A 72,089-nucleotide genomic window follows, 5' to 3' on the forward strand; every position below is an offset into this window, starting at 1 on the left:
CAAACATTTGCTGAGACTAGTGATCGTGAGCCTGCCATTTCCTGAGTGTTGACTGGGAGCCAGAAAGTACAGACCATTGGAGGCCAGGTAAATGTTGAAATCGCAGTGGAATCAGGGTGGTAAGTAATGCTTATTTTTTTTTACTTACTCTACAATATTTTTAAAATCTCCCTGGACCAACCCCTTTAACTTCAATACTGTACACTACCAGTGTTATCACCATTAACAATATTGCACTGGACAACCCGTTTAATGTTAATCTTCCTGGTGGTTTAGGTTTTTGTTCAGATCTTATTGCCAGTAGTTTTTTCAACTCTCCAGAACTAGGCATAACTTCCATATACTATACTGCCCTGTGACATAGAAATCAAATGATAAAAAGCATACAGTGGGTGTAAACTAACACCTGGAAAATGTCCCAGGGATTGGGTACAGAACTTTAAAAGTTCTATGTTTAGTTATTATTAAAATGATCTAGGAGGTTAGAGCCACCAACCCACACTCCTGATGCTCTTACAATCTGACCCTAATAGTGTAGGCAGCCTTGACTGCATATAATACACTAGCTGCCATTTACTGTAGGCCAAGAGATGAAATATACATGAAAATAAAGTTTCAGTTTAATGTACAGTTCATACACATTTTTAAATGTATTAATATTTGTCTGGTTATTGGAAATGGTTAAATTATCTGACACAAATAATACAAAGAAGTCAAATATAGTATTTTAATACCAATATATGGGTAGGAAAATATAGTTATATTGAGCCAAAGCTAGAGGCAGCTGGCAGCGCTTTATGTGGCAAGATCCTCTGTGTTACAGCCAGGCAAAAAGTCAATCTTTCACAGAAGGGAAAAAATAGACAAAGATCAGTAACAAAAAGGGCTAGCTAACTAAATATTTTTGTGATAGCGCAATCAAGGAAAATTGGACTATTAGCACAATTTCCTGCAATTATGAGGGAAAGTCATTAGTAAGTCAGGCCCTTTGTCTTTTACAATATATATGAAATTATATAGCTCTGAGACAATATAAGCACTTCACAAAAGTTTAAAAGGCTTGCTATTTAAAGAACTTGTTCTTTGTGTTTCGTGTATTAAAGGATTTTAATTTTATTTGGAATTTTAAATCACAGTTGTTTTTTTTTAAATGAACTTAATTTTTGCAGAGTGTATTACTAGGTACAACTATTCAGCATTTCTATCTTTTCAGCCTCTAATTTGTCATAATTATTTTTTTATCATCTCCATTGAACTTCTACCGTGTAGAGTCTGCAAGTATGAGCACAATACAGTGTAACCTTTCTGTTCATTTACATTGATAGAGTAATTATCGATCCGAGTCCATGTATACACAACCATTTAATATATTCATGCTAATTCCTATTGTCACACTAGAGGTGTGCAGTAATTGTAGTCTACAAATTGTCCTTTGAACTTATGAATGGAGTTTTTTTGCCATTCAACATTTAAACTAAAATCACATCTAAATGAATATTTTTGGTACAGATATGTTTGTCTATTGCTATATACCAAAACCTCGAATCAAAATAGACATGAGAACACAGTAGTATATTGCAAATTTATATATGGGTTTACATCAATAATAAGGGTATGCTTACATGCAGCCAATTTTCAGCAGAAATATGACTGTTCTATACTTCTGAATATGGGTTTGCAAAAATCCTTGCACCTGCTGCAGAAATCCAATGTATGCAATTGATTTTCAGTTATCATAATTGCTGTATGAACTCTCCACTGTGTGAACATTTCTGTAAAAAGAAATGTAGCAGGTACCTGCAGCACTTCCATTATATACACATGGACAAAATTGTTGGTACCCTTCTGTTAAAGGGAGTCTGTCACCTCCATATGGCCATATACAGTGCTTGCGTGGCTCTGTAGCACACCTATACGGGATTGTAACTGTACCTTTGTTCTTTTCTTTAGACTTGCACCAGCAGGAAAAACTGTTTAATTCATATGCAAATGAGCACTCGCAAGTGCCCAGGGGCGGCATTCAGTGTGTAGGTGCCCAGGCTGCTCAGCCTTCTTTTCATTTTATTCCTCCCCAGCCTCTTCCTTTGCCCGCCCTCCAAGTCCGGACCTATCGATGAGGCAAGAGACTTGGAGGGCGGGCAAAGGCAGAGACTGGGGAGGAGTAAAGTGAAAAGAAGGCAGAGCAGCCTGGGCACCTACACACTGAACGCCGCCCCTGGGCACTTGCGAGTGCTAATTTGCATATGAATTAAACTTCATTTTTCCTGCTGGTGCAAGTCTAAAAAAAAGAACAAAGGTACCGTTACAATCCTGTATAGGTGTGCTACAGAGCCATGTAAGCACTGTATATGGCCATATGGAGATGACAGACTCCCTTTAAAGAAAGAAAAACCCACAATGGTCACTGAAATAACTTGAAAATGACAAAATTAGTAATAAATAAAAATTTACTGAAAATCAGCTAATGAAAATCAAACATTGGTTTTGAATTGTGGTTTAAAAGAATAATAAAAAAAAACTTATGAAACTGGCCTGGACAGAAATGATCGTATCCCTAGAAAAGATTGAAAATAATTTGACCATGGGGAAATGTTAAAATGAGGTGTGTCCCGTAAGGAGCATCACTTCAAACTTGTAATAAGTCGGTCTGTCCATTTAGAAGGTGAAAGGTGGTCAGTGTGTTGTTTGGTATCATGATGTATACCACACTGAACATGGACCAAAGATAGCTAAGGAGAGAGCTGTCTCAGGAGGTTTGAAAGAAAATTATAGACGGACATGTTAAAGATAAAGGCTATAAGACCATCTCCAAACAGCTTAATGTTCCTGTTACTACAGTTACACATATTATTCAGAAGTTTAAGGTCTACAGGACTGTAGCCAACCTCCCATGTGGCAAGAAATTGATGACAAATTGAAGAGACGGATAATACAAATGGTAACCAAAGAGCCCAGAACAACTTCCAAAGAGATTAAAGGTGAACTCCAAGGTCAAGGTACATTAGTGTCAGACTACACCATCCGTTGCTGTCTTAACCAAAGTGAATTCCATGGAAGACGGCTGAGGAGGAAACCACTGTTGAAAGCAAAATCATAAAACAGTGAGATTGGAATTTGCCAAATGCATATTGACAAGTCCCAAAGGTTCTGGGAGAATGTCCTTTGGACACATGAGACAAAGTTGGAGCTTTTTGGCAAGTCATGTCAGCTCTACATTCACAGACAAAACAATGAAGCATACAAGTAAAAGAACATTGTACCTACTGTGAAACATGTAGGAGGCTCCGTTATGTTTTGAGGCTGCTTTGCTGCATCTGGCACAGGTCATCTTGAATCTTTGCAGGTTACAATGAAATATCAAGACTTTCAAGGCATTCTAGAGCAGAGTGTCGGAAAGCTTGGTCTCATTAGCAGGTCATGTGTCCTCCAAGAGCATAATAACCCAAAACACATAGCTAACAACATCTAAGAATTGCTAAGAGCAAAGCATTGAACTGGTGGCCTTCTATGATATCTGATCTAAATCCTATTGAACATCTGTGCAAGGAGCTGAAATTTCCAGTCTGGAGAAGGCACCCTTCAAACCTGAGACAGCTGTTTGCTCATGATGAATGGACTAAAATACCTGTGGACAGTTGCAGAAGTCTCATTGAGAGCTACAAAAATCGCTTGACTTCAGTGATTATCTCAAACAGTTGAGCAACAAAATATTAGGTTAAGGGATCATCATTTTTGTCCTGGCCAGTTTCATTAGTTAGTTTTATAAATTATTCTGTTGAACTACAATTCAAAAGCAAAGTCTGATTTTCATTAGTTGATTTTCAGCAATTTTATATTAATACTTTTCAGTGACTATTGTGTTTTTTTTCTTTCTTTAACAGAAGGGTAAATATTCATAAATGATCACTTGCATGAATCATAAGAAAAAAGTAGTGAATAGTGATCTGGATTAATTAAGACTTAACTTTTACTTTTGATACACTATAACATATATCCCTCAAAATATACTAGAGGTTGAATGTAAAATAGAGTTTTCCACAGTCCCACAATCAGGGGGGCTCCTTGGAAACAAAAACAGCTGTGTCTACACTTATACAATCAGTGTCAGACACTAGAGGGTAACAAGAGCTGATATGCACAATCACCTTAGGTGCACAAAGACAAGGTATCAGCAATCAATATATACTGGCACCCAATGTGCACAATTCAAGCAATAATGCAGAAGACAACATGTAGCAGTGTATACATGGCAGACATATATCCCGATGCCCATCAGTGTACACCCATATGATGCTTTCATATTAATGCCCGTATGTATGGACAATCTATGTACTTATATTTTGTCCTCTTTATGTTTAACATGTTCCCACAGTATGCATCTGGTGGACAGTGTCCCAATGCCTATACTTTATATACTGTGGAACCTTCCCTCATGCTATTGACATCGGCATGAGGGCTATGATGTCCGGCAAAACCGGCAGTGTATCCTCAAGTTGAAGCACATACATCGGAGGTGACGCGCCTGTGCGGTGACCTACTTTCGCTATTGGCCACTGGCGCAGGTGCAGTAAGCGCTGCTCCATGCACTCCTCCCAGCAATTGCTTGGTGGTGAACATCATCTCCGGCAAGCGAAACATACTTTGGCCCATTTTACATATTCCCCTGATGAGAGGATTGTTTCTGCCTCAGAAACGTGCATGTTGGGATCTTTTCAGGGCAAAATAGGGAGCACAATTCTAGGGTTAGGTCCCGGACGGGGGCCCAATTAGTGGGACACCCTGTGGTTAGACTAACAGGGCTATTGTAGGGCCCTGAGGGTCGTCTAGGGATAAATAGGAATACCTTCCTGTGATCCCCCCATATAGTGAAGACTCCCTACCGTCAAACCGGACCACCCTACCAAGAAACAATGGAACGGAGGTGTCTGAAGGGCCCATCACCAGTAGGGTAGGACACTGGGTTTCAATGGTGCCGCCGTGCACCTTTATGATATAGGTGCAGCTGTGCATGTTTGCTGCATGGTATATTCTTGCACCTAATCATTGTGTGTTTTTCTTGTCTTTTCTGTATGCCGCTGTGCATTATGTATACACTGTTATATGTTGTCTTCTGCATTATTGCTTGAATTGTGCACATTGGGTGCCAGTATATATTGATTGCTGATACCTTGTCTTTGTGCACCTAAGGTGCTTGTGCATATCAGCTCTTGTTACCCTCTAGTGTCTGACACTGATTGTATCAGTGTAGACACAGCTGTTTTTGTTTCCAAGGAGCCCCCCTGAGTGTGGGACTGTGGAAAACTCTATTTTACATTCAACCTCTAGTATATTTTGAGGGATATATGTTATAGTGTATCAAAAGTAAAAGTTAAGTCTTAATTAATCCAGATCACTATTCACTACTTTTTCCTTTAACAGAAGGGTACCAACAATTTTGTCCACGTGTGTAAGATCACAAGGTATGGCAGACAACATGACACATTATGAACGGTGGCTAATCGCTTCCAGATTGTTTGATTTTGGTGTTCTTTGCAGAACGCTTTGTCTCTAAGTGAGGGTTATCAGATGAAATGCAGTCTGTTGTTGGCAGCCACACTTTTATTCACACTATGACACATAGCTGTGGTTCACCTGATTGACATGCTGTTTTTCTTTTGATGATTTGAGGCTCCAAGTTGTATGAGTTAAACAATAACTCAAGTAAATCTGGTAAAATGCCATTGTGGTGCAATTTTAATCAGGAGAACCACAGCTATGTGTCTATGCAAATAGATGGATAGGGAAGTCGCTGGGATTTTTCTCTTTAATGCTATACTATAGAATTAACTTTCTAGTTGGGTGTTTTCATCTCAGTAAGTGAAGGCATCTGGCTAGAATATATGATCTCTTGCTGATCATGGTTGATCACTGTGGTCAGTCGCTAGCATGAAAAGGCTGCTGCCTCTCACAATTGCAACTCAGCTTCATTGAAAAGCCTGGGTTAAGCTGAAGTTACTGGTTAGAGGAAAAATCAGGAATTCAAGAGGGGCCTGGACGTATTTCTGGAGCTTAATAATATTACAGGCTATAGCTACTAGAGAGGGGTCGTTGATCCAGGGAGTTATTCTGATTGCATGATTGGAGTCGGGAAGGAATTTTTTATTCCCCTAAAGTGGAGAAAATTGGCTTCTACCTCACAGGGTTTTTTGCCTTCCTCTGGATCAACTTGCAGGATAACAGGCCGAACTGGATGGACAAATGTCTTTTTTCGGCCTTATGTACTATGTTACTATGTTACTATGTTCACTGTACACTATGACATCTTCATTTCTGGATTGGTGGGCGTAACAGCATTTGTTATGTGATAGGAAAACCCATTTTAAAGAGAATGAGCCATCAGAAAATGAACTATTGTTTAATTCATATTTTTAGGTTTAATACATTTTTAAAGAATATTTGATGATGTTATTTTTAATTTTCCATGTCAATATCTATATTTAAACAGAACCCATAAAATCCAGCTTTTTTTTTGTACTGGCCACTAAGCCTAATAATAGGTACCACTTCTTAATGTGTACAGATCGCTTTATAGCAGCTATCTTCTTATCTGTCATTCTAATCCTACCTATAATGATATCGCCTCTGTGTATAGATAACACAGGATCCACCATAGACAATAGGTGATAGTCAAAGCTTATCAATTCTTTCCTTGTACAGTCAATGACCTCTACACAGGTCACAGAGCATGCCTAGAGAACTCTTCCAATGATTGTGTCTATGGACCATGCCGTAAAGCAATTTTCCTTATGCTTGCTAAATACTGCTCAGGCAAGATGGCCGCCCCCATAATCATGTTCAGAAAATAGAATAAATAAATTGGCAATCAGAAAATAAAAACAGATTAGAAAAAGATGTGTTACTATATGGATTTAACTGGCAGACAAAACATTTTTGGTGGCACATTTCCTTTAAATTCCTAAGTTTGGTCCTGATACTAATCCAACAGTTACAGCATGCAAATATTCCTGTCTCCTTTGCATATTATAAATTCTAGACCATTGCCATACCGAAAACTTTAAAGTTAAGATAAAAAAATAAGAGAGATTAGCATACACTAGCGCTGATATAGTACAAACTGAAAATGATTTGGTACCCATATGTTAAGCTGATCTCACGCTGGTCACATCAGCATTATGGCAGTTACGTCTTTGATACAGCGCTTATAATACGAGCAGATCTTAGTATTTGAAGCTTTTGTGAGCTCTTGTTTTAGGTTTACTATTCCATTTCCTATTCTATGATTTGTGGCAGGATAAACCTTTAGCTTAGTTGTTTATCTCATCAGTATAAAACATTGAATATGTAACCACTGTTTCATCTACTGAGCACTGCAGTTTTAATTTCTGCCCGTAAATCCTGTATGGCTGTAGTTGAATTTTTATTACTATCTTGCGCAAAGAACTACACGGGATCCACAATGATTTCATTTGCTGCAGTGTGCATCTTTGTTTCCTTTTGTTGTTAGAAATGTGAAGGCACTTGTGCAATCAGCATGAGTATATGTTACCTCTCCGCAGTCCAGCGTACACCCTTGTGCCGTTTCTTACTATTCAAGCTGCAATATAAGAGCTAAATAAAAAGGAGACAACCAAATGGCAGCTCCTAGTTACATGAAAAATTACTATAATCACTATTTTGGAAACACCCATCCTTTGGCAAAATGGCTGATACTCTTACAATGTGTTAGAAGAAGAGCCACTAATTTAAAAAAAATCTGAATCTGTGGGTAATCGCAAAGATTTACTCTGTCACTTTAAAAAAAAATTCAAATTGATATCCTGAAGGGAAACGCGTACTAAGCCATGTAAAGTAGCTATTATGAAAATGTTTAGCCTTTGGAATGTATTACAGGCAGCGGCTGCTTTGCCAGATTTGTCAGCCAAAAACTCACTAAGCAGATTTGTCAGTAGCTGAGGCCATAATCTGTAAAACAGACATTGGCATAGAGATTAAAGATCAAGGGAATTATATTGCTTTTGTTACTGAACACTACAATTCCTTTGTCTTTAGTTTATTTTATGTGGCTTCTTACTAAAGGCAAAGATTGAAGTTTAGTTATTTAAATAAAGATGAATTCATAGAGAATGGAATATTTATTTTTATTTTTATGAAGGAAACTATATGTAATGTGACGAACCAATGGTTACACTCAAACATTAAACCAGATCATTGTATCATCTCACAGATGTTAATTCCAGGGCTAGGACTTCAGAATTGTAATTTAAGTTACCCTTGCCTAAGGACCTGCAATCAAATTATTAGAGTGTTGCACTGCGAGTATCTGGGTCATAGCTGCAACTTGCAAAGGGGATTCTTTTACAAGATGAAAAAGCTTGGCTTCTCTGGAGAGGCAATTGTGCCATTATGGCCCTATTAAGTCTTTGATTAGATATGAGAGTGATTAGCAAGAAGACAATATTGTAATATTTATCTTATTATCTATATCATTGTTACTTATTCAAGTGATTGTTTAACCCCTTAAGGACCAAGCAAAACTTTTTTCACTGTCCCTCCCCACCTCAAAGAGTCAGAACTTTTTTTTATACAACCATATAAAGACTTATACTATTTAATGGAACAATTTAATTGTCTATGGAGTGGATTGAGAAACTGAAAAAAAATATTTTTATACGCTTAAAAAAAAATTAGATTATTTTTACATTTTTTAGTCCCTTAAAAAAAAACTGTGATCAACCAATTGCTTGTACTATTCACAACAATACTTTATATTGCTGTGAAAACCAATTTTAATTGTAGTTTTGGGGCATTCAGAAGTTCCCCGTCTGCCATGGCAATCAATCAGCACCCTATGATTATGCTGTTGGGGGAAGTAATCCACGGCAGGTGTGTTGCTAGGTTAAAACATTCGGGGCCTAGGCCCCTGATGTTTTTGTCCTAGGCCCCGAATGTCCTGTCTGCCAGCTAGATACAACTGTATTACAATTAAATATAATGCACTGGAAGAGCTGAAGGACCTGTGATAACATCACAGGTCATGTGACCAGTAAAACAGGTAGCAGTTGAGAATGACCTGGGATGATGTCACCATCATGTGACCAGTGCAGGAGAGTACGGCAGTGAAGAGGAAAAGCCCTGGGGGAAGAAGCTGTGGTGATGCCTGCTACATGAGGAGAGGTAAGTGAAGGGAGAGGTAGAGCAATGCTGGGAGTTGTGGTTATTTAACTGGAACTGTATTTTAGGGCTGAAGGTAGGGATGTTATTATATGGAACTGTGTGTTGGAGGTGGCTGGGAAGGGGGTCATATTATTTACATGGGACTGTATGTTGATGGTGGCTGTAGGAAGGAGTGATGTTATTTACATGGGACTGTATGTTGGAGGGGGCTGGGGGAGGGAGTGATTTTATTTACATGGGACTGTATGTTGATGGCGGCTGCGGGAGGGAGTGATGTTATTTACATATTATACAAAAGGTCATCCAGACCAAAAAATCCCTTTAGGGGTCCCAACAAAAAAAGTTTAATGTATATAAAACTAATTCTTTAACTTGTACCTTTAAAATTAAACCTACAGACGACAGATCATAAAACAATTAAAACTATCAGGGACTGGCAATATGTCACTTGTAGTCTTGGAATTGCTGGGAGGACTGAGTGGGTGCTTTATTTATCTGTGTGTTTATGGATGTTATTACCACATTGTGTTATATGGAACAGACTCGCGTCCCTCTGTCACCATCCACAGTGGCCACTGGGGACAATTAGGACTTATCACAAATTGGCGATCAGGCAGCCACACTGTTTATTATAAGTCTGCGCAACACTACTTGGCAGTTTACTGCTCAATTCACTAGGTGCACACACAATGTGGCTGTCTATATTACCACATATCAATTGTTCCCTGCCAGCGCTCATGCACTGTGGCTATTTGTATTACCACATTCAAATTGCTCACTTGCGGCATTTATACACTGTGGCCATTTGTATCGCCTCATTCAAATAACTCACTGCCAGCGTACATACAATGTGGCTATATATCACCACCTGCAGATTATTCGCTGCCAGTGTTCATATAATGTGGCTATTTGTCTCACCACGTACAGATTCACTGCCAGTGTTCACACAATGTGGCTATTTGCATTACCACATGCGGATTGTTCACTGCCAGTGTTCATACAATGTGGCTATTTGTAACACCACGTGCAGATTCACTGCCAGCGTTCACACAATGTGGTTAAATCTATCACTGCATGCAGATTGATCACTGCCAGTGTACATACATTGTGGCGGTTTGTATCACCATGTACAGATTGACTGCCAGCGTTTACACAAGCAAGCACAGAAAGTGTGTGGGGGGCGACTTAGAGAACTGGGCCATATTCGTTGGGGCTTGGTCTGGGATCACAGTTATCTGATCCTTGCCACTGCAGGTGGGTGTCAGCTGAGTAACACAGCCAGTATCCACCATGTAGAGTGAGCTCAGCCCATGAGAGTCCACTCCATACATTCCAAAGCAACCAATTACATACATTTAAGAGGTTAATTAGCTTTCTTAATGCTTTCTGATGAATTCGTTTCTGTGATATCCAATATATTTAATAAAAAGTTTTACTTGTAAATGCTTTTGTATTTTTGGGAAATGTATTACTTTCTGTAATCTGCTTTAAGGTATCCTTAAGACCATAAAAGAATCTACCAAATTAGCAGGTGTAGCAGCTGTAATGGAGTCTAGCCCCCTGGGAGCGAGGGTTATCTCGACTCCGAGATGTAGTGTATTTACTGATAACTGAATGAAGGAAAGGTAGATGGAATAAGAAATGTAACGGATTTAGAAACAAGGAATAGAGGAGAGAAAATTAAAATACATAACTATACATTACTATATCACATTACAATATTACATACTAAAAGTTTGTTTTGCCTATGGAGCAATCATTAGGAAAATTAAAATTGCCACTATCACGTTAGTAAAAGTCCTCTCCTGCATAATGAAAACCGGATCCGTTATGTAGGCCATAGACTTCTATTATGACAGAATGCATGAAGGAATGCCTCTAAAGGCATTCCGTTTTGCATTCCATCATTGAATTGCATTATGTTCCGTGGTAATTGAATCCATAACGCAATTCAGCGTAAACCCGGAACTCAAAAACTAAGTTCGCTCATCCCTAGTGACAGAGCATCAGACCTACCTAAGCCTTCCTTAGTGCTCCAACATAACTTAGACAATAAAGAGGTAATCTAGAAAACAGCCTAAAGTCTCCTTTACACAGGCCAATGATTGACGGCAGGGGTGGACTGGGAACTTAAAGTGACCCTGGAAAAAACCTAAAGGTGGCCCTATGTTGTAGGTAGGTCAAAATTCTCAGAAGCCAGGGCAACAGAAGTAGGGAGGGCCAACACAAGTAGGCAGGGACAACAGAAGTAGGCGGAGCCTGCAGAACCATCATATATCCCAAAATACCACCCCAGCAGAAGCAAATATCACAGTGCAGCACAAAATACTGCCGCCCTCGCCACAGTATTCAGCTATATCACTGTCCTGAGGATGGTGATATAGTTGAGTTCAGGATTGCAATCGTTGGCCAGGTGCATAAGTACCTGATTCTATCAGCATTAATTAAAGCTGAGAGCATCAGATCATTATGTACCTGGCTGGCAGCTGTGAGGAGGGCTTGGGCGTCCCCCTGGACATTGGCCTACTGGGAAATTTCTCTGTAGGGTCTATGGCCAGTCCACCCCTGATTGACGGCAATAGTCAGGAAAGACAGTCAGTACATATAAAGGGGCATTAACAGGGCTCGAGTCCTGCGGGAACGTTTGGGAACGGGGTTACTGCACTTTTTTCATAGCAGGAACGCCGTTCCCTTTCAGGGCCGCCCGTCTTTAACACCAGGCAAAAGGACCAGGAAGCGGTGAAGGCTTTGACGTCACAGCCTTCACAGCACAGCCGACAGCAGGATCATCACATAGGAGGAGAGGAGCAGCGGCGTCCAGGAGCAGGAGAGGGTAAGTGTTTTTTTTATTTCATGAGGCTGATAGAGAGGCACTGACTGGAGGGGTCCGGGGGCTGATGGAGAGGCACTGACTGGGGCCTGAGGGCTGATGGAGAGGAACTGGGGGCTGATGGAGAGGCACTGGGGGCTGATGGAGTGGCACTGGGGGCTGGCGAGAGGCACTGGGGGCTGGTGAGAGGCACTAGGGGCTGATGGAGAGGCACTGGGGCTGGTAAGAGGCACTGGGGGCTGGTGAGAGGCACTGGGGGTCGGTGGCTGATGGAGAGGGACTGGGGGCTGATAGAGAGGCACTGGGGGCTGGTGAGAGGCACTGGGGGCTGATGGAGAGGCACTGGGGGCTGATGGAGAGGCACTGGGGGCTGGTGAGAGGCACTGGGGGCTGATGGATAGGCACTGGGGGCTGGTGAGAGGCAGTGGGGGATGGTGGAGAGGCACTGGGGGCTGGTGAGAGACACTGGGGACTGATGGAAGGCACTGGGGGCTGATTGAGAGGCTACTGGGGGCTTCTATGAGGCTACCGGGGGCTGTTATAAGGCTACTGGGGGCTGCTATGAGGCTTCTGGGGGCTGCTATGAGGCATGGGGCTCTTATCTGAGGTCTGATTGGGGGTCATTCATATTAGGGTCTGAGCTGAGGTGTGATCTGAGGTCTTATTGGGGTTTTATTAACATTGGGGATCTTATTGGGGCTGAATACAAAACTGAGAAGTATTAGGCTATCATTTAAGGTTGTTTTTGTGTCACTTTTAACCCCTTCACGCATTTGGACGTAACTGTACGTCCAAACCACAAGTAATTTACTGCATTTGAACATACAGTCACGTCCAAACTGCTTACCGGGGCTGTGACACTAAAAAGTGTCACAGCTCTGAAGTCTCTGCTCTCCCCGAGAGCATAGACACCGGGGAAGCTGGCAAGGGATTAATCAGAGTGGTTCCTTGCTGGAAAGCACTCTGATTGGTTAGTCTCTGCAGACTAACCATTTAGAGCACTTTAGTGTAAAAAATGCTGGTTTCAGGCTGTGATCTCCACTCTGGAGATCACAGCCTGAAATCAGGTAAGAACCCCACTGTGCCCCCAGTAATTTAGTGGCCCCCATAATGCCCCCCATATGCCTCCATTGCCTCCTGATGCCCCCTGCAGTCTGATCCTCTCTGCTGGCATTGATGGCAGCAGCTCAGGAACAGAGCCACTGCCATCAGCAGAGAGTGTCAGCTGTAACTTACAGCTGAGACTCTGCTGCTCTGGCTGAAATTGGTGCTGGCACCGATCTCGGCCATTTCACCCCCATAGATGCCGTGGTCAGTAGCTGCCCACGGCATCCATGGGGTTAAGAGAGAGGGGGTTTCTTTTTAGGGGTACCTCAGGGTCTCTTCAAATGTGACATGGCACCTGAAAACCATTCCAGAAAAATCTGCCCTCCGTTAACAATATGGCGTTCCTTTCCTTCTGTGCTCTGCCGTGTGCCCATACAGCAGGTTACAACCATATATGGGGTGTTTCTGTAAACTGCAGAATCAGGTAATAAATATTGAGGTTTGCTTTGCTGTTAACCCTTACTGTGTAACATAAAAAAATTATTAAAATGGAAAATCTGCACAAGAAAATGAAATTTTTTAATTTCCCCACCATTTTTGCTTTAATTCTTGTGGAACACCTAAAGGGTTAAATAAAGTTAGTAAAATCAGTTTTGAATAAGTTAAGGGGTGTAGTTTCTAAAATGTGGTCATTTATGGGTGGTTTCTACTATGTATATCCCACAATGCAACTCAATAACTGAACTGGTCCTTAAAAAAGTGGGTTTAGGCAAATTTGCTTCAGGCGAGAATTCCACTCGGGTGCAATGCGTGAGGTGAATGCATTGCACCCGCACTGAATACGGACCCATTCACTTCAATGGGTGCGGATGCGGTGCGATTTTCACGCATGGTTGCTAAGTGACCATCGGGATGGGTACATGGTTATAAGGTAAAATAATAAAATCTACACAAATCTAGGTTCAGGTCTGGGTACCAAACATGCAGTTTTTTCTCATGCGCGTGCAAAATGCATTAAAACACTTCGCACTCTCGCGTAAAAATTGCGCACTCGCATCTTATCCGGCCCTCACACGCGACACCCGTGTGAAAGAGGCCTAAGCCTTCTAACTTCCTGAGAAAATAAAATGACATTTACAAAATGATGCAAACATAAAGTATACATATGGGGAATGTAAAGTAATAACTATTTTATGAAGTATCACTATCTGTCTTAAAAAATGAGAAATTTTGATTTTAAAAATAGCGAATTGTTCCAAATTTTATGCAAATAGATTTTTTTTTATGCACAAAGGTAAAACGTATCAACTCAAATCCACCACTAATATGAAGAAACGAGAAAACAATCTCAGAATGGCTTGGATACGTAAAAGTGTTTCAAAGTTATTACCACATAAACTAACACATGTCAGATTTGAAAAATTGGTTCCAGCATTTAGTCCAAACTGACTGTTGCTTGAACAGGTTAAGTCTGCTGTTACAGTTACACTCGGGCTGATACTTTGTTGCAACAATGTATTTCGGTTATTTAAGACATGAAAGACGGGTCATTTGGTACTTGCCCGATTTGAACAGTGATACCCCAGATTGCTATGCCATGGAGCCCATTTGGATAACGAAAGACTATGTGAAAGTAAAGACTTTGGCTCCATGGCAATTCTACTGTATTCGTGTAGTCTGAGTGCCATTTACCTAATAATATGCACTCAGACCGGAGTTATCTGGGGATGTGTTACATGTCTATGTTTACTGTAATGGTTGTGACATTGTATGTTTGAGTAGTGATTTCTGTCCTGTTGTCCCCACATGTATAGTGGCGATTTCCCTTTGTCCTGAGAGATAATGGAATTACTCCTCGGTTGTATCCAGGGTACGTGTCTATGTTTTCTGAAAGGGTTGTGACATTATATGTTTGAATGGTGATTTCTGTCCTGTTGTCCCGACATGTGTATTGACGATCTCCCTTTGTCCTGAGAGATAATTGAATTACTCCTCGGTTGTCTCCGGGACAGAGAGGAGGAAACCAGGATGCATTGTGGGGATGTATTGTGTCTGTGTGTCCTGAATTGTTGTTTATCTGTCCTGTGTCACAGGCCTCCATCTGGTCCCCCTAGGGGAGTGTCCACCAGATGGGAACCTGCATAAATACGGGCGGGTAGCCCTCAGTAAAGAGAGATTCTGCTTCTTACCCTCAATTCATGCTTTGACTCGTTTTGTAGAGCATCACTAATCACTAGCCCTTGTAAGAGCTCTCTGGATTTCATCTACACTTACAGGAGCATGGATGACTGCTAAAAGGAACCTAACAGCGCTCTCTAGAATTCGGGGACAAGGACATCAAAGCGGTCCAACCCTCAGCCAGCCTGAGGCAACCATAACAGTTGCACATAGCAAATGAGCCATAATCAAGGTCTAATCTCACTTTTAGATCTTAAATATAGACCACTGTGAAAAGTAGCGAGGATAAAAAAACTGTTGCAAAAATATCACATTTGCCATTGAAATGTTGCAGTTGCCATGCCTTGCAACTATTTTACGACACAAAACTGAAATATCTGATTTCATATATGACCCCCATAGTCTTTATACTTCGCCTTCTTTTGGATGCATTTCTGATTTTGCCTAACAAAACTGGTTCAAAAACTTCCACAAAAACATCTGGTGTGATTCCAGGCTAAGGCTAGTTTCACAAGCAGTATTTGTTCTGAGAAACACTGAGTTTTCATGGTGCTTTTATCTGTGTTTATGGTTTGTATATTTTTGGGTAACCAGCTATTTCATAGAGATGAGCTAATTTCTTGAAATTTGTTTTGTGCCTAATTTAATGATTAAAAAATTGATTTTGTCCAAATTGCTGCTACATGAATCAAATATGCTCCAATTGCAGCACAGCATGGAACAGACAAGGCAGTATTGTGTGTGTGTGTGGCTGTCTTGGGTAGTGGAATAGTAGTTGTAATGGCTGTGTAGTGGTAATGGAAATGGCAGTAGGGGTATTGGAATGGCAGTAGGGAGATTAGTAACAGGGAGTAGCAGCTGCAGTGGCAGCAGCAGTAGCCATATGGTACAAAACATGATGGTAGAGAGGTAGCAGCGGCATAATGATGGCAGCAGTAGCAGCCATATGGTATGAAACATAATGGTAGACAGGCAGGCTTACAGGGGCCATGTCATGATGGAGGCAGTACTGTAGCAGAAGCCATACAGTATGGAACATGATGGTAGGCAGGTAGACAGCTGCAGTAGAATGATAGAAGCAGCAGCATTATTGTATAGAACATGATGGTAGGCAGATAGACAGCGGCAGTGAATGGTGACTGCAGCAGCAGAGTTTTCATGGTGCTTTTATCTGTGTTTATGTTTTGGATCTTTTCGGGTAACCAGCTATCTCATAGATATGATCTAATTTCTTGAAATTTGTTTTGTGCTCAATTTGTCCAATTTATTAAATTGGTTTTGTCCAAATTGCTTCCACATGAATTAAATATGCTTCAGTGGCAGTAGGGGTAATGGAAGTAGCAGTAGGGAGATTAGTAATAGTGGAGTAGCAGCTGCAGTAGTATGGTACAAAAACATATGGTACAAAACATGATGGTATGCAGGTAGCAGGGGCATAATGATGTCAGCAGTAGCAGCCATACAGTATTGAACATAATGGTAGGTAGGCAGACAGCGGCAGTGTCATGATGAAGGCAGGAGCAGTAGCAGAAGTCATACAGTATGGAACATGATGGTAAGCAGGTAGACATCTGCAGTAGAATAATGGAAACAGAAGCATTACAGTATAGTACATAATGGTAGGCAGGCAGACAGCGGCAGTGTCATGGTAGCAGCAGCAGCAGCAGGAGCTATGCAGTACAAAAAATGATGGTAGGCAGACAGAAGGTGATAGTGGCATGATAGGGCACCATCAACAAGGGTAGATCTATTCATCGGCCTCAGCTAGAGATGTGAAAATCCTTACTGATACATGCCCTGTTCATTTTAACAAAAGTGATGTTTTGAGAAACAGGAAGCTGGGCAAAACACTACAGAGTGAGCATACTTGGCCAGTTCTGGCCACTGTTCAAATCTGCCTGGTCAGAAGTCAGAGAGATTAGGGAACACAGTATGCACCAGAGAAAGTCCAGAGTCCAGGTAGGACTGAATCTGAATGTTTAGGATTTACATCTTCATTTGCTGGTTTGTGTCAGTCTGGCATGGCAGATGGAAAAAATTCTCCATCATGTTGATAATACTTAATTGACTGCTGTGACATTTGCTGCTTGTGGTAGCGGAAGACGGCGGGAGGTGGATGACTCTGCAGAGGCCTGAGAGGGGTCATCTGGCCAGACACGTGGACTGCAAGTATCTGCTCACTAAAACCTGTGGCAAGCTGCGTACACAAGACAGCAGAATCTACTAAGTGGCATGTCAGAGACTGCACCGCCAGCAACTTGGCAGGTTGGAGATAGAGGGAATGTGTCGCCAAAAATGTTCTTCTGCCAGTTAAAACCAGATAGTGACACTTTTTTCTACTCTTTTTTTTTAAATTCTTTTTTATAATTTTTAAATTCTATTTCTTGAACATGATTATCGCTGCTGCCATCTTGCCTGAGCTGTTCTTAACAGCATTTATAGAGAATTCAGAGAATTGCTTTACATCAGCCACATGGGCCAAAGACACAATGGACAGGAGGGGACCTCACTGATTTCTATGGGAGAGTTTTCTAGGCATGCTCTGTGACCTGTGCAGAGGTCAGGAAGAGTAGATAAGCTTTTGACAATCATCTATTGTGGATCATGTGCAGGGCTGGTGCAAGGGTTTTTGCCACACTAGGCAAAAGCTAATTTTGCCGCCACCTTGACTCCACCCATTGACCACGCCATTTGACCCACCCCTTTTTTGTCGGCCACCTATTTAACCACTTCCCATCTGGGCCATTTGCCCCCTTCCTGACCAGGCCAAATTTTGCAAAACTGACATATCTCACTTTATGTGGTAATAACTTTGGAACGCCTTTATTTATCCAAGTCATTCAGAGATTGTTTTCTCGTGACACATTGTACTTCATGATAGTCATAAATTTGAGTCAAAATATTTCACCTTTATTTATGAAAAAATCCCAAATTTACCCAAAAATTTGAAAAATTCGCAATTTTCTAAATTTCAATTTCTCTGCTTTTAAAACAGAAAGTGATACCTCATAAAATATTTATTATTTAACATTCCCCATATGTCTACTTTATGTTGGCATCATTTTGGAAATGTCATTTTATTTTTTTAGGACGTTAGAAGGCTTAGAAGTTTAGAAGCAATTCTTCAAATTTATAAGAAAATTGCCAAAACCCACTTTATAAGGACCAGTTCAGGTCTGAAGTCACTTTGTGGGGCCTACATAGTGGATACCCCCATAAATGACCCCATTGTAGAAACTACACCCCTCAAGGTATTCAAAACCGATTTTACAAACTTTGTTAACCCTTTCGGCGTTCCACAAGAATTAAAGGAAAATGGAGATCAAATTTTTAAATATCACTTTTTTGGCATTTTCCATTTTAATCAATTTTTTTCTTTAACACATCGATGGTTAACAGCCAAACAAAACTCAATATTTATTACCCAGATTCTGCGGTTTACAGAAACACCCCACATGTGGTCATAAACTGCTGTATGGGCACACGGCAGGGCGCAGAAGAAAAGGAACTCCACATGGTTTTTAGATGCCATGTCCCATTTGAAGCCCCCTGATGCACCCTTACAGTAGAAACTCCCAAGAAGTGACCCCATTTTGGAAACTAGGGGATAAGGTGCCAGTTTTATTAGTACTATTTTTGGGTACATATGATTTTTTGATCATTCATTATAACACTTTATGGGGCAAGGTGACCAAAAAATTGGTTGTTTTAGCACAGTTTCTATTTATTTATTTTTACAGCGTTCACCTGAGGGGTTCAGTCAAGTGACATTTTTATAGAGCAGATTGTTACGGACGTGGCGATACCTAATATGTATACTTTTTCTCATTTATTAAAGTTTTACACAATAATAGCATTTTTGAAACAAAAAAATTATGTTTTAATGTGTCCATGTTCTGAGAGCTATAGTTTTTTTATTTTTTGAGAGATTTTCTTATGTAGGGGCTCATTTTTTGCGGGATGAGGTGACGGTTTAATTGGTACTATTTTGTGGGACATACGCGTTTTTGATCACTTGGTGTTGCACCTTTTGTGATGCAAGGTGACAAAAATTGCTTGTTTTGACACAGTTTTTTTTTTTTTTTTTTTTACGGTGTTCACCCGAGGGGTTAGGTCATGTGATATTTTTATAGAGCTGGTTTTTACGGACGCGGCAATACCAAATATGTCTATTTTATTTTATTTTTTCTATTTTTAATTTTTTTTTTTTATTCCTAACTTGGGAACTTTTTTTTTTTTACATGTGAAACTTTATTTTATTTTATTTTTTCAACCCTTTATTTTTTTATTTTTTTTTTACACTTTTCGTCACCCATAAGGTCATACAAGACCTCTGGGGGATATTTGCTTCACTTTTTCTTTTTTTTTTCACAGTTGATTTCTCCTGTAACTGGGGCTGACATAGTAGCCCCAGTTACAGGACAAATGCACCCCTATAGAGGCTGAACAGCAGCAATCCAGCGCTGTACAGCCTCAGTGCAGGGCTGATCGAGGTCTCTGAGAGACCTCACACAGCTCCTGCACACTCCGGTCACGGCGGTCACATGACCGCCGGGCCGGAACAGGAAGCGCACAGCGCTTCCTGCTCTGCAGACACAGCGCTCGGTGAGCGCTGTGTCTGCAGCGATCATGAAGGCAGGGACACCTGGGAACTGTCCCTGCCTTGTCTTAGGGTTGCCCTGCTGTCACTGACAGCGGGCAACCCGATCAGCAGCTGCACGATTAGCGTGCAGCTGCTATTTCTGACAGGACGTTTTAAAACGTGCTGTCAGAAATAGACGTCCACCCATAGGACGTTTATAGTCTATGGGCGGACGTGAGGCGGTTTAATGATTGTTGCATGCAACATTTTACTTGACCAGCTAATTTTAGATATTCTACTGCAGTCCCGTTACAATCCCCCTCCCCCAGATCAGCCAAAGACCCCATCCAACCTCAGATCAGCCCACTCAGAGCCCTATCAGACCTCAGATCAGCCCAAAGACCCCCCACTCGGCCCCCTTCAGACCTCAGATCAGCCAAGGACCCCCACTCAGCCCCCATTCAGACCTCAGATAATCCCAATGCCCCCCATCAAAACTTAAATCATTGCGGCAGGCAGAACTAACTACATACTACAATACTTACCTAGAACACTGCGGCTCCTCTTCTTCGCACTTCTGTCTTCCCGCCGGCGCTGCACTATTCACCTGACAGCGTGCAGCGCCAGGTCATAGTGCGCACACTACGTCCTGACGCCGTACGCGCTCAGGAGGATAGTGCAGCGCTGGGGCCACCGCCGCCAAGGAGCTGGGACAGTGTAAGTTTAAAGGGGTGGGGCTGGCTGCGCAGGCGTGTGTGTTGTGTCCGGACCGGGATCACCCCATCAGACATGTCACCCGGTGCGGCCCGCACCCGCTGCACCCCCCTCGCAATGCCACTGCTAGTAGCAGTCTGCTACTGTGACTTCTATTGTGGCCAGACTCCAGAGCGCCGTCACACCCAGCAAGAGTGCGCTCTACGCGGTGGCCTACTCTGCTTATGGGTGGCGCTGGCCCTGATTATGTGTTATCTATACAAAGAGATGTTATATGTCCTTCTAATCCGGCTTGTCATGATACTGTATGTACAGTTGTGTTCAAAATTATTCAACCCCCAATGCTGTAAAAGGGTTTTAGGGAATTTAGTGTACATTTGTAATTGTGTTCAGAATGAAATCTTACAAGGACTTTTTAAAGAATCAAATGCAACTAAAATGACATCAATTGTTTTTGTAATACAGTATTAAATGTTTTTTTTGTGATTTCTTCATTGACATAATTATTCAACCCCTTAAAGACTACCACTCTTAAGAACAGAGGTTCATTCAAGTGCTTTCGATCAGGTATTGAAAACACCTGTGGATGTCAAGGAGCAGCAATCAAGCATAATGAGCACCAATTAGGCAGATTTAAAAGGACTGTGATACTCAGCTCCTTCTAGACATTTACTGGTGTGTTTACAAACATGGTGAAGTCAAAAGAATGATCCAGGAAGACAAGAGAAGAAGTGATTTCTCTTCACAGGAAGGGCAATGGCTATAAGAAGATTGCAAAGATGTTAAACATACCAAGAGACACCATAGGAAGCATCATTCGCAAATTCAAGGCAAAGGGCACTGTTGAAACGCTACCTGGTTGTGGCAGAAAGAAGATGCTGACTTTGACTGCTGTGCGCTACCTGAAGCGCAAAGTGGAGAAAAGTCCCCGTGTGACTGCTGAGGAACTGAAAAAAGATTTGTCAGATGTGGGTACTGAAGTTTCAGCTCAGACAATAAGGCGCACACTGCGTAATGAAGGCCTCCATGCCAGAACTCCCAGGCGCACCCCCTTGCTGTCTCCAAAGAATAAGAAGAGTCGACTGCAGTATGCCAAAAGTCATGTGGACAAACCACAAAAGTTTTGGGATAGTGTTCTGTGGACTGATGAAACAAAATTAGAATTGTTTGGGCCCATGGATCAATGCTATGTTTGGAGGAGGAAGAACAATGCCTATGAAGAAAAGAACACCTTGCCTACTGTGAAGCATGGCGGGGGGTCAATCATGCTTTGGGGCTTTTTTGCTTCTACAGGTACAGGGAAGCTTCAGTGTGTGCAAGGTACCATGAATTCTCTTCAGTACCAGGAGATATTGGATGAAAATGTGATGCAGTCCGTCACAAACCTGAGGCTTGGGAGACGTTGGACCTTTCAACAGGACAATGATCCCAAGCATACCTCCAAGTCCACTAGAGCATGGTTGCAGATTAAAGGCTGGAACATTTTGAAGTGGCCATCGCAGTCACCAGACTTAAATCCGATTGAGAACCTCTGGTGGGACTTAAAGAAAGCAGTTGCAGAGCGCAAGCCTAAGAATGTGACTGAACTGGAGGCTTTTGCCCATGAAGAATGGGCGAAGATACACGTAGATCGCTGCAAGACACTGTGTCAAGCTATGCTTCACGTTTAAAAGCTGTTATAACTGGAAAAGGATGTTGTACTAAGTACTAAGATTGAATGTCACTTGGGGGTTGAATAAAACTGATAATGATGTGAGCACAGAAAATACATTTGTGGTTATTTCATTATAAATGTTATGTTATATTTGTCTGACTTACAAGTGCCTCTTTGATTTAACTGTAAACAAGATGACTGAAATTATCAAAATCAATGTCAAACTGGCCAAAACACTCAATTTCAGTGGGGGTTGAATAATTTTGAACACAACTGTAGATAACTGCAGTAAAGTAATCTGTATAGACCAAGAAGTGATGCCTATTATTAGGCTTAGTGGCCAGTATGAAAACGGCAGGATTTTATGTTGTTTTTTTTTAAATACAGATATTGACATAGAAAATTGAAAATAATATACCCAAAAATGATTAAAAAATGTTTAATTTAACAACATCATTTAAACAATAGGCTTTTTTCTGATGACACATTCTCTTTAAGTTTGCAACCAGCGGTTTGCTGGACGTATAAAGTTGTTTTCTGACCACATATTTGGTTATATATGGCTGACAGAAGAGTGGAGGAGGAGTAATCTGAGCAGGAGAAGCAGTGACTTATAATGAAGATGAAAAGGTCATTGTACTGAATGTTTATGCGAAACCAGGAGAACACTCTTGTTGTGCTAACTCGTGGCCACCTCTGTTTTCCCACTGGATTGGGTGATGCTGCTTCCTGTGGTGCAATAGAGCCATGGAAGAGGACACTCTTTTTGTGCTGGCTGGTAGCCACTTCTTTTTCCCCACTGGATTGAGTGATACTGCTTCATGTGCTGCAGTAGAGCTGTGATCCTTATGTTTATGCTTGAACGCCCATAGCTTATGTTAATCCTGCAGATCTTGCACAAGGCAATGTTTTTGTCTTACGGCACTATGAAGAAAAACTGCCAGATGGGAGATACTTGCACAGAGCTAGGGGCAGTCTAGCTTGGCTTAGGTCTGGCCCATTTTGAGCCTGCGCTCACAATATCAGCAGTATCACCAGTTCCTGAGTTGTACATAATATAAGCAGATATGGCCCTGAACACACTGCACACCGGTATTGATAATTTACTTTGGTAATGATGCATTTTTTGCAGTAAAATGTCTTTAAACTACACAGTCTGATATAGTAATGTGTTCACTAACACGGGTATAACAATGTAATGTTTACAGTAAAATATCTTTGAACAATGTGTTTATTAATGCTGGTATAAAAAGGGCATTATTGCAGTTTTGTTTTTATTATAACTACTCATTATCTTGCAGTAACATGCAGCACATTTAATAACACAAGTATAAAATTGGTTTTATTGCTGAAAAATGCTTTTGCTATAAATAAACATTATCTTGCAATAATATGTAATGCGTTTAAAAACATGGGTATAATAATGGCATTACTGGTGTAAAATGCTTTTGCTATAACTGATCGATATCTTGCAATTATATTCAGCACGTTTAATATCATTGGTATAATATTGGCATTATTGCTATAAAATGCTTTTGCTATAACTGAATGATATCTTGCAAAAATGTGTAAAGCATGTAATAACACCCATATTATAATGGCATTATTGCTATAAAGTGCTTTTGCTATAACTGAATATTATCTTCCAATAATATTTGAAACGTTTAATAACAGGTATAATAATGTAGTTATTGCCATTAAATGCTTTTGCTACAACATCTGCCTTTGCTGAAACTGTATGTTTTCTTGCAAAAATATGCAATACTTTTAATAACATGGGTATAATAATGACATCATTGCTGTACAACGCTTTTGCTAAAACTGAACATTATCTTGCAATAATATGTAACATGTTTAATAACACAGATATAAATATGGCGTTATTGGCATGGAATGCTTTTGCTATAACAGAATGTTATCTTGCAATATATGCAATGTGTTTAATAAAATGGGTCTAATAATTGCATTATTGCCATAAAATGCTTTTGCTGTAACTGAGCATTATCTGACACCTTTAATAACATAGTTGTAATTCACTGTAATAGTTATTAGAAGAAAAAAGTGCAATTGCTCAAAGTTTGCAGCATAATGCAATAAGCCTATGAACTGGAAAACGGTGGCTGTTCATATACAGAAATTTTTTTCTTTTTTTTTTCTTTCAAGGGGTTTTGTAATGCAGAACTAATTGTCAGCAGCAGCTGTATTAAACACACAACTGGGTGACCAGTCCCTCACTCCCTCAAATATTTCCCTAAAGCTTTCCCTGATCAAATTCCCTAAAATCTACCCGATTATATCTCCTTATTCTCTCCCTACATTGTCATTTGTACAACTAGACTAGACTAGGAAAGGATCATCCTAAATTCTGCCCAGGATTGACTGATCAGGATGTCTGTCAGCCTCTGAACCAATCAGGGCAAGTCCTCCCCCCACTCCCTCCCAGTGTCATATAATCGTGTAAATTCATAATGAATCTGATTAGTTTTGAATTAATTAGCTCATCTCCAATGCCTCATTAAAGTCTATACTAAAATGTAAAATACAAAAACGTTCTTGAAATAATGCATTTAGGATTTTAGTGGTGTTTATTTATTTTTTTATTTTTTGAAGCATGAAGCATGCTCTGGATATGGTGCTTTTTCTGGCATTTTCCCATAGGCTTCTCTATTGGATATACCGGGAAAAAAAACTAAAAAATTATCAATCTAACAAAAGGCAACAAAAATTAGCTCTGAATTTTTTTTTGAACTAGCAGGAAAAAAAAAAAAAAAGTGTGTGAAGGAAGTCTTGGGGCTGGATTTATACCTAGCATTTACTTCAGAATATTTAATGGTTTTTGTGATCTTTTATTTGCAATTTTCCATTTTTTTTTTAAATCAAAAAACATTTGGCCAAATGTACCATTAAAGTCTATAGTAATATAATAACTGGGAGAGTCACTGGGTGCATTTGTAGATTTCGGACAAATAGCTCATGCATGAACATATTTTTTTTCTCTGTACGTTCCATTTTTTTTCCAGCCTTTATGTGGAACCATTCACTTCAATGGGGCAGCAAAAAAAAAAACTGAAATGACTCAGTTTGCATTCCCTTTCTGCATGTCCTCATGGCCGTTCTGCAAAAAAAAATAGAACATGTCCTATTATTGTCTGCATTACAGACAAGGATAGGGCTGTTCTATTAGGCGACCGGACGTACAGCTAAATACGGAATGCAACCCGCCGGCAATCCGTGTTTCGCGGATCTGCAATTTGCCGACCGAAAAACAGGTAATGGTCGTGTGCCTGAGGCCTAAATAAAAGCATGTAATGTCAGCTGCTTGCAAGTCCAGCAGAATACTACTGTGTAATAAAATGGCATGGGCTCAAGGGATATACATGTAATATTACCCCTTTGCAAATCATACCTAGTTGATCTTCCCATGTTAGGCCTCTTTCACACGACCGTTTTTTTTTTTCCGTTTTGCGGGCCGTTTTTTTGCGTTCCGTATACTGTCCGTATACGGAAGCATTCATTTCAATGGTTCCGCAAAAAAAACGTTTCCGTATTTCCGTTTTTCCGTTCCGTTGAAACATAGAACATGTCTTATATTTGGCCGCAAATCACGTTTCGTGGCTCCATTAAAGTCTATGGGTCCACAAAAAAAACGGAATGCATGCGGAAATGCATCCGTATGTCTTCCGTATCCGTTCCGTTTTTTGCGGAACCATCTATTGAAAATGTTATGCCCAGCCCAATTTTTTCTATGAAATTACTGTATACTGTATATGCCATACGGAAAAACGGAACGGAAAAACGGAACGGAAACACAACGGAAACAAAAAACGGAACAACGGATCCGTTTAAAACGGACCGCAAAACACTGAAAAAGCCATACGGTCGTGTGAAAGAGGCCTTAATCACAGTCTTTCTTTACAAGACTACACCACTGACAATAATTGACCGCTGCAGACAGTCACTCTCAATGTTGAGACAATATGTTATTGATGCAAATTCAGCACCGTAGTCCTCACTGTAAAGAAAGACTGGTGTAGATGTTTATTTTGTTATTTCATTCAATCCTCTGCTTGAGCTCCAATTTTGCCTAGTTTCAGACAACCCCCCTAAATGTGGCATTACAGGATTTTTGCTGTACATTTGCCTGATAATGTGAAGTTAACAGATAAGATAAACACATGTAACAGCCCTAATATATCTCGTTAATTACTGCATTGAATAGACATGCTATACGGTTATAATACACAACAAACTATATCATGCTGATGGTAATGTTCCAACAATCATTTGAGAAAAAGTAAACCAGGAGTCAGGATTTACATGCAACTTTGGGTGACAATTAAAATCATTTTCTTGTTCCAGTGAGCAGTAATCTGTGCATAATTGCATTCAAATGAGATATTAGCATTTTTTGTGCTTACTCTTTGTTAATTGTAGAGTTCACTCACCATGGTGACGCTTTTGATAGAATCAGGCAACCTTAGTGACCTGATGCTGCAAGGCATGTTTGGATTTTGTAGCGTACATTTCATTTGTTTTATTTTTTTTTTATTTTGGCATTTTGAGGAGTCCTGCTGCTTTTATTACATTCCTGACACTTTTGTTAATAAATCATTGCAGAGTTAATGAAAATTGCACTCAGGCATATCCAAAATAATTGTGTCCTTTGTCATGCTAATAAATTGAAAGATGTTGATCCAATGGGTGAGTGCCTGCCCATTATGAGAAAGTTTGCGTTCTATCTGCCTGTTGCATTTATTTTACTTTTAGCCAGGCATATTATTTCATGTCAGATGTATCCGCAGAAAGGTAATATGTTTGATTTCAACATTTTTCACAATAATAATCTATTAACTTTGAAAAAGAAAGAAATATTTGTATATCAAATATGAAATGTATTTCAGTTGAAATGTCAGTAATAGCAGGGAAACCGTACTATTGTTATATATGAAGGACGGACTGTATAATCACGTATAACAACTTTTTAACAGCACCAAAATGGCAAGTTTCCTCAGATTAAATGTTTTCTTTTTTTCTGGTATGATTTTTCTACATCTAACATGCCATTGTGTATACTAATAGTAATAATTATTCTGCATACAATCATGGAATAGGGAATTTAAAATGTTCTCTATCCATTCAAGTGGTTTTAGATCTAAACAAAGTATATTGAGCACATATTTAATTCTGTATCACAGCGTTCCTTTGGGATTTCCCCCCCCCCCCTAGGTAATTGATGACACTGATAAAGGCAAGGGACACGTGAAAAAGAAGGGGACAAAGACCCTCTGCAATTTTCTGCACAGGCCTCTTTATTTATGGGAATCTTAAAGAACAGATCCTCACCAGTTGGGAATGTGCCAACACTTTTCTTTACAAACTGAACAACAGCCTGTAATGTATGTGAACACATGGAACACACACAGGCTATGGAAGACAAATGATGCAACATTTTTAATTAAAACCAATTAAAGCATTTTTTTTAAAATGACACAACAGTTTTGCAATAAAAAATGCAATAAAAATGATTATAAAGGGGTCCATCCATAGCTTTTAATAATAAAACCCACGCTTACAGACAGAACACTACTGGCAGCCAGCACACGTCGCAGTCTCAACGAGACATGTGTGAATTGATTTTGAAGAAACCGGATTGGTTACAAATTTCGCAAAAATTCTGTTACCAAATGAATCTGAAGTTTTGCAATTTGAATTGGATGAATCATGCAAAAACGGTCCAGCGACAAAAACGGGGTCAGCATGTGAAAATTGGTGGGGGAAAAAAAAAGGGGGAGGATGACGATGGAGGATCACATGTCCCTGGGAGGGGTGGGAGGAGACTTGCCCCGATTGGCTCAGAGGCTGACCAAAATTCTCTGAGCCTATCAAGGTCAGGATTTTGGAAGGTCCTTCAGCCTCTGGGCTGAAGAGACGTTGTTCTGTGCATAGCTTAGGATCTGAGAGCACGTGTGTCTGACAAAAAAATAAAAGCAATTACAGACAAAAGCCACTAATCTAAGTGTGGTAGGCAGAGTGTAGGAACATAATTAGATAGATGTAAAGTTTTTTCAGGAACAGCTATTAGGGAGGGAGTTGTATGTTAACTGTTAACTGCTGCTAGATAGTTAACAGTTCATGTTGCACAGAAAAATCTGCAATCAAATCAACAAAATCCAGCAACAATCTTATTTTTTCTTGTAAATAGCCAACCAACTTTTTTTTAACACTTAGGATACTGTAGTTTTTTTTTGTTTTGGCATTTTCATTTTTCTTCCCTATTTTCCTTGAGCCATAACTTTTTTATATTTCCGGTCACATAGCTGTATGAGGGCTTATTTTTTGTAGGACAAGTTGTACTTTCTAATGCCATAAAATGTAGTGGGAAGCGGTTAAAAAAATTCCAAATGGGGTAAAATTGGAAAAAACGCAATTCCCTTTTTAAGGGTTTTGTTCCCACGGCATGTATAGGTCATGGAGCATTTCCAGAGGGACACAAGTAGAGAGTCCCGCACCTCACCCCTAGTGGCAAACCACTTCTCCAACCCCAACCGCTCTTCTGCCCTACAGGTTGAACATCCCTTCTTCTGCCATCTGCTTTTTCAATTTTTTTCCACATCATCTAATACCGATGATATATCATCAAGAATATCCATCTCCCCCTCTCTCTGCATCTTGCTGACTTTTCTCAAACATGGTGACTTTAAAGGATGATTTCGAAGAAGTAAAGCAGCAAAAGATGACAGTCATCATTAAGACCTGACCCACCTATGGGGTGCATAAAAAATAAATGATTTTCATATTTCAAGTGTAAAATCGAAAACTATACAAACATATACTATGAACTGGATGGTATTTCGCTTTAAACATGTATTATAGTTAATACCAAATGGGCTGACCATGGTGGATGGATCAAACATGTACGTAGCTGCCATATAAAATGTTGGCCAAACAGGGGCTGTTGCTGGTATAAGGTTTGGCTGGTTAGGTGCGTGGCACAATATGCCAGTTATTGCTGTTGCGGCCTGCAATCTCTTGAAAATGCCCCTTTGTATGAGAATTACATAAAGGGGCCACACGGGGCCAATAGTTGACCACTATATACATGTTAACCTAATAATTAAAGTGATACTTACCTTTAACCTTTGCATCCTGAAACTACATATGAAGAGTACCTCGTTGTGCAGCAGGTGACCAGTAGTTGGATCCAATGAACTGTTAAAAAAGGAGTGAAAAGCAGAATGAGGAATTCCAGGAGTGACTCAAGAAGAAAGCAATTCTACAAGATGCACGCAGTGATATATTAGACCTCCCTTCAATAGTGAGGCACAGTGATTCTATATATATCAACTAAAAGATTAACAAGGATTGTGTCAGCAGTTGAACAAGATGCACGCACCACGACAAGGTTGCCTCTTTGAATGGGACCCTATTCTAAATTTGTTCTCTTTCCACAGAGCCATGTAAATACAGTGATAATGAACAGGATATATATCACAACATATAAAATGTAGGTACACAGTATTAAACAGTATAAGTTAACCCTTTCAAGAGAAATAAAGTAAGAAGTTTTAACTTTGCATAGGGGATATAGGCAAATGTCCACAAATGTCCAATTGTCAAAGTACTCCCTGCTCTAGGGCACTAAATATATCTACTAAAGATTAATGGGGATTTATTGTGGCAGCAGTTGAATAAAATCCATGCAGCAATATATTAGACTGCCCTTTAATTCTGAGGCACAGTAATTCTATATATATCAAAGATTAACTGCAAATGTGTCAGCAGTTCAACAAGATGCAGATGGCAATATAGTCGACCACCCTTTAATGGTGAGGTGCAATAATTCTATATATCAACTAAATGATTAACAGGGATTGTGTCAGCATTTGAACAAGATGCACGTGGGGATATATTAGACTGCCCTTTAATACTGAGGCACAATAATTCTTTATATCAACTAAAACATTAACAAAGACTGTGTCAGCCGTTGAACAAGATGCATGCAGTGATATATTAGACTGCCCTTCAATACTGAGGCACAGTAATTTTATATATAAAATAAGAGATTAATGGGGATTGTGTCAGCAGTTGAACAAGATGCATGCAGTGATATATTAGACCACCCTTTAATACTGTAGCATAGTAATTCTATATATAAAATAAGAGATTAACTGCGAATGTGTCAGCAGTTTAATAGGATGCAGATGGGATATAATAGATCCCCTATTAATACTGAGGCACATTAATTCTATATATCAACTAAAAGATTAACTGGGATTGTGTCAGCAGTTGAACAAGATGCACGCAGAGATATATTAGACTACCCTTTAAAGGGCTTCTGTCACCCCACTAAAGTCATATTATTATTTTTTGGCTACTTAAATTCCTTATACTGCGATATATCAATATATAATGCTTTTACTCATTTTCGTTCAGTAGTTTCTTCTAAAAATGGACTTTTATAATATGTAAAATACCTCTCTACCAGCAAGTAGGGCGGCTACTTGCTGGTAGCAGCCGCATCCTCCTTTCATAATGACGTCCCCTCCTCATGTTGATTGACAGGGCCAGCGAACGCGCTCGTCCTCTGACTGGCCCTGTCTGCGTTTTAAATCTCGCGCCTTCGCTGTACCGGTCTTCAGTCGGCGCAGGCGCACTGAGAGGAGGACGCTCGCTCGGCCGCTCCTTCCGAAGTGCGCCTGCGCCAGGTGTAGATGTGACGTCATCTGCGCAGGCGCATTGAGGATGGAGCGGCCGAGCGAGCGTCCTCCTCTCAGTGCGCCTGCGCCGACTGAAGACCGGTACAGCGAAGGCGCGAGATTTAAAACGCAGACAGGGCCAGTCAGAGGACGAGCGCGTTCGCTGGCCCTGTCAATCAACATGAGGAGGGGGCGTCATTATGAAAGGAGGATGCGGCTGCTACCAGCAAGTAGCCGCCCTACTTGCTGGTAGAGAGGTAATTTACATATTATAAAAGTCTGTTTTTAAAAGAAACTACTGAACGAAAATGAGTAAGAGCATTATATATTGATATATCGCAGTATAAGGAATTTAAGTAGCCAACAAAAAAAATTAAATTACTTTAGTGGGGTGACAGAAGCCCTTTAATACTGAGGCACAGTAATTATATATTAACTAAAGATTAACAGGGATTGTGGCAGCAGTTGAACAAGATGCATGTGGCGAAATATTAGACTGCCCTTTAATACTGAGGCACAGTAATTATATATATATATAACCAAAGAGATTAACTGCAAATGTGTCAGCAGTTCAAAAAGATGCAGACAGTGATATATTAGACCATCCTTTAATAGTGAGATACAGTAATTCTATATATCAACTAAAAGATTAACAGGGATTGTGTCAGAACTTGAACAAGATGCCGGTGGTAATATACAGTTGCAAGAAAAAGTATGTGAACCCTTTGGAATGATATGGATTTCTGCACAAATTGGTCATAAAATGTGATCTGATCTTCATCTAAGTCACAACAATAGACAATCACAGTCTGCTTAACCACTTAAGGACCACAGGTTTATACCCCCCTAAAGACCAGGCCCTTTTTTACAAATCGGCACTACACTACTTTCACCGTTTATTGCTCGGTCATGACACTTACCACCCAAATGAATTTTACCTCCTTTTCTTCTCACTAATAGAGCTTTCATTTGGTGGTATTTCATTGCTGCTGACATTTTTACTTTTTTTGTTATTAATCGAAATTTAACGATTTTTTTGCAAAAAAAATGACATTTTTCACTTTTAGTTGTAAAATTTTGCAAAAAAAACGAGATCCATATATAAATTTTGCTCTAAATTTATAGTTCTACATGTCTTTGATAAAAAAAAAATGTTTGGGTAAAAAAAAAATGGTTTGGGTAAAAGTTATAGCGTTTACAAACTATGGTACAAAAATGTGAATTTCCGCTTTTTGAAGCAGCTCTGACTTTCTGAGCACCTGTCATGTTTCCTGAGGTTCTACAATGCCCAGACAGTACAAACACCCCACAAATGACCCATTTCGGAAAGTACACACCCTAAGGTATTCGCTGATGGGCATAGTGAGTTCATAGAACTTTTTATTTTTTGTCACAAGTTAGCGGAAAATGATGATTTTTTTTTTTTTTTTTCCTACAAAGTCTCATATTCCACTAACTTGTGACAAAAAATAAAAACTTCTATGAACTCACTATGCCCATCACGAAATACCTTGGGGTCTCTTCTTTCCAAAATGGGGTCACTTGTGGGGTAGTTATACTGCCCTGGCATTCTAGGGGCCCAAATGTGTGGTAAGGAGTTTGAAATCAAATTCTGTAAAAAATGACCTGTGAAATCCGAAAGGTGCTCTTTGGAATATGGGCCCCTTTGCCCACCTAGGCTGCAAAAAAGTGTCACACATCTGGTATCTCTGTATTCAGGAGAAGTTGAGGAATGTGTTTTGGGGTGTCTTTTTACATATACCCATGCTGGGTGAGATAAATATCTTGGTCAAATGCCAACTTTGTATAAAAAAATGGGAAAAGTTGTCTTTTGCCAAGATATTTCTCTCACCCAGCATGGGTATATGTAAAATGACACCCCAAAACACATTCCCCACCTTCTCCTGAGTACGGGGATACCAGATGTGTGACACTTTTTTGCAGCCTAGGTGGGCAAAGGGGCCCATATTCCAAAGAGCACCTTTCGGATTTCACTCGTCATTTTTTACAGAATTTGATTTCAAACTCCTTACCACACATTTGGGCCCCTAGAATGCCAGGGCAGTATAACTACCCCACAAGTGACCCCATTTTGGAAAGAAGAGACCCCAAGGTATTCGCTGATGGGCATAGTGAGTTCATGGAAGTTTTTATTTTTTGTCACAAGTTAGTGGAATATGAGACTTTGTATGAAAAAAAAAAAAAAAAAAAAATCTGCATTTTCCACTAACTTGTGACAAAAAATAAAAGATTCTAGGAACTTGCCATGCCCCTCACGGAATACCTTGGGGTGTCTTCTTTCCAAAATGGGGTCACTTGTGGGGTAGTTATACTGCCCTGGCATTCTAGGGGCCCTAATGTGTGGTAAGTAGGTAAATGACCTGTGAAATCCTAAAGGTGCTCTTTGGAATATGGGCCCCTTTGCCCACCTAGGCTGCAAAAAAAGTGTCACACATGTGGTATCGCCGTATTCAGGAGAAGTTGGGGAATGTGTTTTGGGGTGTCATTTTACATATACCCTTGCTGGGTGAGAGAAATTTCTTGGCAAAAGACAACTTTTCCCATTTTTTTATACAAAGTTGGCATTTGACCAAGATATTTCTCTCACCCAGCATGGGTATATGTAAAATGACACCCCAAAACACATTCCCCAACTTCTCCTGAGTACGGCGATACCAGATGTGTGACACTTTATTGCAGCCTAGATGCGCAAAGGTGCCCAAATTCCTTTTAGGAGGGCATTTTTAGACATTTGGATACCAGACTTCTTCTCACGCTTTGGGGCCCCTAGAATGCCAGGGCAGTATAAATACCCCACATGTGACCCCATTTTGGAAAGAAGACACCCCAAGGTATTCAATGAGGGGCATGGCGAGTTCATAGAAATTTTTTTTTTTTGGCACAAGTTAGCGGAAATTGATATTTTTAATTTTTTTCTCACAAAGTCTCCCGTTCCGCTAACTTGGGACAAAAATTTCAATCTTTCATGGACTCAATATGCCCCTCACGGAATACCTGGGGGTGTCTTCTTTCCGAAATGGGGTCACATGTGGGGTATTTATACTGCCCTGGCATTCTAGGGGCCCTAAAGCGTGAGAAGAAGTCTGGAATATAAATGTCTAAAAATTTTTACGCATTGGTTTCCGTGAGGGGTATGGTGAGTTCATGTGAGATTTTATTTTTTGACACAAGTTAGTGGAATATGAGACTTTGTAAGAAAAAAAAATAATAATTCCGCTAACTTGGGCCAAAAAAATGTCTGAATGGAGCCTTACAGAGGGGTGATCAATGACAGGGGGGGTGATCAATGACAGGGGGGGTGATCAATGACAGGGGGGTGATCAGGGAGTCTATATGGGGTGATAACCAGTCATTGATCACGCCCCTGTAAGGCTTCATTCAGACGTCCGTATGCGTTTTGCGGATCCGATCCATGTATCAGTGCATCCGTAAAAATCATGCGGACATCTGAATGGAGCTTTACAGGGGGGTAATCAATGACAGGGGGGTGATCAGGGAGTCTATATGGGGTGATCACCACAGTCATTGATCATGCCCCTGTAAGGCTTCATTCAGACGTCCGGATGCGTTTTGCGGATCCGATCCATCTATCAGTGGATCCGTAAAATCATGCGGACGTCTGAATGGAGCTTTACAGGGGGGGTAATCAATGACAGGAGGGTAATCAATGACAGGGGGGTGATCAGGGAGTCTATATGGGGTGATAACCACAGTCATTGATCACGCCCGTGTAGGCTTCATTCAGACGTCCGTATGCGTTTTGCGGATCCGATCCATCTATCAGTGCATCCGTAAAAATCATGCGGACATCTGAATGGAGCTTTACAGGGGGGTAATCAATGACAGGGGGGTGATCAGGGAGTCTATATGGGGTGATCACCACAGTCATTGATCATGCCCCTGTAAGGCTTCATTCAGACGTCCGGATGCGTTTTGCGGATCCGATCCATCTATCAGTGGATCCGTAAAAATCATGCGGACGTCTGAATGGAGCTTTACAGGGGGGTAATCAATGACAGGAGGGTAATCAATGACAGGGGGGTGATCAGGGAGTCTATATGGGGTGATCACCACAGTCATTGATCATGCCCCTGTAAGGCTTCATTCAGACGTCCGTATGCGTTTTGCGGATCCGATCCATCTATCAGTGCATCCGTAAAAATCATGCGGACATCTGAATGGAGCTTTACAGGGGGGTAATCAATGACAGGGGGGTGATCACCACAGTCATTGATCATGCCCCTGTAAGGCTTCATTCAGACGTCCGGATGCGTTTTGCGGATCCGATCCATCTATCAGTGCATCCGTAAAAATCATGCGGACATCTGAATGGAGCTTTACAGGGGGGTAATCAATGACAGGGGGGTGATCACCACAGTCATTGATCATGCCCCTGTAAGGCTTCATTCAGACGTCCGTATGCGTTTTGCGGATCCGATCCATCTATCAGTGCATCCGTAAAAATCATGCGGACATCTGAATGGAGCTTTACAGGGGGGTGATCAATGACAGGGGTGTAATCAATGACAGGGGGGTGATCAGGGAGTCTATATGGGGTGATCACCACAATCATTGATCATGCCCCTGTAAGGCTTCATTCAGACGTCCGGATGCGTTTTGCGGATCCGATCCATCTATCAGTGGATCCGGTAAAAATCATGCGGACGTCTGAATGGAGCTTTACAGGGGGGTGATCAATGACAGGGGGGTGATCAATGACAGGGGGGTGATCAGGGAGTCTATATGGGGTGATCAGGGATGATCAGGGGCTAATAAGGGGTTAATAAGTGACGGGGGGGGGGGTGTAGTGTAGTGTAGTGGTGCTTGGTGCTACTTTACTGAGCTACCTGTGTCCTCTGGTGGTCGATCCAAACAAAGGGGACCACCAGAGGACCAGGTAGCAGGTATATTAGACGCTGTTATCAAAACAGCGTCTAATATACCTGTTAGGGGTTAAAAAAAACACATCTCCAGCCTGCCAGCGAACGATCGCCGCTGGCAGGCTGGAGATCAACTCTCTTACCTTCCGTTCCTGTGAGCGCGCGCGCCTGTGAGCGCGCGCGCCTGTGTGCGCGCGTTCACAGGAAATCTCGGCTCACGCGAGATGACGCCTATTGGCGTTAGCGTAGCCTGGGGGAGCCGCCGCAATGACGCCTTTCGGCGTTACAGTTGCGGGAAGTGGTTAAACTAATAACACACAAAGAATTAAATGTTACCATGTTTTTATTGAACACACCATGTAAACATTCACAGCGCAGGTGGAAAAAGTATGTGAACCCTTGGATTTAATAACTGGTTGAACCTCCTTTGGCAGAAATAACTTCAACCAAACGTTTCCTGTACTTGCAGATCAGACGTGCACAACGGCCAGGAGTAATTCTTGACCATTCCTCTTTACAGAACAGTTTCTGTTCAGCAATATTCTTGGGATGTCTGGTGTGAATCGCTTTCTTGAGGTCATGCCACAGCATCTCAATCGGGTTGAGGTCAGGACTCTGACTGGGCCACTCCAGAAGGCGCATTTTCTTCTGTTTAAGCCATTCTGTTGTTGATTTACTTCTATGCTTTGGGTCATTGTCCTGTTGCAACACCCTTCTTCTGTTGAGCTTCAGCTGGTGGACAGATGGCCTTAAGTTCTCCAGCAAAATGTCTTGATAAACTTGGGAATTCATTTTTCCTTCGATGATAGCAATCTGTCCAGGCCCTGACGCAGCAAAGCAGCCCCAAACCATGATGCCCCCACCACCATACTTCACAGTTGAGATGAGGTTTTGATGTTGGTGTGCTGTGCCTCTTTTTCTCCACACATAGTGTTGTGTGTTTCTTCCAAACAACTCAACTTTGGTTTCATCTGTCCACAGAATATTTTGCCAGTACTGCTGTGGAACATCCAGGTGCTCTTGTGCAAACTGTAAACATGCAGCAATGTTTTTTTTTGGACAGCAGTGGCTTCCTCTGTGGTATCCTCCCATGAAATCCATTCTTGTTTAGTGTTTTACGTATCATAGATCCGCTAACAGGAATGTTAGCATATGCCAGATACTTTTGTAAGTCTTTAGCTGACACTGTAGGATTCTTCTTCACCTCATTGAGCAGTCTGCACTGTGCTCTTGCTGTCATCTTTACAGGACGGCCACTCCTAGGGAGAGTAGCAGCAGTGCAGAACTTTCTCCATTTATAGACAATTTGGTTTACCGTGGACTGATGAACAGCAAGGCTTTTGGAGATACTTTTATAACCCTTTCCAGCTTTATGCAAGTCAACAATTCTTAATCGTAGGTCTTCTGAGAGCTCTTTTGTGCGAGGCATCATTCACATCAGGCAATGCTTTTTGTGAAAAGCAAACCCAGAACTGGTGTGTGTTTTTTATAGGGCAGGGCAGCTGTAACCAACACCTCCAATCTCATCTCATTGATTGGACTCCAGTTGGCTGACACCTTACTCCAATTAGCTCTTGGAGATGTTATTAGTCTAGGGGATCACATACTTTTTCCACCTGCACTGTGTTTCCACCTGCAATGTTTACATGGTGTGTTCAATAAAAACATGGTAACATTTAATTATTTGTGTGTTATTAGTTTAAGAAGACTGTGATTGTCTATTGTTGTGACTTAGATGAAGAGCAGATCACATTTTACGACCAATTTCTGCAGAAATCCATATCATTCTAAAGGGTTCACATACTTTTTCTTGCAACTGTATTAGACCACCCTTTAAAACTGAGGCATAGTAATTCAATATAATTCTATATATAAACTAAGTTGTGGTAATTGTGGTGCAGTTCCATGCATTCGACAAGAGTAAATACTTCTCTAAAATGAAATTCTTCTCTATGCTATCAGTTGGACTTTTGGCCAGGTGTCCATAATCACGAAGTACTCTGCTTTCAACAAAATTTAACTCTTTCTTAAAATTGAATTTATCTCTATGCCAGTTCCACGCCTTAAATTTTTTTTTTTATTGTTCTTTAAAATGTAATTATTCTCTGTGCCATCTGTCAGAGTTTTGGCCAGGTGTCCGTAGTGGCACAGTTCCACATGTTCAACAAAATTTTTCTCTATGCAGGACTTTTTGTCAGGTGTCCTTTTTTATTTAAGATTGTCTCATTTTTTTAATAACTGTGGCCTTTCCCCAGCACATACCCTGTGCCCTGATCCCATGGACTTCCTGGCAGGCAGATTGGAACAGTGGCTGGAACTGGCCCAGTTTGCTCTTGTTCATCTTGTTTGACCTCCAATGTCATCTCAGAGAGGGTTTGCAGGACAGCAGATGACATTGCCACACCCAAAAAGACAAACCTGTTCTTTATCATTGCTTAAATCTTTATGTCAAAATAATTCAGGCATGGATCTGTGAAGATTTTCACACACCTCTGGCTGAGGCTAATAAATAGATTTGCCATTGCTGACGGTAGCTATTGCTGCTTTCTGTCTGTCTATCATCATCTCTCTGCAACTGCTGCACCCTTGATTGACAGTGCCAGGCACTGAAAACGTCATCACAACTGACCCTGTCAAATTGCAGAGGGCGTGGCAGTTGCAGAGAGATCTGAGCCTCTAGAAGTAATGGCAACGCCCCCTTTACTCTTAGAGGCTCATTTGTATATATTAAAACATCATTTTTCTCAGCAATTTAGGCACATATGATCATGGGACCAACACAGATGCCTTCAGCTGCCAAGCGCACATGGAACAGGTCAGCCAGTTTCATAGGTACAAATCTGTTGACAGATGTCCTTTAATAAATTTGACGAATGATAAACAAATTTCAAGATGTTCGCTCATCACTAGTCTCAACGTGGCAGAGTGCAGGGTTCAAGCAAAATGGTCTATACAAATGATACATTCAGACATTGCTTACCGCTTAGGGCTCTTTCACACCTGCGTTATTGTCTTCCGGCATAGAGTTCCGTCGTCGGGACTCTATGCCGGAAGAATACTGATCAGGATTATCCTAATGCATTCTGAATGGAGAGAAATCCGTTCAGGATGCATCAGGATGTCTTCAGTTCCGGTACGGAACGTTTTTTGGCCGGAGAAAATACCGCAGCATGCTGCGCTTTTTGCTCCGGCCAAAAATCCTGAAGACTTGCCGCAAGGCCGGATCCGGGATCAATGCCCATTGAAAGGCATTGATCCGGACCCGGCCTTAAGCTAAACGTCGTTTCGGCGCATTGCCGGACCCGACATTTAGCTTTTTCAGAGTGGTTACCATGGCTGCCGGGACGCTAAAGTCCTGACAGCCATGGTAAGTGTAGCGGGGAGCGGGGGAGCAGCATACTTACCGTCCGTGCGGCTCCCCGGGCGCTCCAGAGTGACGTCAGGGCGCCCCAAGCGCATGGATCACGTGATCGCATGGATCACGTGATCACATGGATCACGTCATCCATGCGCATGGGGCGCTCTGACGTCATTCTGGAGCGCCCGGGGAGCCGCACGGACTGTAAGTATACCGCTCCCCCGCTCCCCGCTCCTACTATGGCAACCAGGACTTTAATAGCGTCCTGGGTGCCATAGTAACACTGAAAGCATTTGGAAGACGGTTCCGTCTTCAAATGCTTTCAGTACACTTGCGTTGTTACGGATCCGGCAGGCACCTCCGGCAACGGAAGTGCATGCCGGATCCCAACAACGCAAGTGTGAAAGAGGCCTTACACAGCAGGGTCTTTGTTCACCTCCTTATAATGTTCCAGTACCCAGAAAAACTGCCGGCTCTGCAGAGATGGCAGTGAAAATTAAAACTGAAGGATTCCAGCACTTGGATATAAAATGTTCTATTTTATTAGTTATCCACTTAAACTCCATATAAATTGCTACTGTACATCTCCATGTGTCTACATGTTTTGGACCTATCTGGTCCTTGGTCACAGTGCAGTGTCCCACTCGTGATCGTAGGCGCTGCAAACTAGTTTGATTGTGTTTTTTTGTCATATATTATGCCTGTATGCTGTACTTCATCTCATGTTATATTCTCCCATGTGATTCTATGTGTAAGATCCTTTATACAGGCCTAGTTAGGGTGCACTACACTATACAGTGTATATATATCTTAGCTCAGGCCTAGTTTGGCAGTGTCTTTCCTGAAGTCTAGTCAGTGTGCAGCCATGATGTAGCTGCCTGCTGGAGGAAGGCCTCCTGCCTCTCTGCTCTCTCCCTGTTGGTTCAACAGTCCAGGGTTAAAGCTTACAAGATTCAGCCTAGAGGGGAGAAATCCACTTCTATAGCTCACTCCTCCAGCGTGGCCAGTGACAAGCTGAAAACAGCAAGTATTCAAGGGGATTAGTACATTTTATTTAAGTCAAAGGATAGCAAACAGCTATACTCAAAGGCTTCCCAGGCACCTTTGCAATTAGGTGTAGGACACAGCTTCCGGGATCCACACCTCCAGTTTAAATCCTGAGGACAGTTAGGCCAACTGCCAGAAAATCACTGGAAATAGAGCTTCATTATTTCTGAAAACCACCTTCAATTCTGGTTAGAATAGGGCGATAATTAATGCCAGCCTAAGACTTTTATACACTGCTCAAAAAAATAAAGGGAACACAAAAATAACACATCCTAGATCTGAATTAATTAAAAATTCTTCTGAAATACTTTGTTCTTTACATAGTTGAATGTGCTGACAACAAAATCACACAAAAATAAAAAAATGGAAATAAAAATTTTAACCCATGGAGGTCTGGATTTGGAGTCACACTCAAAATTAAAGTGGAAAAACACACTACAGGTTGATCTAACTTTGATGTAATGTCCTTAAAACAAGTCAAAATGAGGCTTAGTTGTGTGTGTGGCCTCCACGTGCCTGTATGACCTCCCTACAACGCCTGTGCATGCTCCTGATGAGGTGGCGGACCGTCTCCTGAGGGATCTCCTCCCAGACCTGGACTAAAGCATCTGCCAACTCCTGGACAGTCTGTGGTGCAACGTGACGTTGGTCGATAGAACGAGACATGATGTCCCAGATGTGCTCAATTGGATTCAGGTCTGGGGAACGGGCGGGCCAGTCCATAGCATCAATGCCTTCGTATTGCAGGAACTGCTGACACACTCCAGCCACATGAGGTCTAGCATTGTCTTGCATTAGGAGGAACCCAGGGCCAACCGCACCAGCATATGGTCTCACAAGGGGTCTGAGGATCTCATCTCAGTACCTAATGGCAGTCAGGCTACCTCTGGCGAGCACATTGAGGACTGTGCGGCCCTCCAAAGAAATGCCACCCCACACCATTACTGACCCAATGCCAAACCGGTCATGTTGGAGGATGTTGCAGGCAGCAGAACGTTCTCCACGGCGTCTCAAGACTCTGTCACGTCTGTCACATGTGCTCAGTGTGAACCTGCTTTCATCTGTGAAGAGCACAGGGCGCCAGTGGCGAATTTGCCAATCTTGGTGTTCTCTGGCAAATGCCAAACGTCCTGCACGGTGTTGGGCTGTAAGCACAACCCCCACCTGTGGATGTCGGGCCCTCATATTACCCTCATGGAGTCTGTTTCTGACCATTTGAGCAGACACATGCACATTTGTGGCCTGCTTGAGGTCATTTTGCAGGGCTCTGGCAGTGCTCCTCCTGTTCCTCCTTGCACAAAGGCGGAGGTAGCGGTCCTGCTGCTGAGTTGTTGCCCTCCTACGGCCTCCTCCACGTCTCCTGATGTACTGGCCTGTCTCCTGGTAGCGCCTCTATGCTCTGGACACTACGCTGACAGACACAGCAAACCTTCTTGCCACAGCTCGCATTGATGTGCAATCCTGGATAAGCTGCACTACCTGAGCCACTTGTGTGGGTTGTAGACTCCGTCTCATGCTACCACTAGAGTGAAAGCACCGCCAGCATTTAAAAGTGACCAAAACATCAGCCAGGAAGCATAGGAACTGAGAAGTGTCTATGGTCACCACCTGCAGAACCACTCCTTTATTGGGGGTGTCTTGCTAATTGCCTATAATTTCCACCTGTTGTCTATCTTATTTGCACAACAGCATGTGAAATTGATTGTCACTCAGTGTTGCTTCCTAAGTGGACAGTTTGATTTCACAGAAGTGTGATTGACTTGGAGTTACATTGTGTTGTTTAAGTGTTCCCTTTATTTTTTTGAGCAGTGTATTTCAAAAGCCTAGTCTGAAGCAGTAGCTTTAATATATATACATAAAAGACAAAGAGCTTGTTTTATCTGAGGACTTACAATACCCTACCCTCGTATGCATAAGAGACTGTATTTCATATCTGGATGTACGAGAGAATGTTTTGTACTTGGATGTAACCGTTATCAGGAGCAACGTTCAGTAAAAGTTATAAGCTGTATTGCACCATCCTTGTCTCAGTCTCTAATTCCTCAGTTAACACTACATTAAATGGTTGTACCACCATAAAAGGTACTGGCGTCATGAGTACAAGGGACCTTGCCATAGGCACATTAATACAGACCTTCAAGGGCACCTCAAACCACCATCTGGTCTGTGTCCCTTACACCAGAGTGTGCTCCAGAGAATTCCTGTGCTGTTCTCCTCATCACTTGTGCAGGCCTGCCCAGGGACAACATAACCGTGAGTAACCAGAACTGTATTTACCTCGGCCCACCTAATGCTCACACCGTGACCTCACAAATAATTCCCCTGTCGATCTGGCTTACTGCAACAGCATAAAGTGCAAATAAAATCATCAAATCATCTGATGACTGTTGTGTGCACTTTATGACCAATAAAAGAGACATATTTATATCCCAATGCTGGAATACTTCCGTTTTCATAATAGCACATACTAGTGATGCAGCGATTTCTGGAGATACGACCAAAGTTGAAATTTTGAATTTGCTTTTCAGCAACTAATCAACAACCCATACTGTTATAAGATGGATATATCCATCATGCGTAATGGCAAGTTAGTACTGAATGAAAGATCTGTCCGTCATTCGTGATTTTGTTGGCAATGTCACTGTACCTGAGAGAAAGGCAGCATTAGAAGCAGCAGAGGCAACTCCTGAGATCAGACATAACTTAAATCATAACTTTAATCCTGGCAGTCTAACCCATTTGTGACACGATTGCAGGGTGTTGATGGTTGCTAAGAAAGTTGGAGGATGAACAATGTCTTTCACGTGTGCCCAGGGGCAGATTCCAATAGCCTGTTAGTAGAATACTGACAATTAGGCATAATACAATGCACTACAGTAGTGCAATGTAGACAATCAAAGCACCACATATTCAGATCCTCTTGGGGGACTAATAAATATAAAAAAATAATAATAATATGATGTAATAATAAAATATAATAATGAGAAATAACGAGTGAAAACAGAATTTTAGACATTTTTGCTAATTTGTTTAAAAGGAAAAACAAAAATTTTGCATGGATATATGTATATTGACACTTAGATATGACACTTAAAAATTAAGCACTGGGTGCCTCCTATTTTTCTTGATCATTTTTGAGCTGTTTCTACACCTTGACTGAAGTACACCTGTTTTAAATTCAGTTGATTGGACGTGATTTGAAAAGACACAGCCCTGTCCATATAAGGTCTCCCAGCTGACAATGCATATCAGAGCAAAGACTAAGCCATGAGTGGGAAATAACTGTTTGTAGAGCTCAGAGACAGGATTGTGTGGAGACACAGATCTGGAGAAGGGTGCAGAACATTTCTGCTGCCCAGTGGCCTCCATAATTGTTAAATGGAAGAAGTTTGGAACAATCATGACACTTCCCAGAGCTTGCTGCCCAACCAAACTACGTAATCAGGAAAAAGGGGCCTTGGTAACAGAGGTGACCAAAAATCCAATGGTCTCTCTGGCTGAGCTCCAAAGATCCTGTGTGCAGATGGGAGAAACTTTTAGACTGTCAACCATTACATTAGCACTCCACCAATCTGGGCTTTATGGTAGAGTATCCAGAAAGAAGTATCTTTGCAGTAAAAGGCACATTAAAATGTCCCCCGTGTTGGACACTGCTCCTAACAGATTTGCCCCCTTACCCTTAGGAACATGCCATACACAGGATGGTGTTCCCAACCACCGTTTTCCATTAATTCAGATGTCTCCATACTTTTGGACCACCCTGTATATCCTCCTTATCTATGTTCACGAACATGTATAAACATTTTCTTCTGAAAAAATATAAAAACAAGGTACACCAAAATGTAATTTAAATTCTGCATGAATGGTGTGAGAAATGTAAATCAGCTTTTAAGCTACCATAGGTCTTACCTGCTGCTACTTAGTTCAACTTTACATGCAAAAAAGTGATTTTGTTTTCAAAATAAATTACACTGCTGGTGACTTTCAAGCCCAAAATAGTGTTGGACTTTAAAAATGTGGCTTTAGAGGGCTTTCCCACCATTCCATTATTATTATATTTAATGCAACTCTGCCAAAAATACCCTGAAACAGTCTTAAAGTGGTTGTTCAAAATTGTGGCATGGATGGCCTATCCTTTGGATAGGTAATGAAAATCAGATTGGTGGGAGTCCGACACCCTGCATACCCTTCAGCTTTGTTGTTGAAGCTCAGGTGCTATAAGTTGTGGCCAGAACTACAGATCCCTTGGGTATTGGACAAAGCTCGGAACTGCAGCGTCACTCTCGATTCAAGTTTCCAGCTCCTTGATAGATTTTCAGACCTTCTGTTGCTACAAAAAATAGCTCAAGGAGAGAGTCCGGACGCCACAGACCTGACGATAGGCCATCAATTCTGGACAACCCCTTAAAAGTGAAGAAATTGTGCAATCTGACATAAGTAAATGTTTTTTTGCTTCTTCAAACATGATTTGCTGGAGCCCTGATATTGCTCACATTATTAATAGAATGTGTTTCTTATAAACAAGGTGATGAAATGATGCACACTTACAGTACTAACAATATCTACAGTCTTTGAATAGAAATGAAGTCAATTGTGCTTTGTTTCTCTCAAGCCGTAAGAATGAGGCAGCTACAGCCCCCTACAATCTATGATAAACTTGTATTTTTATGTAAGTGTGACCTCTTTAACTAATTTTTTATGCATCAAAGGCATTTGACATTTACCAAAACAATTGCATATGCTTAGAGAGACTTTATGACAAAAACACAACGGTCTGACAGCTTGCTCTATGGGAGAGAGTTATGGTGGGTAGATCGCAGTTTTAATGCTCAAACGTCCTTTTTCCTTCTTAGTCCCAAGGCAGATTTTCTGGGTCTGGACTAAATATAATACAATAGTGGCAGCTGGAGCTTGACAGTGTTCATGAAGAATGCAACTGATGATCAGTGAATTGTTACATTGTTTATGACAGTGATGGAAATTACTGAGAGGCTAAGAAGAAGATGGGCCTACTGTTAGCTTACAAAAAGACGAGAGTAAAAAAAATGCATCCAATTTCATAGTTTTCAACATATTCAAAAATACTCTCATAATAAAAATAGAATTGATTTCAATTAGTAACAACAGACTTGTGAGGAATAGCTAAACTGAACAAAAATATAACGCAACACTTTTAATTTTGCTCCCATTTTGCATGAGCTGACTCAAGATCATGAAACATTTTCTACATACACAAAATCGAATTACTCTCAAATATGTTTACAAATCTGTCTAATCTTGTTACTGAGCACTTCTCCTTTGCCGAGATAATCCATCCCACCTTACAGGTGTGGATATCAAGGTGATGATTAGACAGCATGAATATTGCACAGGTGTGCCTTAGACTGCCACAATAAAAGTCCACTCTGAAATGTGCAGTTTGATCACACGGAATGTCTACCAGAGCTGTTGCCCGTGCAATGAATGTTCATTTTCTACCATAAGCGTCTCCAAAGGCGTTTCAGAGAATTTGGCAGTACATCCAACCATTCTCACAACCGCAGAACCATGTGTATAACCACACCAAGCCCAGGAACCTCTACATCCAGCATGTTCACCTCCATGATCTTCTGAGACCAGCCATCTGGACAGCTGCAGCTACAATCGGTTTGCAAAACTTAAGAATTTCTGCAAAAACTGTTATAAACCGTCTCAGGGAAGCTTATCTACATGCTCGTTGTCCTTATCGGGGTCTGAACATGACTGCAGTTCATCGTAACCGACTTGAGTGGGCAAATGCTCATTAGAGATGTCGCGAACATAAAATTTTCCGTTCACGGACGGCAAACGCGAATTTACGCAAATGTTCGCGAACGGGCAAACCGGGCCAACCGCCATAGACTTCAATAGTGATGGAAAAAGTTTTTTTCAAGTGGACTAACACCTGGACTGTGGCAATGCCGGAGGGTGGATCCATGGCAAAACTCCCATGGAAAATTATGTAGTTGAACGCAGAGTGGTGCAAGTTGAATTCGCAATGCGATTATTATAACCTGTATTAATCGCATTGCCCGATTACAACTTAGATCTGAGTTCCTAATGGTTGTATTGCTAGAAGAATTGACGAATATAACAAACATTAGCACTATATTCTCAATCCTTCGTATATTCTAGCAATACAACCATTAGGAACTCAGATCTAGTTGTAATCGCAATGCGATTAATACAGGTTATATTAATCGCATTGCGAATTCAACTTAGATCTGAGATCCTAATGGTTGTATTGCTAGAATTGACGAATATAACGAATATAGCACTATATTCTCAATCTTCGTTATATTCTAGCAATACAACCATTAGGAACTCAGATCTAAGTTGTAATTGCAATGCGATTAATATAACCTGTATTAATCGCATTGCGATTACAACTTAGAGCTAAGTTCCTAATGGTTGTATTGCTAGAATTGACGAATATAACAAATATAGTGCTATATTCTCAATCTTCGTTATATTCTAGCAATACAACCGTTAGGAACTCAGATCTAAGCTGTAATTGCAATGCGATTAATACAGGTTATATTAATCGCATTGCGATTACAACTTAGATCTGAGTTCCTAATGGTTGTATTGCTAGAATTGACGAATATATCGAATATAGCACTATATTCTCAATCTTCGTTATATTCTAGCAATACAACCATTAGAAACCCAGCTCTAAGTTGAATTCGCAATGCGATTAATATAACCTGTATTAATCGCATTGCGATTACAACTTAGTCAAATATGTGACACTGCAGCTTCAGAATGAATCTAAGATGGATGCTGTCCTTGCTTTTTGATAGGAGGTGGGAGGGTCTGGGAGGGAGGGTATGCTGATTGGCTGGAATGTGTCTGCTGACTGTGAGGTACAGGGTCAAAGTTTGCTCAATGATGATGTATAGGGCGCGGACCGAACATTGCATATGTTCGCCCGCCGCGGCGAACGCGGACAAGCTTTGTTCGCCGGGAACTGTTCGCCGGCGAATAGTTCAGGACATCTTTAATGCTCATATTTGATGGTGCCTGGCACGTTGGAGAGGCGTTCTGTTCACGGATGAGTCCCGGTTTTCACTGTTCAGGGCAGATGGCAGACAGCATGTGTGGCATCGCGTGGGTGAGCAGTTTGCTGACGTCAACGCTGTGGATCGAGTAACCCATGGTGGCGGTGGGGTTATGGTATGGGCAGGCATATGTTATGGACAATGAACACAGGTGCATTTTATTGATGGCATTTTGAATGCACAGAGATACTGTTACGAGATCCTGAGGCCCATTGTTGTGCCATTCATCCACGACCATCACCTCCTGTTGCAGCATGATAATGCACGGCCCCCATATTGCAAGGATCTGTACACAATTCCTGGAAGCTGAAAACATCCCAGTTCTTGCAAGGCCAGCATACTCACCGGACATGTCACCCATTGAGCATGTTTGGGATGTTCTGTATTGGCGTATAGGACAGTGTGTTCCAGTTCCTGCCATTATTCTGCAAATTCGCACAGCTATTGAAGAGGAGTGGACCAACATTCCATAGGCCACAATCAACAACCTGATCAACTCTATGTGACGGAGATGTGTTGCACTGCGTGAGGCAAATGGTGGCCACACCAGATACTAACTGGTTTTCTGACCCCCCCAGTAAGGAAAAACTGTGCACATTTCAGAGTGGACACCTGTTCAATATTCATGCTGTCTAATTAGCACCTTGATATGCCACACCTGTGAGGTGGGATGGATTATCTGGGCAAAGGAGAATTGCTCACTAACACATATTTAGGCCTCTTTCACATGACCGTATGGCATTGCGGTCCGTTTAAAACGGATCCGTTTTTCCATTTTTTTGTTTCAGTTGTGTTTCCGTTTACATTCCATATGTTCGCAAAAACCTATCCATATGGCTGCCGTATACAATCAGTTTTTTGCAGATCAAAAACGGAAGGAAAATAAATTGACATCATCATTTTGGACACATCCCCTTTTTCACTCCCCCTATTTAACTTGGTCATGTGATACTTATGACTTCATTTTATGCAGCATGTTGCAGCATTGAGAGCATACTTGGAATCCTGTGTTTAGCAGACATTGGTTTCATCATGGCTGAGGAGGAAATGGTTCTCTTTTGCTGGCTGATTTCTCTGGAACACGAACATCAGCCGACTATGGTGAACGTGGAACCGAGGAAGAGGCATTGGGTTCACCCAATTCTCTGTCAGCCGCGCAGGAAGGGTCATTTGCACACGCTGTACATGGATCTGCGACAGCATCCTGAAAACTTTTTGGGGTTTTGTCGTATGTCTGTGAACAGCTTTGACTTGTTGTTAGTGTCTCTGCGCCCAGGCCTCATATACCAGGACACAAATATGAGGGGCTGCATTTCTCCTGAGGAACGGCTCATCATCACGTTGAGGTATGTATATTTATCATTATTTATATATTTATGTGATAGTGTAGATGCAATGTGATAATGTGCATATAAAGAGAAATTTAAAATGTGGGGTGTTACAGTATATGTGTGTTGCATTACTGTTTTTTTGTTGTGTATTACAGATTTTTGGCAACTGGGAATTCATTTTTATCTCTGCATTATGAGTTCCTGCTGGGGCACTGGATGGCAAACACATACGTGTTAAGAAGCAGCCTCACTCAGGGTCCTGGTACTACAATTATAAACAGTATATTTCTGTTGTGCTGATGGCCTTAGCTGACAGTACTTACAAGTTTATAATTGTGGATATCGGGGCCTATGGGAGCACTGCAGATGTACACATTTTCAGTTCTTCTAGAATGTGTGAGAGACTTGAAGCCAACCAGCTTGCCCTCCTAGAACCCAGAATGCTGCTAGGTTCTGCGGGACCACAGGCTCCATTTGTTATTGTGGCTGATGAAGGGTTTGCTTTGACACCACATGTCATGCGGCCGTTCCCCATATGCAACCTGGATGACAGCAGACGTATATTTAATAGTGATGAGCGGCAGGAGTCATATTCGAATTCGCAATATTTCGCGAATATTTTGTAGAATATTCGTTGAATATTCGCAAATTCGAAAATTTGCATTTTTTTTTTCTCTCAAAAAATCGGCAAGGTAATGATTGTGTAATATGCGAATTTTCGTAATTCGAATTTTCGGATTCGAATTTTTATTGCAAATTTTTCAACTTACAACTATTAGACAAAGAAGATTATAGCACTATATTAGCTAAATTGCTCTATATTCGATTTTTTTTCGAATATTCGCTATATTGCTATAACTTTGTTTTTTCGAATATTCGGAATATTCTAAAACAAGAATATATAGCAATATAGCTAATATTCGAAAAAAACGAATATAGAGCAAAATTCGCAAACACTACTACTCCTAAAGTCAAGTATATTGCAGCCTTCTTATTGGCCCACAAGCTAGAAACAGGAATGGGATCATGTGTACTGATTTAAAAAAAAAAAAATAATAATTTGAATATTCGAAATTACGAATATATATAACTATATTCGAAATATTCGAGAATTTTCGAAGTACCTATATTCGCGATAAAAATTCGAAATTCGAATATTCGTGATCAACACTAATATTTAACTATCGGCTGAGTAGAGCCCGTCGGTATGTTGAATGTGCGTTTGGAATACTCTCACACAAGTGGAGAGTATTACTGTCATCCATACAGATGTCACCGGACAATGCCACCCTTGTTATTAAAGCATGTGTAATCCTGCATAACTTCGTCAGGATTCATGATGCTCTGTCAGAAGGTGATGAATTTGTACCTGGTACTTCTTCTTCATCTGGAGGGTTGGACCAGAACCTTCACGGATGACCTGGAACTGCAGGGGTTGCAGTTCAGGCCCTCTATGAGCAATATTAGTGTTGAGCGCGAATATTTGAATAGCGAATTTTTTTAGCAAATATCGGCACTTCGCTAATTTGCGAATATTTCTAATATAGCACTATAAATTCGCTATTTCAAATATTCTTTTTTTTTGTTTTTTTTTATTGTTATATTTTTTTCTTTCCCACTTCCCAAAAGTAGTTCTTAGCTGTCCTGAGGATTCCTGGCTGCTCCAGTCAGTGCCCGTTGCCGCTTCTGCCGACTTCCGTGCTCATGGAGCATCCCCATCACCATGGGAACGCCTCCATACTAGAATGTACTGTCGGATGTGAGAATTAAGTTGAAATCGCAATCCGATTACTTCAAGTTATATTAATCGATCTGCGATTTCAACTTACCACTGCTATATTCCATATTCGTTAACTTCGTTAATTCTAGCAAGCTGACCCATTAGAAACACAGCTCTAAGTTGAAATCGCAATTCGATTAATATAACTTGAAGTAATCACATTGCGATTTCAACTTAGACCTGGTTTACTATGGTTGGCTTGGTAGAATTAGCGAAGATGATGAATATGACGAATGTATTCGTCATATTCCTCAAAACGAAGATAACAAAGTATTCTCCATCTTCGTTTTAGCTCCATATTCGTCAACTTCGCTAATTCTAGCAATCAAATAGGAAAGTTGACTATAGAGACAGCTAAGTTTAATTCGCTATGTGATTATACTACTTTGCTTTTTTTTAAAAATAAATAGAATAATTATAATAATTATCAAGTATTATAATTATTTTATTTATTTAAAAAAAAGCAAAGTAATATTATCGCATTGCGAATTAAAAACTTAGCTGTCTCTAGTCAACTTTCCTATTTGATTGCTAAATTAGCAAAGTTGACGAATATGGAGCTAAAACGAAGATGGAGAATACTTTGTTATCTTCATTTTGAGGAATATGACGAATACATTCGTTAACATTCGTCAACTTTGCTAATTCTAGATATCAAACCAATAGGAAAGTTACCTTAAGTTAAAATCGCAATATGGCACCTCCCGCTCATCACTAAGCAATATTTAAAGTTCTGAGGGTGCATTGCCGTGGCAGAAGGATTTAGTTCATGACAGACTAGTGAGTTTTATTATTTTTATTTTTTTAGGGGGGTGTTATATTTAGATAGTGTAGGGACTCACAAGACAAAGAGGACCCTTGACGTGGGTTTGTGGGCTGGGGTTAAAATGTAGCCCCATAAAAAATAAACATCTATGTTGTCAATCATGTTCAATGTTAACATGTAAATGATGATATGGTTTTTTTTTTTGGACTACAATAGCCCTCTAATACCTCTTAAAATAAGTATGTTTGTAATAGCTATGTAGAGTTTACAGACGTGCCATAATAGTTTGTGAAATAGTAACACATCTTTTCTTTCTTTACGCAGGCAGATTATTTCACACCGCTGTCCAAGGTCCTGCCATTTGAGTTGATGGCCGCACTTTTTTATACAAGAATTAACTATCAATCCATGAGGCATATGTATGTTTGTATTACAACAGGAATTATCACCCTGCGGCCCTCCAGATGTTACAAAACTTCATTGTCCAGCATGGCTGCACATCCTACAGTAAAATTTTGACATGCCGGGATTATTTGTTTTGATAAAGCTGGAGGGCATCAGGTTGAGCATAGTTGTCATAATGTATATGCACAGTCCTAGTTGTATGTATGTTTCTAATCAAATAAAGACTTTGCACAATATTTGGTCTGTATGCATGTGATAAAATACATTGAAAGTATAACATTTGTGATTTTAGTGAAATATTAAATAAAAGTCCAGACATTGCATTTGGCGTATTCTTTTATATGATGAATAAAAATTAACAATAACAAATATGGCTTAATATTCAGCCTATATACAGACAAAAATAAATAAAAAATAAATGAGGGTCAGCCACATGACTTGGGGGTGGGTAGGTCACTGTGGGTCCTGGAAAAATTTGGTGGGGCATAAATGCTGGCTCCTGAGAAAAAAGGGGCTGTGAAGCCGAGCTGGCCCTAGCATGTTGAAGGACCATGCTGGGCCCAGGTTGTGGTTACGTGCTTAACCTAAATGCTCTATTTTTCAGGTTATCCACACAACACAACAGCTCATATTGATCTAATTGTGCTTTCAAAATTGTCACCACTGATGTCATTACATCCACAAAAAGTGTTTGCTTGTACAAAGGGAGCTCTTTGATAAGATGAGCAAGGCCACTAAGCATTCGCTCCTCATTTCCTTCTGTATGTCTCTGCCTCAAATACTCAATCACCTGAGTCTGAACCTGGGCTTGAGTATATGAGGCAGAATCGGGGTTCGGAGGTGCCACTGTCACGACCGCTACCCCAGCAGCAGTCGTGTCGCACCAGACGGAGGGGAAGGGGGACCCTTATCTACGGATGGGAATAGTATGGCCACCCCTGACTAACCCTAAGCTGGCACCTGTCTGCCCTGATACCCTAGACGGGGTGTGAACCCATGCGGCGAGCAGGATGCCTAAATCCTTAGTCACCCTAACTAGCCTAGAGTGGGGAAAGGCCGATGGGAGCACTAGTCACCATCACTCATGTCTAGGAGAACAGCAGGGGAAGACAGCAACAAACAAACTATATCAGAGATAGACTTATCCAGTCACGAGCAGAGAAGGCGATCCCAATCACGACAGTCTACGCCGGACAAGAGCTCCACAGCAACACCATCAAACGATCTCCTTCAAAGGTCAGAATAGAACTGGAAGTAAGGACTATATCTGGCAATGACTGCAAGTGAAAGTGAAACTAATATAGTAGCTGGGAGTGGCAGACAGGACTCACCTGAGAAGGATGCCTACAAACTCCCAGTCAGGACAAAAAGGTTCACAAGGCAAAACCCAGATGACATACCCTGAACCACGGAGCAAACTCACAAGCTATCGCGAGTAGCAAGTCGCTGCGACCTTCTCCTCCCAGACCTGTCTGGATCAGTCACAGTCGTGACAGCCACCCTTCTCCCACTGGCTGTCTCCTTGTGGGCTGTGGACCTGATTCTCTTGGTGCAGAAGGTCCCTCCAGCGCAGAGGACTCCTCCCTCTCTTGATGGGGCAGCTGCTGGACAGGTTCAACCTCTTAATCCCCATGACGAGGGGAGTCCTGGCCAGACGCAGCATGTTCAGATTCACTGCTGGCTGTGGCAGTTCCCCTCTTTGGCTCCAGGCTGTCAACAGTGCTGTTGAATGAGAAAGAATGTTATACAAACAATGTGTATATATGAAGTGTATAATAATAAAAAACACATTCCCAGCACTCTCAGCCCCAAACAGCAGCCGCTGTCAGCAGTCTCAGCACCACCACTCAGTGCCAGCCGTCCCCTTGCCATTTAATATAGACTGTTCCTATTAATGTTTATGCACTACTCTTCTAGAGCCCGTTAATGTCTAGTGGACTATAAAGACATTAAATAATTTGGACATGTCTTGGTCCACGGTTTCCAATAGCCATATGCTGCATTGCAGAAGCCAAGGTCTGTTTCTTTACTGCCAGTGATGTACTGTCCTTGTAAACAATATGGTAGACAGTGACTTCCTCATAGCAATGTTGACGACCTGCCAAAGAGACCTACACATATGGATGCTCCTTAGCGCTCTCCTCACCTGTTTCGAATGTCAGCCATTTGTGCAGGTCATGTAAGTATGAAACAATGCTAGATGCAAATCTTCTTCTAGCATTGTGTGGACAAGGGCAGTATATTACCTACAGATTCCAAAGTGTACCAGGCATGTGCAAACCAGCTAAAGTTACAGCATAGCCTTAAAACATTACTTTCTATGATGTTCTAAATCCTACTAAATAAAAGCCATAAGCAAGGTTTTATTTTGCTTGTAGAGTATAAATTACAAACATACAAAAACATTGTATACTCACATTGTCCTCACATCCAGCACTGGTCTCAAGAAGTGGAGTTGGAAGGTGTATACATAGGGCTTCTTCAGATGCCCACCCTCGCCACTATGTCCTATTGCCTGCATGCGTTCCCGCCGGTATTGATCCCGGTAGGACTGTCAGCGGGTCTTCAAACGTTGGACTGTAGAAATATGACATAGCAACCTTTCAATCGGATTATTTAAATACACAATTATAACTGCACATGGAAAAAAAAATACACTACACTATTATCAATTAATTTTATTATAAAGGGCTTGGCTCAAAAGTCCATAGCTAGCAATTATAATGTAGAGGACATGAATAAAAGACTATTTATAATATATGTTGTTTGAAAACATTTCTTCATAATCTGGTTACCGACATTTTGACATTATGTCATACAGTTCTTGTCTCCATCGTTAATAAAACCATACAATCCATCTGCAGTGACCATGCTTGCACAGTACTGGTAAATTAGCTGATTTATCCAAGCTATAGTGTTCCCAGCCAAATTATATGGTGGCACGTTTTTGACAATACTATCCAAGCATGTGTGCTACTGCTGGATAGCAGGGTTGTTGTAACCACGGAAATGTGACAGGGAGAAAATGTTTAGCCAAAGTTTATAGTTTACATACAGGGACACACAATTTGCAGATCTACTGATGTTTAGAAACTACAACTCAAAGCATGCCCAGACATAATAAAGCGACCAGCCTATAGCAGGGCATGATGGAAGTTATACTATCACTACAGCAGGACAGACAACAGTGGTCAAGGCTGCTGTCATGAATCCCTTAGTGACCAATAATAAGCCTTTAATCCATACCTAAAAAAAGGTGGTTTTAGTTCAAAAGCTTGATTGATTCAATCATTACATGTACTTTTCATGGTGCATTAAAATATATCTCTTGTCCAGAAAAAATTATTTACAATACCGCATACCAGTACGTTGCTGAAAACATATTTAAAATTAATACACATTATTACAAAAGAGTACACATACGCATGGGTTTGCTTACCTAATTTGCGGCGTTTGGCGGAATTGGCCCTCTCCCACTCTCGGGCCAGCATCTCCTGTGTCACCTCATCCCAGCCACGCTCCTTATTTATTCTGTCATGGTAGCTATCCGAACGTATGTCCCATAGCTGGGGACGCTCTTGGATCAATGAGATTAGTTTCTCCACATCCATTTTTTACGTTCACAGCCAAGCCAGACAGGTTGTAGCCGGTTTCAGCACCAGCATATGTGCTCAGCCAAAGTGTGCAAACAAGAAACACATGGCCACAGTGGGCTGGGCCTAGTATTTCGAAATGACGGATCGGCAAAAAAGGATGACATACGGATGCGTTCCGTATGCATTCAATTTTTTTTTGCGGACCCATTGACTTGAATGGAGCCACGGAACGTGATTTGCGGGCAAATATAGGACATGTTCTATATTTGAACGGAATGGAAAAACGGAAATACAGGAACGGAATGCATACGTAGTACATTCCTTTTTTTTTAGCGGACCCATTGAAATGAAAGGTAGGCAAAGAGAGAGTATAGGCGTGCTCAAACCCTGTCACACCAAGCACGGACCACGCCAAGAACCACAGCGTTACTCTTTTTACTCATTGAAATGAAAGGTTCCGTATACGGACCATATACGGAACTAGAAAAAAACGGCCCGCAAAACGGAAACAAAAAACGTTTGTGTGAAAGAGGCCTTAGACAGATTTGTGAACAATATTTGAGAGTAATGGGTCTATTGTGAATGTAGAAAATTTTTCAGATCTTTGAGTTCAGCTCATGCAAAATGGTCGCAAAACCGAAAGTGTTGCGTTTATATTTTTGTTCAGTGTAAGAAGAAAGTGGCTCCTGCTACATTTTAGAAATGGCAGTATGGCACACTACTATATATAATTTCAGTTCTAAATATGAATGGCTTCACATTTCACAAGTTAGGGCAAAAAACAACAACACAAGAAGCAGAGAAACACAGAATTCAGATTAAAAAGATAATGTGTACCCAGAGACCCCCTAACAAAACCAAATGCAACCATGAAAACTAATGCTATTGAGTTGTGCATGTGCATAATACCAAATATAATGACAGATGGTCCAATTTACATATTACGATAACTCATCTTCTAAATGATTTAAATAAATTATTCTGGTGATGTTGCTATGTATGCGGTGAAGTGAAAATGTTATAATAGTATTTGAAGAAACAATATTTTGGACATTTTGGATGAGATAACTGGATACTAGTGTTGAGCGAAACGAAACCAAACAAATTGACTTTGATCCAAATTTGAGTAAAAATTTGATTTGCTACGAAGACAAATTACCTCACACTTCATGGTAACGAATCTATTTTTACTGAAAGAGTGAAAAAAAAATACATACTCACCTCATTCTTTTGCTCGTGGGATGGCCATCGCGGTTATCTTGATAAAAAAAAAAAGTGCGAAAATTCGGTGATGACATCACCGCACCTGGTCAGCGTGATGACATCATCATGTTGCCGTGCAGGTGTTTAGACTAGAGATGAGCGAACCAGTCGACATTTGTTTGGCGTCCAGTTCGCAGAATTTTTGAAAAAGTTTGGTTCAGTTTAATTGCCCTGAAAGTTGGTATATACAGTGGATATAAAAAGTCTACACACCCCTGTTAGCATCTCAGGTTTCTGCGATGTAAAAAAATGAGACAAAGATAAATCATTTCAGAACTTTTTCCACCTTTAATGTGACCCAAAAACTGTTCAACTCAATTGAAAAACAAACTAAAATCTTTTAGGTAGAGGGAAGAAAAAATATAAAAATAAAATAATATGGTTGCATAAGTGTGCACACCCTTAAACTAATACTTTGTTGAAGCACCTTTTGATTTCATTACAGCACTCAGTCTTTTGGGGTATGAGTCTATCAGCATGGCACATTTTGACTTGGCAAGATTTGTCCACTCTTCTTTGCAAAAACACTCCAAATCTGTCAGACTGAGAGGGCATCTTCTGTGCACAGCCCTCTTTAGATCACCCCACAGATTTTCAATCAGATTCAGGTCTGGGATCTGGCTGGGCCATACCAAAACTTTATTCTTCTTCTGGTGAAGCCATTCCTTTGTTGATTTGGATGTATGCTTTGGGTCGTTGTCATGCTGAAAGATGAAGTTCCTCCTCATGTTCAGCTTTCTAGCAGAAGCCTGAAGGTTTTGTGCCAATATTGACTGGTATTTGGAACTGTTCATAATTCTATCTAGCTTAACTAAGGCCCCAGTTCCAGCTGAAGAAAAACAGCCCCAAATCATGAAGCTGCCACCAACATGCTTCACTGTGGGTATGGTGTTCTTTTGGTGATGTGCAGTGTTGTTTTTGGGCCAAACATATCTTTTGGAATTATGGCCAAAAAGTTCAACCTTGGTTTCATCAGACCATAACACCTTTTCCCACATGCTTTTGGGAGACTTCAGATGTGTTTTTGCAAAATGTAGCCTGGCTTGGATGATTTTCTTCGTAAAAAAAGGCTTTCGTCTTGCCACTCTACCTCATAGCCCAGGCATATGAAGAATACGGGAGATTGTTGTCACATGTACCACACAGCCAGTACTTGCCAGATATTCCTGAAGCTCCTTTAATGTTGCTGTAGGCCTCTTGGTAGCCTCCCAGACCAGTTTTCTTCTCGTCTTTTCATCAGTTTTGGAGGGACGTCCAGTTCTTAGTAATATCAATGTTTTGCCATATTTTTTCCACTTGATGATGACTGTCTTCACTATGTTCCATGGTATATCTAATGGCTTGGAAATTCTTTTGTACCCTTCTCCTGACTGATACCTTTTAACAATGAGATCCCTCTGATGCTTTGAAAGCTCTCTGTGGACCATGGCTTTTGCTGTAGGATGCGACTAAGAAAATTTAATGAAAGACCAACTAGAGCAGCTGAACTTTATTTGGGGTTAATCAGAGGCACTTTAAATGATGGCAGATGTATGCTGACTCCTATTTAACATGATTTTGAATGTGATTGCCTAATTCTGAACATAGTTACATCCCCAGTTATAAGAGGGTGTGCACACTTATGCAACCACATTATTTTAGTTTTTTTTGTTTTCTTTCCTCCACCTAAAAGATTTCAGTTTGTTTTTCAATTGAGTGGTACAGTTTATAGGTCATATTAAAGGTGGAACAAGTTCTGAAATGATTTATCTTTGTCTAATTTCTTTTACATAACAGAAACCTGACATTTTAACAGGGGTGTGTAGACTTTTCATATCCACTGTATCTCCCTCTAGCCTCCGAGGACTCCAATTTTTAGGAAAACTTGTCCCTTTTTGTTTATTTTTTATAAAAAAATTTTACCTTCCAACAGCTCCTTCTCCCAAGCTTAGGAACGCAACGACAGCAATAGGAAATGATGTCTAAGTGACACTGACATAAATATCTATAGGTAAATACACATTTGACAGTGTTATCATACAGTGTGTTTAAAAAGACACCATGCCGGCACATGTCTCATGCTTTTTCATATTCCAAAGCTTCCAAAAATTGTCCCTTATCAGAGGCAGATGATGTGTAAACACAAACAGTGTTATGAGATAAGAAAATTAATTAATAAAGGTGTCTTGGGCAACCTGATGCAGGGCCATCTTTAACACAGGGAAAAAGAGGCAGCTGCCCCGGGCCCAGTTTCTCCTGGGGGGCCCAAGGCAGCTGCCTCCTGAGCCCCGCTGGCCACTGGTGATGTGGGGGGCGGCGGCAGGGCACAGGGAGATGAGTCCTTCCATTGTGAAAGCCCTCATCTCCATAGTCATCTGTATCGCCGTCCTCAGGAAGTGCCACGGTGGGGCAGGGGAGGGAGTGGCGTCTCCCTTCCCCGTTCCTCTGATAGGTTGCAGGCACTAGGCCTGCAGCCTATCAGAGGTCGTGCAGGCGGCGCAATGACTTACTGGGAAACATTATAATGGGCTTTATTACTACTGGGGGTCTATGGGGAACATGATTACTAGTATGGCACTATGGGAGCATTATTACTTCTGGGGCACAGTGGGGACATGGTAGAGCACTGTAGGAGCACCATGCTGATGTATCATGTGATATATCATGTGATGAGCACAGTGATGTCACCACAGGTCCTTTGACAGGTCCTGAAGGAAGAACAGGAGACTGGCAGCTACGCGATCAATTGGAGGAGGTGAGTTAATTATTATTTTTTTTTACCCTTAATTGACCTTCAACTAAGCATTCTGTATTAAAGAATGCTATTATTTTCCCATATAACCATATTATAAGGGAAAATAATACAGTGAATAGACTTTCATACTAGCAACCATGCGTGAAATTCACACCACATCCGCACTTGCTTGCGGATGCTTGCGATTTTCAAGCAGCCCCATTCACTTCTATGGGGCCTGTGTTGCATGAAAATCGCACAATATAGAGCTTGCTGCAATTTTCACGTAACGCACAAGTGGTGCGTGAAAATCACCGCTCATGTGCACAGCCTCATAGAAATTAATGGGTCCAGATTCACTGCGGGTGCAATCAGGGCCGGTGAAAGGATTTTTGTCAGCACAAGCGAATCTACATTTTGGCGCCCCCCCCCATCATTTCACATTTCTGCCCCTCATGATTCATGTCCATTTCTTGCCCCCCCATCATTTCACATTTCTGCCCCTCATGATTCATATCCATTTCTTGCCCCCCCCCATCATTTCAAATTTCTGCCCCTCATGATTCATATCCATTTCTTGCCCCTCCATCATTTCACATTTCTGCCCCTCATGATTCATGTCCATTTCCCCCCCCCCCATCATTTCACATTTCTGCCCCTCATGATTCATGTCCATTTCTTGCCCCCCCCCCCATCATTTCACATTTCTGCCCCTCATGCATATGCAAATTAACCTGAGATGAGTCCTGTCCCTGACTCATCTCACATACAGGACTCATCTCAGGGTAATTTGCATATGGATCAAATAGTGTTTTTTTTTACACAATAAAAGCACACAGAGCTATGGGGACTGGATATTGCAGATGTGCTAGCGGCAATCTAGCAACCCATGTCCTCAGCTCTATACACAAAATCCCGGTGACAGGTTCCCTTTAAGGTGAAAAATGGCAGGGTCCTGAAGAGGTTAATTGCAGTTATATCGCAATAATACTTCATTTGAAAGTACTACTTCGATTGTATAGTAATAATTAGAGATGAGCGAATTTTTCAAAAATTTGATTTGCCGGTTCGCCAAAAATAGTTTCTATCAGAATATATACGCAGTGAATTTCATTAAAAAAAAGCTATTTCCTGGCTGCAGAGAGGCTTAATTTTGGTTTAGAACACTGTGCCTTGCAGTAACATGCATAGGGAGTCTGCTGTGGTAGTGAAATAATACTGTGAGTCCGTATAACATGCAGATGACAGGCGTCGCTCTTAGAATCACTGCACATACTTTGACTTCGATTGTTGTAATAGCGATTTATCCCTAGTGAGTCCTCTATACCTGGCCTGTATAAGCAGATATAATCACTGCGGACAATCCTTATCAGATAGCTTGAACTCACCAACACTGAGTTTATCCGTGTAAGTTGCTTTATTCTGTAAGCCAGATAACAGAGTACAGTAGAACAGATGGATTCTGGTATTGTGCGGTCAAAAGATGATGCTTTTGTAAGCTTACATGAGAATACATGTTTACCTGTTCAATGCCTGGAACAGTATGGAGAAGCATGAAGTGAGGTACACAGAAGAAGGGGTGGAGCAATGAAATGAATGACAGATATCATGAACAGAAAAACAAGCGCATTACCAAAAATGGCCACTAGATTGGAGCATATGACAAATATAGAATATCATATGAATTAAAATATACAAATTTTAACTGCGTAGCAGCACACTTCCCGTCTGGCCTTGAAAATGTCACATCTTATACCATAACAGTAGTTATATAATTGCAAATAAACAACAGTGCAATTTTGCTTGATGTCGGAGGACCTGAAAAACGTAAAGAGAACAGGCATATAATGCAACAACTAAATGTAAGGCTTCAAGTTCATTCTCCAAAGGGCAAGAGCAGAATAAGTTCCGTGATAGGCCTGATGAAAGTCTTTACAGTCATTTGTCTTACAACTTTCACCTCCACCTTGTGTACCTTACTGTCATCACTAGGAACACTCTTCACAATTTGTCCCATAGGCCACTCGATTCTTTCAGCCTGCTGGTCCTTGAGCAGAACGAGATTTCCAATTTGTATGTTATTGTATTGTTGTTGCCATTTCCTGCGTCCTTGCAGAGTGGAAAGATACTCCATCTTCCAACGATTCCAGAAGTGGTTGGCAAGGTTCTGTTTCCATTGATCAAAGCACAGATTTCCGTCTTTAAAGTTTCCAGGTGGAACAGGAACGGACCCAAGCTTCTGGGTAAGCAGGGTAGCTGGGGTAAGGATAGTTGGGTTCTCTGGATCTGTAGACACTGGAACAAGTGGTCTTGAGTTGATTATGGCAGATGCTTCTGCCAAGAAGGAGGTTAGAATCTCGTGGGTAAGTCTTGAGGAGTTTAAGTCCATAAACATAGAGTCCAGTATTTTTCGTGTGATGCCTATCATTCTCTCCCATGAGCCGCCCATGTGGGAAGAATGAGGAGGATTGAAAATCCATATACAGCCCTTTTCAGCTAAAAGTTCTTGGATTTGCTTAGAGTTGAGTTGTAACTCTTTACAGGCTCCAACGAAATTTGTTCCACAGTCAGACCTCAGTGTTTTGACTGGTCCTCGTCTTAGAGCGTTGATGAAGCTTGAGGCATCCATAGATTCTATCACTTCAATGTGTACTGCGTGCACACTCATGCAAGTGAACAGCACTGCCATAATTTACTGCTTGCTGGCCACCTCGAGTTCTGCGGGCTGTTACCATCCATGGCCCAAAAGACATCCAATCCAACATGAGAGAAAGGTGGGTCAGTACTTAATCTGTCAGCTGGCAAATCTGACTTTAGCTGTTGCTGATGTTTACCTCTTAATTTACGGCACTGAACACAGCTGTGCAGCATAGATGTAATTTGTCTTTTTGCTCCTATGATCAAAAGGCCAGCAGCTCTTATGGCACCTTCAGTGAAGTGTCTACCTTGGTGCTTAACCCTTTCATGGTAGTGTCATATGAGCAGAGTGGTAATATGGTGGCGAGCAGGTATTATGAGAGGATTCTGTTCTTGTTCTCCTAATTCAGCCTTGTTTAAACGTCCACCAACTCTTAACATGTCATCATTGTCAATGAATGGTTTCAGGTTAGCAATTGGACTGTTTTTTCAAATGTCCCTCTTGTCACGGATACATTTAATTTCAGAGCTAAAGACATCCTGTTGTACACTGCGTATTATGATCATTTCACCTTTAGCAATGTCCTTTGCAGATAGAGGCTTTTAACACACGTGCCAACCTTGACATTGAACATCCGTGGGCTGTGTATGAAAGCAGTGTACGATATGGACTAACCTTGCGATGGTGCGTACAAGCTTTATCCACTTGGAAAAACGTTCAAAGCGTTGACAGCCCAAGACGAGTCTTTGTTCAGTTCTGGTGACGAGGGTTGTAACTTTAGGACGCATCTCTGGATCCTTGTCAAGTTCTAGAATACCGAAGACATCAGCCGTGAACTCTTCTGTGTGATCCAGCAGGAATGCAGGACCTGTTAACTAGGAAGAATTTGCAAATACACTTGCAGACACTGGCTTAGTAGCATGATCTGCAGGATTAATTTCAGATGAGACATAATGCCATTGTTCAGGTTTAGATGATTTTCTGATTCTTTCGTAGACATTGAAACATTTAGTCTGGTTGTATATGTAGCCCTGAACAACCTTACTGTCTGTGTAGAATTTGGTGTCATCTATCTGAATGTCTAGCTCGCGTAATATGAAATCTGTGATTTCTACAGCTAGCACAGTCCCACAAAGTTCAAGCCTAGAAATTGTGTGCTCAGGCTTAGGTGCTAACTTAGCTTTCCCAAACAGAAACCCTATGTGGGTTTGATTAGAAGAGTCTCTCACCTTGAGGTAGGCAACCGTCGCAATGGCCTCAGTAGATGCGTCTGAGAAGATGTGAAACTCTTTTCTTCAGCCCCCTAGCAAGGGAAGCTGAGGTGTAGCAGCGTGGTATATGGATTCCATCTAAGGCGTGTAGAGATTGCTTCCTGGACTCCCACTTTGAAAGCTTGTCAGATGGCAGTGGAGCGTCCCAATCTTTAATAGACTCTGAGAGTTGTCTAAGTAAGGCTTTACCTTGTATAGGGATGGGAGCCACAAATCCCATTGGATGGTATAGGCTGTTTAATACTGACAGAACACCACGCTTGGTAAATGGCTTTTCTGTAGAGCTGACTCGAAAGCTGAAAGTGTCCTTTAATAAGTCCCATCGTAGGCCCAGACTTTTCTGTATAGGTGCCATGTCCATTCCCCGATTTAAGTCCTTAAACCCTGTGGCATGATCGCCAGGTTGAAAGTCTTTCATAACAGCAACACTATTTGAGGCAATTTTGTGTAGTCTGAGGTTAGCCTCAGAAAGCATACCTTGTGTCCTTTGGAGCAGGTCTATGACTTCTTCATCTGTAGGTAAAGACTTAAGTCCATCCTCAACATAAAAGTCTCTCTTAAAGAAGTGTCGAGCATCCGCGCCATACTCCTTTTCTCCATCAATGGCAGTCCTTCGTAAACCGTATGTCACAACAGCGGGTGAGGGACTATTTTCGAAAACATGTACTTCCATGCGGTATTCAATAATCTCATTGTCCATGTTGTTGTCACGGTTCCACAGAAACCTTAGGAAGTTCCTATGGTGTTCGCGTACAATGAAGCAATGAAACATCTGTTTAATATCAGCAGTTATGGCAACTGGTTCTCTTCTAAATCTCATAAGTACGCCTACAAGATTGTTGGTTAGATTTGGGCCAGTGAGAAGAACATCATTTAGGGATACACCTTGATGCTCGGCCCTCATTGTGTATTTGAAGTGGTGGCACTGGTTCGGCATGATCATTGTCAAAGATCCTTTTCATAAAGGCGATGAAATGGTCCTTCATTTCCGGCCTGTCCCTTAGTGTTCGTTGAAGTGAGTTGAATCTAGATAAAGCCTGTTCACGATTGGTTGGGAGTTTGTCCCTTGTAGCACAAAGAGGTAATGGTGCAACCCAGCTGTTAGACTCATCCAGAAAGAATTCCTTATCCATTATTTTGATGAATTCTCTGTCTTCAACTGACAATGCTAAGGGGCGTTGTCAGGCCCATCGCACTGATCACGTACTTTATGTACTCTGAGACTGTCCCTTCCTTAGAGGACTAAGATTTCAGCATTCTTGTCCATTGCAGGAATCTCATCAACAAGGTACCTTAAATGAGGATGTTGATACGCAGCTTCTGGAGTGCGAATCTCTTCCCTTTCGTCTGGTATCTGGTCGCACTCGACTAACGTTGGTAGGGGTATGCCCTCTTCCTCGCTGATATGAGAGACCATGAATCCATCAACCCTTCTGCCGAAGGTCTCTACACGACCAGAACAGGTTCTGAGAGTATATGGTGTTGCGTGACCCTCTATGCCAAAGATCTCAAAGAATTTAGGCTTAACCAGGGATCTGTTGCTCTGCTCATCTATTATGGCATACATCCTAGCAGCTTTCTCAGGATGATCCCTTGGGTATATCTTGACTAGGCATATCTTGGCACAGCATTTGTCGTCCGTGCCTTCTCCACAGATTTCTGTACATGAAGAAGAGACATTATCTTTGGTTGGAGCATGACCTTGTTGCTCCCCGCCATGATTTGAGACGGGAGTGGAGGTAGGAAGCTGTTGTCTGGAAGTACCCGCTGACGAAGGTGGGTGTAAGAAGAAGCATTTGGCATCAGATATGTAGCATCAGGTGGGTGGCAGCATCAGAACAGTAGCTGAGGCAGGTAGCTAGAAGAAACCGGTCACTTTTGTCAAAGTGTTGGTGTGGCACCATGGATGATCTAGTCTGATGCATCAGGCATTGGTGGGTGGAAAGCCTGGCTGATCCACTCCTGATTCATCTTGACAAAGGTCGGTCTCTACACGTTTAGGATGGACAGGCAAGTTCTCCTTGGGGTAACTATGGTCCCTGCCGCACTAAACACCCACTCTGATGCCACACTACTAGCCAGGCAGGACAGCTTTTCCAGGACAAACTCGGCCATTTGCGGACACAAATCCAGTTTGGCTGTCCAGTAGTTTAGCGGATCTTCAATGACGGCTGGCAGGGTGCACTCCAAGTATGGCACCACCTGCTGGTTCGGTTTCTGCTCTCTGTCTAGCTTCTGGTGAGTAGTTTCTTCACTAGGCAGGTGAAGAAAGCTGCTCATCAGTGACTCTAGACTCAGGCTGCTGCTGATGGAGCTGGTACTGCTTCTGCCACTCATCCCTAGCAGCCATGGCAGTGGAACGTGAGCACAAAGGACGCACCCGGTCAGACCTGCAAGAGGATGGACGATGGCGCAGATAGGCAGTGGCCAACTGACTACATAGGATGTCTCTATAGTAGTTCAGTTTGTCCTCCCTCTCAGCGGGTGTAAAAAAGGCCCCACTTTTGGACCGGTAGCGAGGGTCAGACAAGGTGAAGATCCAGAAGTCATCCCTCTGCTGAATAGTTACAATTCGGCTGTCACTGCACAAGCAAGTGAGCATGCAGCAGGTCTTTTGCGCAAATGACTCGGAGGGACTCCCTGCCTCCATCTCCTCTGCATACTGCCACTGTCATGATCAGTGTGGGATAAAAACTCCACATTAAACACAGGAGGGAAGGGGAACAGTAACTGGGCCTGGAAACTAGGGAAGAAACAGGTCACCTCCTAAACAACCCTAATCCATGCCCTAACTACCTATCAATATGGACATGAAGCAGTGGAATGACGTTGTTCATCCCGTAGTCCTGGTGACTGACAAATAACGTGGCCTCCTCAAAGGGTCCGAACAAATGGCAGGTGTCACGCATGAGCTGCCAATGGCTGACATCGATGTTGCACAGGGGCGTACTTCTGTCCATTTGGATCATCAAGAAATCGTTGATGGCCTTTCTCTGTACGTATAGCCGGTCCAACATATGGAGGGTGGAATTCCAACACTTGGAAACGTCGCATATCAGCCTATGTTGGGGGATGCTGCTCTGCCGCATCAAGGAGATCAGGAGGGTGTGCTTTGCAGTGTACGAGTGACTAAAGTGACTAAAGTGTTTTGCAGATGGGTGGAAGACTTCAGGAACCGCTTGACAACCAGATTAAACACATGTGCCATGCAGGGGGCGCATGGCTCAGCCCTCCTTGACGCAACGCCGACACTATGTTCTTCCCGTTGTCGGTCACCATGGTTCAGATTTTGAGTTGTCGCGGAAAAAGCCAGGATTCGATTTCTTACTGAAAGACATGGAGCAGTTCCTCCCCTGTGTGACTCTGTTCGCCCAGGCAAACCAGGTGCAGAACAGCGTCAGAGTGATGAGAGTGGTCCACACATGGCTTGCATACGCTATATGCCTCCAACATAATTATTGGATCTTTACATGAAAATAATGTACAGTATTTGCTATAAATCGCGAGAGGGGCATAGTTGGAGACATTGACTTAACAAGAGATACAGAGCAGCGGAGTTCAGCCACCTCTATTTGCTTCCCGCTGTTTACTGCTCCTGAATTAAAATTGGGGCAACCAGCTTCAGCTTCCTCTTATGTGTAAGCCTACAGAGTCCTTTTGTTATGGCTTTGCACAGGGAGCAAGTATGTTACGCACAATTCTGATGGAACTCCTGATCTTAAGAAATTGGACATGGACTCCAAAGCAGAGGTTCTTCTGTCATGACTTGTGTGCTGTGGAGATCGAATGCAGACGGAGGAGATAAAAACACATGAATATTTTCAATTTACTGAAGCTGCTTGATTTAATTGTAAATAGATGGTAAAGGCAAAGTTTGCTGGTGTGTTGTCATCAGCATTTTCATTATGTTTACTGCAGGACCCACGACGACGTAATTCGGTCCCTACAGGAAAAGGGGGTCTGCAATCACCCATCAATTTTCCTGAAAAAAACATGTTTGAATATATAACTGCGCCGCTGAACGACATTTAGGCCCTAATTTTTTTTCCACTTTTACATTACACAAAAGGATTTTCAACATATAAGTGCAACGTTTAACTGCGAATATATTTTTATTTTGCCACTAATACACGGCAAACAGGGCTTAAGAATATATAACTGCACCGCACAATGGCAAATATATTTTTCTTTTGCCACTAATACACAGCAAAAAGGGCTTTACAACATATAACTGCACCGCACAAGGGCAAATAAGACATACTGTAGAAATATTTCCTTGTAATAAACCCTGTTAATGGCTGTATAAAACAGCACTTGCACCCCAATAACAATGATGGTTTTCTGGAAAGACAGAGCTGTATAATGGCAATTTGGATCCCCAGTCATTGCAGCAAGGTGTAATAGGATTGTTCCTATTAGCCAGTCTGTAACCTCCCCTACTGAACCTTGTTCTACATAAATGCTGTGGAATGATTCCTTCCTATCCTTTCCCTGCACCTCTAAATCGTTTTTTCACCACAATCAAGTTTTTCCTATCACTGTCCCTAGCGCCTGCTGACATCTCTCCCTGTTCTAAGAACGCTGGTAAATGGCAGAATCCAAGATGGCTGAGGCTATTTATAGGGCTGTGACAGTACAGGGCTGGCTGGCTGCTGATTGGCTGCATGCATGACATTATGGGTGATCCCGCCTTCCCAGAGTTCCTTGCTCCATGTCCTCACACATGTCGCAGCCATTTTAGGAAAAATGCGATTCGTTACTACGAAGCGCGAGGAAATTCGGCTTCGGTGCAAATCGGATTTTTCCTGAAATGCTGATTGAAATCCACTTTGTCAGCTTCGATTTGCCCATCTCTAGTAATAATTTTTGTGGAACCTGTCACCATAGACCTCCCTATCCATGTATTTGCATAGACACAAAGCTGTGGTATGCCTGATTAAAGCACTGTTTTTCTTTTGTTGATCTGAGGCTCCGTTACCGAGTTATGATACTTTTTCTTAATAAGCAAATTAGGACTTTGGTGCAATGAGGGCGTCACTATTGCTCTTGTTGCACCCAAGCTCAGTTCCTTTTATGTGCCCAGACCCTTCCTCACAGCTTTGCCACTGCCTGGTTCTGTCAATCAAAGCATCCAGGGAAGAGCAGGCCACAGAAATGAACGCAGATTGAGTGCAACAAGAGCAATGTGAACCCCTTATTACACCAAAGATCTACTTTGAATAGAAAGAAAAAGTATAACTCGGAAACAGAGCATCGGATCAATAAAAGATAAACAGTATTTTAATCAGGTGAACCACAGCTATGTGTCTATGCAAACAGCTCAATAGGGAGATCGATGGTGACAGACTCCCTTTAAGGATGCTAATTTCTCGAATTCTAGCAAAACCCTTGAAAGGCTGCAATCCACAACCATACAGAATAGACATCTTGTGACAGAATACCATGAAATCATTTTTTTTTTTTTTAAAGCTGCTCATCTTGCTCCACAACTCTCAGTATATGTTGACCCAAGAGACAAATAAGTAAATATGAAAGTATGAATTATTTGTAGAAACTTGTTCCATGTAGCAACATGACATAGTATTTGGTAGTATAGGCTCTCATTCTGCACTGAATATTTTTCATCCAGGAGATTGATTGAATCTTCTATATGTACTGTGTCTACACAATACCCATCTTTAGTATTCGTCTACATTTCTCCCAAAAAAGACTTTCCAATATTATCTATGCATAAACCTCTCTTTTTTATTAATATGTTGCTCATAGAATGAATACACGTGTGGGGACTGACTTGTTTGCCAGACTCTGCTCCTTTCACATTGTCTTTACATATTTAGCATTGTTCTCTCCACATGTCACGAATACTATATACCTGGAAGCCTAAGGTATCATTTTTCAGTTTGTAACTGTATCTATTAGCATATGATTTTCCCATGGTTTGTGTACTTATTCCAAGCATGTGCTTTTTTACAATGCAGAACACAAGAGACTTGTTTTGTAAGATTAATGAAGGTCACCAAAATTCTCAAAAGTATTCTGATAATTAAGGCTTTGTTTATCAAAAACAAGTTACATTAAGAGCAAAAAGATTCATGGTAATTATTCATAATCTTAACAATTCAAGTGTAGCCACCTCATTTGTGCATTTAATTCTTCTTGTTAATGTTTTGCATAAATCTGCATAATTACTTGAGTTGCCTGTTGTAATTTTGACAGCTATTGAGTTCATGTGCACTAAACTATATCAAAAGCTTGGCGTGCTGAATATTTATAATTTCACTAATGTTCCTGGGATAACATTTTGCTAACAATATTTTAGTTTTCATAAACTTGACAGAGTATACTAGGAGATATTACCAAACACAGATCCTATTAAGTGATATCCTGCATCTAGAATAATGTAATATACAGTATCTCACAAAAGACAGTACACCTCTCACATTTTTCTAATTATTTTATTCTACCTTTTCATGGGACAACACTGAAGATATGACACTTTGATACAATGTAAAGTAGCCAGTGTACAGCTTGTATAACAGTGTAAATTTTGTGTGCCCTCAAAATAACTCAACACACAGCCATTAATGTCTAAACCACTGGCAAGAAAAGTGAGTACACCCCTAAGTGAAAATGGCCAAATTTGTGTTTCCACTATTATTTTCCAGCATTGCCTTAACTCTCTTGGGCATGGAGCTCACTAGGTTGCCACTGGAATCCTCTTCCACTCCTCCATGACGACATTACAGAGCTGGTGGATGTTAGAAATGTTGGTGCGCCTCCACCTTCTGTTTGAGGGTGCCCCACAGATTATCAATAGAGTTTAGGTCTGGACACATGTTTGGCCAGTCCAGCACCTTTACCCTCAGTTTCTTTAGCAATGCAGTGGTCATCTTTGAGGTGTGTTTGGAGTCCTTATCATGTTGGAATACTGCCCTGCGGCCCAGTTTTTTTAGGGAGGGGATCATGCTCTTCTTCAGTATGTCACAGTACATGTTGCCATTCATGGTTCCCTCAATGAAATGCGTTTCCTCACAGCCGGCAGCACTCATACAGCCCCAAACTGCCAGCACCATGCTTGAATTTAGGTAAGACACACTTGTCTTTGTATTCCTCACCTGGTTGCCGCCACACATGCTTGACACAATCTGAACCAATTAAGTTTATCTTGGTCTTATCAAACCACAGGACATGGTTCCAGTGCAGTAATCAATGTCATTAGTCTCCTTGTCTTCAGCAAACTGTTTGTGGGCTTTCTTGTGCATCAGCTTTAGAAGAGGCTTCCTTTTGGGACGACAGCCATGCAGACCAATTTGATGCAGTTTGCGGTGTATGGTCTGAGCACTGACAGGCTGACCCCCCCACCATTTAAAGGGCTTCTGTCACCCCATTAAACCGTTTTTTTTTTTTCTTTATTAATAATCCCTACACTGCGATCTCATCATACATAAGCTAATTAATGATTTTCGTTCAGTAGAATTTGTTAAAAATCGATTTTTGAAATATGTAAATTACCTTGCTACCAGCAAGTAGGGCGGCTACTTGCTGGTAGCAGCCGCATCCTCCGATGGTAATGACGCCCCCTCTGCTTGTTGATTGACAGGGCCAGCGGGCGGGATCTTTCTCTGCTGGCCCTGAGATTCAATATCTGGCGCCTGCGCCGCGGCCGTACCTCTCTTCAATCTGCGCAGGCGCACTGAGAGGCGGACACTCACTCGGCCACTCGCTCCTCAATGCGCCTGCGCTGGGTGTAGATGTGATGTCATCGGCGCAGGCGCATTGAGGATGGGTATTAACATCTAAATCAGGTGAACGGTGTGGGAATTATAACAGTTTGCATATGTGCCTCCTACTTGTTAAGGAACCAAAAGTAATGGGACAGAATAATAATCATAAATCAAACTTTCACTTTAATACTTGGTTGCAAATCCTTTGCAGTCAATTACAGTCTGAAGTCTGGAACGCATAGACATCACCAGATTGTGGGTTTCATCCCTGGTGATGCTCTGCCAGGCCTCTACTGCAACTGTCTCCAGTTCCTGCTTGTTCTTGGGGCATTTTCCTATCAGTTTTGTCTTCAGCAAGTGAAATACATGCTCAATCGGATTCAGGTCAGGTAATTGACTTGGCCATTGCATAACATTCCACTTCTTTCCCTTAAAAAACTCTTTGGTTGCTTTTGCAGTATGCTTTGGGTCATTGTCCATCTGCACTGTGAAGCGCCGTCCAATGAGTTCTGAAGCATTTGGTTGAATATGAGCAGATAATATTGTCCAAAACACTTTAGAATTCCTCCTGCTGCTTTTGTCAGCAGTCACATCATCAATAAATACAAGAGAACCAGTTCCATTGGGAGCCATACATGCCCACGCCATGACACTACCACCACCATGCTTCACTGATGAGGTGGTATGCTTAGGATCATGATCAGTTTCTTTTCTTCTACATACTCTTCTCTTCCCATCACTCTGGTACAAGTTGATCTTGGTCTCATCTGTCCATAGGATGTTGTTCCAGGACTGTGAAGGCTTTTTAGATGTCGTTTGGCAAACTCTAATCTGGCCTTCCTGTTTTTAAGGCTCACCAATGGTTTACATCTTGTAGTGAACCCTCTGTATTCATTCTGGTGAAGTCTTCTCTTGATTGTTGACTTTGACACACATACACCTACCTCCTGGAGAGTGTTCTTGATCTGACCAACTGTTGTGAAGGGTGTTTTCTTCACCAGGGAAAGAATTATTCGGTCATCCCCCACAGTTGTTTTCCCTGGTCTTCCGGGTCATTTGGTGTTGCTGAGCTCACCGGTGCGTTCCTTCTTTTTAAGGATGTTCCAAACAGTTGTTTTGGCCATGCCTAATGTTTTTGCTATCTCTCTGATGGGTTTGTTTTGTTTTTTTCAGCCTAATGATGGCTTGCTTCACTGATAGTGACAGCTCTTTAGATCTCATCTTGAGAGTTGACAGCAACAGATTCCAACTGCAAATAGCACACTTGAAATGAACTCTGGACCTTTTATCTGCTCATTGTTATTGGGATAATGAGGGAATAACACACACCTGGCCATGGAAC

Source organism: Bufo bufo, chromosome 4, assembly GCF_905171765.1.
Source record: "Bufo bufo chromosome 4, aBufBuf1.1, whole genome shotgun sequence".
NCBI lineage: Eukaryota > Metazoa > Chordata > Amphibia > Anura > Bufonidae > Bufo > Bufo bufo.